The 72089-nt window shown below is 44.9% G+C and overlaps 1 protein-coding gene across 1 annotated transcript; it reads left to right on the forward strand.

Annotated features, from left to right (window-relative positions):
• The first annotated feature begins 16789 nt into the window (after positions 1–16789).
• On the forward strand, positions 16790–59602 carry SIAH3 (siah E3 ubiquitin protein ligase family member 3). Its single transcript, XM_009102953.4, has 2 exons — positions 16790–17104; positions 58768–59602. Exons 1-2 carry the CDS (start codon positions 16970–16972, stop codon positions 59362–59364), a joined length of 732 nt encoding a protein of 243 aa, XP_009101201.1. The 5' UTR covers positions 16790–16969; the 3' UTR covers positions 59365–59602.
• The last annotated feature ends 12487 nt before the right edge of the window (positions 59603–72089 follow it).

The following is a 72089-nucleotide window of genomic DNA, read 5'->3' on the forward strand; positions in this document are numbered from 1 at the left end:
TGTCCATGATGATATACAGAGGTCTGTTAAGTGGAAAACTTAGAGGTGCCTTTGTATTACTCAGATCCCTGAGGAATACTGCTGTGGTCATGCTTTCTTCAAAGATATATTTGACCTATCCTGGGTAAGCACTGCTAAAGGTTAGAATAAATATGCATGTTTTCTATGCTCATTAAGCCATACTCTAGACATTAAGAGAACACAAGAGGAGTTTCCACTGGTCTCCCAACTAAAACAGTAAATTGCTCATGCTGGATGCACCTGCCTGCCTCAGCTCCGCTCCACTCACCCATGCTGCTGTTTTTCCATACATGCATTCATAGAAATCCATTTGCATGGAAATACGGCTCACTAGTGAAGCCTTTGCATTGTAAATCCAGCTTTAATATTATCAGCAGCACTGCTTCCTGCTGTGCATCAAGGCCCAATGTTTCCTGCTGTGCATCAAGGTCCAGTAAGCCCCTCCTTCATGTTATGGGCTGTGAGACCCATTCCATGTCCTGTGCCTTCCAGTCTCTTGCTTTCCATTGCACCTTCTTACATGAGCAATACCAGATCCCTCTTTCTGCAGCAGAGGCCAGCTGAGCTGCTGCAGTAAGTGCAGGAACCTTCTAGACACACAGCCACAAAATTGTCCAGGTGTTGTCCTCAGTAAAATCTCCTTATCAATGTTATTCTTGCAGGATCCTTTCTGTACAGAAGGAGTTAGATCCCAAGTGAGTGTGAGCTTCAGTGGGGGGGTCAGTGACAAGGTCAGGGAGTGCAAAACCTCATCCCCTCACAGCTCAGCACCTGTGATCCTGACCACTGTCAGCTGGGTCTGAACAGTGACAGTGCTAGGGAAGACAGGAAAGAAAAGATGAAAATGAAAAGCAAGTGACAAGAGTACAAACAAATGTCTGGAAAAAGAAAGTGCAAGAGTTAGAAAATTTAGGAGCACATATTGTGAAATTTCTATTAATCAGGTGGTAAAATCTACACAGAGAAAAATAATTTGCTTTCCAGGACAGACCTAGCTCCCAATAAAGTCATGTTGGATTCAGGGACTTGTCTTTTACAAGATTCTTTTTAAGCAAAAAATGTCTTATTACCAATAAAAATCTGAACACCATGATCAGGAATCCAGCTGAGGACAATCTTCAACTCCAGTAGTCCTATTTGTCCAGGTCAGGTGTCCCCCTTTCCCTCTTTGCTTTCAGACCCTGGTATTTAATTTTCTCAGTTGCTCAGGACACTCTTTTGTTTCCAACCACAACAACAGTGGTCCCCATCTCCCTTTTCCCTCTCCTGTTAGGGAATGTTCCCACCACTGCTGTGACCTTCAGAACTGATGTGTGAAGCATCCCTGCATGATCCCCTGTCACTAACTGTGAGGCTGGGCAATAAAATGAGGAATTTACATTCTGAAGTTCATGATGAGGAGTGTGAGCCTTCTGAACATCTGTTTCCCCTGTTTTCAAGGGGGGCTTCAATTTATTCCTGGTTCTCAGCCACGTGGCTGTTGTCAGTAACCACCCCTGGGAAGGGCTGTGGAATGAACTCCCTCTAAACTGTGGTACATCTCAGTTTTGGGGATATGATTGTAACAGCCATGAGGTTCAGGAAACAGCTGGAGACCGCTGTAGGGATGATGAGAGAAGCACAGGGAGAGCTGTGATGTCCCCAGGTCTGAAGCTGGACTCAGGGCATAGGGGCAGAATGCTGTCCCCCAGTAAAACACAGGCAGGGGTAAGGCTGCCCAAGAGCAGCCATCCCCTGATCCTGTGAGTGAAGAGGACAAATGAGGAGCCCTGGCACATGGTCAGGGTGTCAGAGCAAAATGTGGAATGGACTCTTTATGGAATAAAATGCCTGAGTGGATTACAAAGGCAAATACAAATCATCCTGGTGCCCCTGCCTTTGACTTTCAAAGCCTTATGAGGGCACAATGCTCACCCCTGTTACACCCCTCCCTGCTTCAGTGGCCCTGGAAGTAACCTTCCCCTCCCAGAATTCCCCACTTTATTGCCTTTAATAACCTCATGAAGGGTAATGAAGCATTTTAAGTTTTGTGTCAAGCTGACTGGTGTAGGGGGGGCGGGAAAGGGGGGCCTTGGGAAATTGGGTCAAGGCTTTGAGATGTCTTTGAGCAGGGGCCTGGGGGGGGGGAATGTGACATCCCAAGGCTCAGCCCTGGGGTCAGGGTGCTGCTGCAGCAGTTTCAGCTGAGAGCTTCCTGCCCTGTTCAATGCCAGCTCCTCATGTTTTTCCAAATTCTCTTTAGTGCCTCTGTGACTTTCATGTGGAAATGTTGGGCTGAGACAGCACTGGAGTGCAGGACAGAGGATCCCCCGAGCCCCACACCTGCTGCCCACCCACAGGAAGAGCTAGAGGTGAGTTTGAGCATTCCCCTTGTCAGAGGAGTTCCCCCATGCCAAAATCTAAGAACCATAAAAGCTGGGGGTAGCTTTAAAAGCCTGATGCCAAAAGTGACTTTCATCACACTGCTTGCAGTCATCCAAGTGCTGTGATGCTGGTGCACTCCCCAGATTGGATCTGTGACAGCTGGATTCAGGGTGGAGGTGTGGGAAGCCTCTGTGGTTTACCAAATTACAGGGAGAGACAGGAAAATCAACATGTCACACAGTGTCTGCTAGCAGGCAGATGGACTTAACCAGCTCCACATATTTTAGCATTTGTGGTGAATTTGCTTTGCTTTTAGAAGCAGACAGACTTTCAGGCTTGTAGCCTTTTTGAGATTAAACACCCCACACCACTCTGTCCTCCCCATCCTATGCTGAGATGCTTCTTTGACCTGCACAGATTGTCTGATAAGGATTTGGTTCCAAAATGCCATGTCCAGCATCCAATAGAATGTTGTATTAAAATATTTGGGGGGTTTTGGCTGTTTCCCTTAAAAACAAGGTAACCAAGAAACCCCATTTTGCAACCCAAAATGCTGATTGCATTCAGTAGCTCAGTCCATCAAGTTCCCAGTGACACTTTCTGTCTGAGAGTCTCAGATAAAGATGGGGAACTGAAGTAGCTTAGTGGATTAAAGAAATTGCCTTTCCCACCCAGACACCTCGGCTGGAATCCGATTTTGGGGCTCAAGTGGAATTGCCCATTTGCTTCGGGGGAGGGAGGTGGGGACAGACCACATGGATTTGTGTGATCATCTGGCAACCAGGGGTGGCAGCCACTGGGACCAGGGCCATTGGCTCCCTGCAAGTTGTTCAGATGCTCCCTCCGTATGGGATTTCCCCACAGCTGAAAATGTATTTATTTATTTATTTATTTATTTATTTATTTATTTATTTATTAGCTATTTCATCCCCTTTAGCATGAGAAACTACCCCTCACAGCAAATGTGGAGAAGCTTTTCCCAGTACGCTGTGACAAATTCTGCCAAATTCATGTTCAAGAAGAGTATTGCTCAGACAGAGGAGGTGCTAAATGGTTAACCTTTCCATCAGACCAGGGAGAGGCTCTGGCTGTGAAAGCACCAGTAATTTACCTTCCATTAAGATGCTGCATCTTCCCTCTATTTGAAGGCTGCAAGAAATTGTTTTCTAAATAATAAGACTTTCTCTGTAAAAAAATATCATAGGTAATGGAAAGATTAAAACAGGGGTTGAGACACCACCAATCTATATATTCAATCAATGTCAGATGCTTTATGCAGTTGTTCTCTGCTTCTTGATACATGTTCCTAGGACCATACCAGAAAGCTCAGGAGAATTTCCAGGAATTGTTGCTATTTAAACTTTCTTTATTTATTATTATTTTTAGTCCAGCTTTGAGGTTTAGAACAGAATAATTGAAAGCTGTCCAAATGACTGAGATCAGTGGAAAATCTTGCAGAGGACCCATTACTTTTGGTTTACAGTCCTAGGGCCACTTTCAAAGGAACAATGCAGTTCTCAGGGCTGTTCCTTTCACTCTTCGGTGTGGCTGTAAGAAAAGTGAACTTTCTTAAAGGATGTTTGTTTCTGTGTGCAGCTGAGGCCCATCATTCCCTATATGCCAAGACATCCCAGAGCACCTGAGAAAATGTGTCCTGAAGAGCTATCTCTTAATTGTTGTGCTCTCCAAGGTGGAACATCACAATTCTGTCTGGTAGCAGCACAATGCAATTTTCATCAGTGTAAAATCTCTCCAAGATAGTCAGATTTTGATTAGGAAGAACAGAAGCAGCCAAGCTGAACCTGAACAGTCAATACCCCCATTTTGCAGAGTTCCTTTTCCCCTACAGTATCTAGGAAAACAGTCTATGAAAGCAGTAGGGAAGAGGAATTGCTTCTTACCTCTGCAAACAGAAGCTGGTCCCACTCTGCTGGCTGAGGCACAAGTGAAACACTTGTGTTTCATGGGAATGATGTGTGGCAGAGGAGAGAGACAGAAATACCACTTAATGTTGAATTAATCCAACACGATTTAATAATGAGGCACAAAGGAACAGAATTGTCATTTACCATCGGATTTAAAATGCTTTGTGTGCAAGCTGCCCATTTAAACCCTCTTAATACACTCTTCTCTTAGCATTTGCCACACATCCCAGTTTTACTTCCCCTCGCCTCTGGGCTTTTCCTGACCCAGCTTTCATCAAAATGTGATTCAAGCAGAAAAATGGGTTGAAAGCTGCTGCAAGAGGGGTCCACTTCTCTCTCAATATTTTCTGTAAGAGTCTAGAAGAAGGCTGACCTTGACATAGGACACGGTGTCATTGCCTCTTCCCTTTGCTATGTGGTGTAACTCCCTCTTGTGAGGATGCAGGAGGAAGCCTGCTCTGCAGCCCTAAACAAGGGAAAAGTTTTCCTTGACGCTGAATTGAGCGAATAAGATGGGAGATTGTTCTTGGGTACTATCTTCAGAGTTGATTCTAGGCTGCAGCCAGAGCTGATGAAAGTCTTTTCCCCCTGGAATTAGGGACTTCTGTTGCCTGGGCTGATTTTCAAGTTTCTGCATGAGAAACCCATAGGTTACAGGACAGAAACATTTGGGAGTTTCTTGACAATCAAAACTTTTCAGATCATGAGAAATCATTAAAATAATCATGTACTTGAAAACATGTATTGAGTGCAAAAGCTGTTTTTCACTGGAAAACATCAGGGACGATTTTCTTCACCAGTCTGGCAGATCAAGTCACACATAAGCCTTAGCTCCTTTCTTACTCCATTTCATTTCCAGTTGTTTTGCCTCTTTCTGCCCAAGTGCCCCTCTCCCTCTCTGCCAGTGACAGAGGCGGTGCTGTGGGCAAAGGGTCAGCGTGTGGTCAAAGGGTCAGAGCTCTCTGGCTCAGCCCCTGCAGAAGCCTGCCAGCATCATTTAAATGTCCTGGAAACCAGTGGAATTTTGTGGTCCTCTGGTGTCAGGGGAAAATGAACTAACAGATTCCCCATTTACGTCTGGAAGCAGGAGAAGGCTGGAGCTGGAAATGGGAGTAGAGGGCCGAACTGAGGGAAACTTCCAGGCCCTGCACAGCTTCTTTTATAGGCAGCAATGGGTCCCTCTACCCCTGTGTCCATCCACAGAGGGACACCCTCACATTCAGTGTCAACCCACCCCCCTTCCCTGTCCCCTGCCCTGTCACATAAAGATCCCTGAGATCCTCAGCTGAAATATCAATGTGCAATGACAATATTACCAGGATACATTCATCTGCCTTACTCACACCAGATTAATTAGCTAAAGAAATTCCTATTCACCCCAGTCAACCACTGAATACAGTTTGTTTAACTTACAACATTGAAGTAACCTGGTGGCACAGAGGGTTAAAAAGGAGCAGTAAGTACTTCCAAATTGATGCAGTGTCCTGAGGGCACCTCTGCCAGTAACAAAGTGCATCTCACAGACCTGACTGGGCTACAGCCCAGCAAAGTGAAGTGGAGTGGATCCGTCCCAGGTAACCTGCAAAAGAGACTGACACTCTAACACAAATTCAACACCCATCAGGGCTCTGATTACGTGAGTCACAAAGCCTTTTAAAACCATCTATAAGGACTTTCTCTTCTCAGGAGAAATTAGTTGATGGGATCTGCAAACAGTGGAAAATCAGATGTACAAGAAGCAAAAGCCATTTAAGTTCTTTCTTTGCTCAACTTTCTCATGATGGAACCCAGTAATACTAGCAACAGCTGCTAAGAGTGAATTAATCAGGGTGCTGTGTTCCTCCTCCCCCACTTTCCTTGCCCCGGCCTTTGAGGCACAGAAGCCCATCTCACCCCTGGATGTGGCCACACCCAGACAAGCAACAGGAGACAAGAGATCATCACTCCAAGACTGGCAGCAGGAGGTGAACAGGATTGTGATTGTGAAAAATGTGTGGGCTGGGAAAGGTTGGATTTCCCAGGGGGTTTGAGGACACCCATGGGTGGTCTGAGTGCTCCTGCAGGTGAGATTAGGGTGCCATAGGTGCCTCCCACCCCTGTCTCACCCTGGAGAACCCGCTCTGTGCCAAATTTTGCCATAGGGATGTGACCATGCTGTCCCCCAGCCCACGCCTCTGCCCTCCTGCTGAAGGGCTCCAGCCCCAGGCAGGCTCAGCTGCCTGCTCACAGGGTGGCCAAGCCCCTCCAGTAGTGTTTTGGAAGAACAAAAGTGTGCTGATTTTCCTTGCTAGAAGGAAATATATTCAGGAGCCAAGATCACCAGAGGGGTGAGATCCTCCCTCATGGCTTCGTCCCACCTGTGCTTGTGCCCTGGAACATCTCACCCTCAGCAGGCACAGCAGAAATGCAGACGAGGTGGCCCAGGCTGCACGCTGGATCAGGGGTGAATGACACCGAGATTTTAAAAAATTGAAAAATAAAAATTCGAGGAAAAACATTTTCCAATCTGAACTTTGAGACTGCAATTTGTCTCAGCTCCTCCTTTCTTATGATGGGCCACGGGCCAGGATGGGTGGTAGGTGTTCTTTGAGACAGGATGACTCCTCTTGGACTTCGGTTCAAAGCCACCATGCCAGAAGATGCTGCTTCATGCCTTATCCTCCAGTTCTGCTACTTTGCATTTCAGATGCAGGGGCATGGTTTATAGCCTAATTCCAAAAAACAAAGACTTGGCATCTATTTTTTATGCTTTGTTAAGTAGCTGTTTGGATTTTTATGATTCAACTTATATTCATTGGGTTTTAGGTTGTGTGCAGCTATCCAACAATAAGATTAAATAAAAAGTGGAGTCCCTTTATTGATTTGCTTTTGGTTAAAAACAAACATGTCATATATAATTGAGATGTACACTGCTTGTAGATAGTAGAGAAGACATTTATCCAGCCTTTGAAAGAAATAATTAAGCTGAATATATCACAGCCACCTTTCTGAATCATTCAAACAGGGAAGTTTACACACATAAAAGGCTGATACTTCTTATGGCAAACTTTTAATACAATAATTTGGATCGTACTTGAAATGCCTGGCATATTTTAACCTTGGAGATAAATGAATCTCAGTGGGATTGCTGAGTAATTAAGAAAAGTGTGTCTGATGGGCTTGCTTCATATGGAGAGGTGAAATAACACCATGAGAGTCAGCTGATCATTTGATACCTTTACAATAAACCAAAAAAAAAAAAAAAAGAAAAAGAAACAAGTCAAACCCTGAGGCATGCCATTGTTATGCTGTGTGACAGGGATTGCTTTCAAGCAAGTCATGTTTTCAGTGTTAGCTATATCATGGTTTTTAAATTGCCATTTAAAATGTAAACCAATGAGCACTCTGGAAGGAAGTCTCCTGAGACCCCCTGAGCCGGAGCATGGTGGCCTCGAGGCCGGAGGTCAGGGCTCATCTGCTCACTGGGGCTTCCCTTGGTGTGGGGCGACAGCTCGGTGGGAAAGTGGCAGTGGTGGGAGGGAGGGCTTGAGGAGGAGCAGTTTGGGGTCTGCTGGCTAATTACTGGCAAGAGATCTGCAAGAGCTGTTTATTTTCTAGTAATAGGTCAAGATATAGTCAGGATGGTCTTGAGAACTTGCTTTAGGGTTTTGTGTTGAGCCATCTGGATGCTCAGTTTTACTGAGGGCTTAGACTCCTGGTAAGAAATGCCAAAAAGCAGCTGAAACCCTGAGCCTCCAAAGAAAGGAAATCAGGCTTTGAATTACTGCCTGAGTGCGGTGTGCCACGAGGATCAACACACAGAGCCTTAGTCCCAGTGCTACTGTACACAAATCACACTGGGAAGGCTCCCTCAGCTATTCCTGCCAGCAGAGGGATGCTTCCACATCAAGACGTTTCACTCCAAGAAGTCGCCTTGCTGGGAAAACCTTGGAGAGAAGGCTCTGGGAATTTTCTCCCCAGCATAAAGCAGCAGAGTTATATCCCAGGCTGGAAGCTTTCAGCCTTGGCCTCTGCTGGCTGCCCAAGGTCAGGCTCTGTTTGCCCCTCGGGAGTTGGCTGTATCACAGCCAGGAACGTGTGGTGTCAGCTGGGATTTGTGCTGACAATATTGCTCTTGGTTTCAGTGAGAGTCCTCCAGCATGAAAAGCATTCCAGGAAGGAGGTGGCTGTATCCCCAGGGATGATAACTGATCTCGTTGTGAAAAACATTAGTTGTTCTCTGGAAAACAGAGCCCCCATAAAGACATTATGCAATTAGGGCCATTGCCCCTTAAAATTATTATTTTCCACTAAAAGATGTTGTTATTATTGGTGGAGAAGTGGCTGCAGGAGCAGTCCACTTGACAATTGTGTCTGAGAGCATGGGGCAAAAGCACCTATTTATTGACTATATAAATCAAATTAATTTAGTTACATTTACAAACAGAGGAAGAAAAGCAATAAGGTCTGTCATGAGGCTGTGCCCCAAAACAGGCAACACTGTCAGTATTGAAACTGCTCTCCCCAGGGAAACCAGAGATGTGATGTGGCTGCAAGTATTCATTTGGTTGTTGTCATTTCCAGTGCTACATATTTTAATTTACTTCAAGCTTGTTGAAAGCCTATAATGGTGAGGAATTACCTGCCCAGAGAGACTCTGGGTGACATGCCCACCAGCACGAAGGGAAGTTGTGCTGTCTTGCTCCATGGAAATAGTGAATTAAGGGTTTATAACCAAGGTTAATAACTTCAGATATATCTCCTTCTACCACACAAGGAAAGTGTATTATTTATAGGCAGAAGTCCTGCCCCCCTAACTCTCACCTTCCACCCCTCTCCACTGCTTTACCAACATCCTTTGCCCTGTCCATGACTCAAGCCACACCTAAAACATGGCACAGGATTTCTCTTCCACCTGGGATGCAAACAAGAGGTAAAAAGAGGTCATATTTGGAAAACCCTCCACAGCATTTCTTGCTATGGCATTTGCCACATTATCCAAGGCCAGATGGGCTGTGTGATGCAGAACCTGGACACTTCAGCCTGTGTCTGACTTGTGAGATGCTAATCCAGGGCCATGGGGTGACACAGTCCCTGTAGATTGTAGCCCAGAGGGAGCTGGGTGGCTTTCACTGCCCTGGGCACCTGACAATTGCAATCATTGCTCTGCTTCATCTCCACTTCATTCAGCATAATCACAAGCTGTATATTGAGATGAAGAACAGCCGCAGATTTTGTTTCAGGGAAGACTGAAACAGAGGGGAGCCACCTAATTTTTTTCCTCCTGAGATTATCCTGAGTAAATAGTTCAAGAGTGAAATTTTGCCATCAGATATCTGTCTACACATGCCACTGGTGTCATGGGAGCAGCACATGTGAGCACAGGAAGAGGACCTGGTCCTCCAGGTGAGGCCCTTCTTCAATATCTATTTTTGTGTACAGCTTCTGGGCAGATGAGTCCCCACACTATCTCTGACTTCGATAGCCCAACCTAAGCTATCTGTAGGCTGCAAAAATGCCACCAGCTGCCAGGATGCCTTTGGTACTTGTGCAGATGTGAAAGGACACATTCCAAGCAAGCTGTTCTGGGTGCAGCTCATGCAGGACGGGCGCCTCTGGTGACACGCTGGGACACGGTAATCATCTTAACAGCACTTGGCACTGGATACTGCCTCTCATCCTCATTGCTCCCCAGTCTCTGGGCCATTAGCTAATTGAGCTTTGCAGCAGTGCCTCAGAAACACTGGCTATGGCAGGCACACTTTTCAAATGACTAAATACAGACTGGGAAAGGCTACATGTGCATCTTGGCCTGTGGTCATCTGTGGGATGTGCGAGCCTTCAGCTGACAGGAGCTGGTGAGACCCTCAGGTAGTGAAGGTGGCCCCAGGTCTCACCAAGACTACAAGAGAAGATACTGCTGTAATCTGTCCCAGAAACTCTTATGAAAAGTGATAGGAAATTTAGAAAAGGGGTCTGAAATTCAGACACTTGTCCAACCATTCCCAACCTGAATAATTTATCATTCTTGTGACACAGAAGAGCAGGGACTTCATTCTGTCTTGCAGAGTCATTTGGATACAGCCCTCCACCTCTTTCTCCATGCCCACCTCGTGGTGGGGGAGTCAGGAGCAGCAGTACCTGGTTCATCAGGCCTCCTCTGCAGCCCCAGAAATCTTCTCACCATTTGATATGAGCGCAGCGAGTCTGTCTCCTTCCTGCTAACTATCCATTCTTTTGCACGTCCCCATGCTTGTGTCTCTGTGTCTGCTCTAAAGCAGCTGGACTGAAAAAAGCCCTCTGGGACTCTGGCAGGCTCCAAGGGAGGCCCCCAGCATCCTGATTGCACACCAGCCCTGGAGCTGAGAGCACACTGAGGAGATTAAAAGGCAGCGGCACAGCTGCCGCCAGCCTGCGCTGCCGACTGCCACTTACCCGGCTCGGCACATCTCTGGGAGCTAAGAGAGGGCAGAAACAGCCTCCCAGCCACAGGAAAGCTCCTCATCCCTTAAAACCTCCTCAGAGTCAGAGGCTGCCTCTGCAGAAGCTGCTGCTCACGCTGTCGGCAGGAAAAGGAGCCTCCTCCCTGCATCCCTTCAGGCTCCAGGAGCAGCTTCTCTCCAACCCCAGGTGACCGAGGCAGACACGGTTCCCCCAGCCAGCCAGCGCAGCCTGGGGCAGCAGAAGTCTCCGGTGGGCACTGTTAGGCTGGCAATTGAAAGCAATAGGTCTTTATGGTAATTTGGGCACCAGGCAACCACCATGAATAGGAAATGATGGCAGTTACTTTATCGAGTAACAGCATGAAAATGTGAAGTGCCTTTATTGAGCTGCTGGCTTGCTGGTGAGAGTTAAAGGAGATGCTCTCTCGGGTATAACATTTGCAGAGAAGTGCCATGAGATACTGCCATAAACTCCTCCTTTAATAAGAGAGCAGAGGAAGGCAGAGAATACCTAATGCAGCTGTGTGAAAGGACAAAATTAAGACAGGAGAAGCAGCAACATTTTTCCCTTGGCAGCAGATGTACCCCAAGGAGAAATGAAGAATTTGCCTCTTGACCCAAGAACTAGAAAACTCATGTAGTGCTAATATTAATATAGGAAGGATGGCTTTGAAAGGAATAAAAGAAAAACACATCTTGCCACATCAGTGCCATCCAATACCAGTGAAAAATTTAAGTCTCTGCTAAAGGGAAGATGAACAGGGAAGTGACCAGCTCAGCAGCTGTGCAGTGACAATGCTCTGCAGGTGTCCAGGGGGTACAGAAACGACTTTTGCTCTGTGACAGATGGGGGAGACCTGGCCCAATAGTGTAAAAAAATGGCAGCATGCATCCCCCGTTATTCCAAGGATGGTGTTGGACTGCAGCATTGCAAAGCAGCTCTGAGGGCAATGACCATGCACGGTTGAAGCTGGGCTGCCCAGAGGAAGCAGAAAGGCAGAACTCAGGAAACACTGGGAAAAATGTCAGAATTGCAAAATTGGTTACAGTTCAGCAAATTCTGTTTTCTCCCAAGTTTTGCAAGACTGTCTGTGGCATTTATCACTGATATCTTAATTGGAGTGTTATTTAACTGGTTTTGATAGTTCTTGCCCAGTGAAAGCTGTTCTTCTGAGAAAATATAAACTGTTGAGACATTTAGGATCAATTTCTGCTTAAAGCATGTGTACAGTTCCAGCGCAGCTATTGCTTATATCGGTGAATGTAGTCAAAATGGACTTCTGAAAACCTATTTGGCAAAATAATTCACCACAGATAAAGAATTTTGGTAAATCGAACTTCTGACAATGCTTTGCTATTGAAAAAAGAGAGATGATTATTAAATAAGAGAAAAAAATCTGCTTATATTCTCACCTCCCATCACTGTAGTCACCCAATAGGATGAGAGGAGGGCATATCTCCTTGTCTTTTTCAGGGAGATCTGTGATTCTCCTCCATGCCTGCAGGCACCTCTGGCTTCCTTGTAGCTGCACTGGTGTTAAACCTGCCCTGCAAGCAAAGTGGAGGTATGGAATGGAGACCCCAAGGAGTGGACAGGTCATGCTTGTAACCAGAGCACCATGATATCTCTTTGCTTCTGTACTCATTGGTGGTGAGAAGCAGATCAGGTTCGACAAGAGAGGAGAAGGGGGAGGAGGAGGAGGTAGAGAAAATACACAGAGAAGCTGCAAGAGTGACCTGACCTTGGGCAAAAAGGTGCTTTGCAAAGGAAACACTACCTGTCTATTGGGTTTGGTGGAGGAGGTTTTGGATAAAAACTGGGTCTTCACATGCAGAAAGTCTGTGATGGCAGAGACTGCCCCAGCTCAGTGAGGGAGAGCACAATGACTTTCTGAAGTCAGAAGCTCGTGTAGGAAAATAATTCAGACTGAAAATATGATAAAAAATGCTAGTGGTAGAGATACATAATCTTTGGAAGAACTTAGCAGGAGATGACACTGGTCTCCTTCATGGGAATCTTCAAAGCCAGATTTTTGGAAAGAATGGGCTCCAATCAAAGCACAAAGCAGTCAGTGTGAAGTGACACATGCTTTACAGGGGCCAGGCTGGAGGGCTGCAACTCTTGTTCCAGTTGTAAAAGTTGCTGCTTCTAAAAGGCTCTGATTCCTTGTGTATCCACCCTTCAATGCCCCAAGCTGACAGCTGTAGGTGCTTAGGGAATGCTAGGAGAATGGACAGCAGGTGGTGATCCGTGTCCACAAGTCAACTCAAAATGCCATCTCCTGTAGTCACTGCAGGGGACAGGGTGCTGGGCTGGAGGGGTCATTGCCCTGGCCTAGTGAGACTTTTCATATGTTCTTGCCTAAAAGACAACACAGGAAAAGGATAACAGTGCAAAAACCTCTCCTCAAAATCTGCTATGAGAGCCAGGAGAGCACATGAAGCTCTGTACATTGTTTAGATCCAAAGGGTGCTGAAAACTGCCTGATGTCCCAGCCAGGAGGCAGGTGAGATTGGCCTGGTTCCTTTCTCAAGGAAATACAAAGCATGGAGTCAGAGGATGTCCTGCATCAGCCAGCCTTGCCAGAAATCCTACCAGCACTCAGAAACATGGGCAGGCAGGCGAGGGGTCTGAATGGACACTTGTGATACCCCCAAGCAGCATCTGCTCTCCTGTTTTTGGGATAAAGACGTGCTGGTAATGTGGCAGGTTAGGTTTCCCCTATGGCTGTTAAAGGGAGAAAGCAGCATGTAAGAAGGTGACTCCCAAAAGTGCCCAGTCAGAAAAACAAATAAATCTGTCTGAAACCCAAAATCTCATGTTGGGTTTGGACAGAGCAGCCCATCTCCCAGGCTATCAGCCTGCCAAGTCACGCAGTGCCTGGACACCTGAGGTTTCCCAGGAGGATTCTCCTTTCACCTTGGCAGCTCAGACTGAAAAACTGGACTATTGCTATTATTGCTATTGCTATTGCTGCTGTGGTTGGTTTTTGTGCCTGGCTGATCCCATTACCGTGCAAACCTGAGGCAGCTGCAGCAGCAGCTCAGCAGTTAGAGCATTGTAATCCCATGCATGTTACAGTGAGGCCACTTAAGCTGCTAATTTGGCAAAATCTGCATCCTAATGGAAGTTTAGCTCATGGACTTCTGCCGCTTCCCAGCGGTCTGCTACAGAATTAACCATCTTGGAAGTAACAGCTGCAGTCACCAGGAATTTGCACGCAGCAGTGAAATGGGGCTCACCAAGCACCCCTTGCAGGTGAAGTCATTTCCCCTCTCTCTGGCTGCATCCATACAGCTAAATAATGACATTAAGGAATGTCACACTGCTCCATGGTGTCAGGTCAGGTGGGTCAGCAGACCTTGGACTCCCAGGCCTGGGTGAGACCACCACGAGCTCAAATTAATGGAGTTATGCTGGTCCAGAGCCTCTGTATGTGAAAGCAGGAGAAAGAACTGGATCTGCACCCACATGCCAGATGATGCTGCTGATTCTTTGCAAGAAAAGTTGCTTGCACAGACAGCTGCTGTGTCTTGGTGGGTGCAGGGTCCCTCATTAGGTAGGTGCTAAAAGTCCTGTGCTGAAATGCAGTAAGCAGGTGCTGTGTGGGAGTCTTTGGACAAAATATGGGCAGTAAAATATTTTCCACGTGCCACCATGAATATAAGCTCATGCACTGAGCACGAGTTACCTTCAGATGCACTGAATGCTCATTTTCATCCATCCCCACAAATATTGGTGGCAGACAGATGCTCCTCAGAAGGGACATGTAGCATGATGGACACAGATGCACACAGGGATTTGGGCACTGCAAAGGTCCCTCACCCATCCTTGAACGTGGTCTGTTTTTTTGGAGAACAACAATCCTTTTTGTATACCAGCCCAGAGGCACTGACACATTTTCAGCTTGAAGGAGACCCTCTGTGCCTGTGGGATCGGGGATACCTCTCCTGCCAACCCTGCAAGCAGCTGGGTCTCAAGGGGGTGTGGATCACAGAACTGGCAGAGCCCTAAGGTTAGCAGGACTGCAGGGATGGGGGGGTTCCATCTCTGCTGCCCATGGATACGGTGGTGCTCCTCAAGTCTAGGCATTTAGTCAATAGTCAAACAGAAATGATCTCCAGGGATTCAGGTGGCAATAACCAGTGCAAACAGCAAGGATCTTTAGCTCATTTATGGCTTTGATGGCAGAATACTTGCACTGGTAACTTGCAGACTGAAATTTCCTGGTATCAAGATTTGTGCAGCTACTAACTACAAATCAGGAAAAAAACAAATAATAACTTGCTGGAGGCTCACAGTTACTTGGGGAACAGAGAGAGAAAGAATACATTTAAGCAAATCGATTCACTCACTTGTCCTCAAGTCTGTCTGAAAATATTCTCAAAGTGTCACTCAGCACTGCAGAAATTATCTCTTGCTCTCATTTACAACAAAATGCTAGGAACTGAGGGATACATATTCCTAACATCCTTAATGTTTTTTTTGGGGGTTGTGTAGTCAGCTGTTCCAGCATTCACAATTTTCACTTATTTATCTACTGAGGTCTTTTTCTTTCTTTTTTTTTTTTTCATGCACAGCCTCTGCAGTCTGGCAGAGGCAGGGTTGCAGTATTGATTTAGGAAGAGGCAGTTGTGACAATACAGTCCCAGGCTAATTCCCCTGCTGTACAGGGGCTGCTCTGTCCTCAGCAGCAGCCTCACCCCCAGCATGGGGCTCACTTTGAAAAAGAAGGAAAAAAAATGAAAGAAAAGCTACTTTTCTCTGTTCTGCTTTGAAGGGGAAAAGGATTACCAAGGCTAAATAAGCCATCTGAGTACTTAGCTAGCAAGCCTAAATAGTACCCTGATAGGAAGTTCTGGCAGAGAGCTAATTAAATTAACTCTCTTTGATTTATTAACAAGCAGAGCAACACATCACACCGGATTGTCCCATGAAATTAATGTGCTTTCTGATTCCCTTAGCTGCTTCAGCTCAGTCACCTCCCAGAAAACCCAGTTACAAGGACTCAAGTTTAATGAGACTCAATGGCTCGAGAAGGATCCCTGCCCACCAACAGAGATACGCACTGGTAATAATACCTAAAAGCATGTTTATTTTCGTTGCACTTCCCTAATTCCTTTTTAATGCCTAGGACCATCTAATGGCTAATTTGTAATTTCCTGCTCACTGATATGCAGATGAATGACAAGGAAAAGCCTTCTGCATGTTTAATTATTCTGTTGATTTAAAAGCCACTTTTCCCTCAGTGCAAGTTTCTCTGTGTGTGTGTGTGCTCTCATGCATCACATATTTCATTATTTTTAGAAGCATGCTCTGTGCCTTTTTATGCTCCCATAGTTCCAGCATCCAGTAATTACCATGTTTTGTGTCCAATAGACCTGATCCACCAGCAAGTGTAAATCAGAAAAACATTGCTGTCTCTAAATGGAGTTATTCCAAGTTAGACCAGACCTGAGACCTGACCTCTCCTCTTTTCAATGATGGAGAAAATGTTATTTGTGTGCTGGGACTCTTGGGAAGTAGCAGGATATAAAATTCAGAAAACTTCAGAGCAGCGAAAATCCAAATTGAAGCCTGTGAATGCACAGGCAGTAAGAATCTATTTATGTAGCAAGCTCTACTTCTGCTTAACCCCTGCAAGGAGCTGTAACTCTCTTTGCATATTTGATTTTTCTCCCTCAGTAAAATATAGTCTTCTTAACCTATTTTTGCCACTTTCCAACAGTTTCACTGGAGGGGTTCTTCCCTACGCCTTACATTTGGCTTTGCTATCTGAGCACTCCTTTGTTAAATTAAGGCAATTAATAAATGGAGATGTTAAGCAATCAATTTTGCCTGCATATCTCCACAGCCTTACGTATGACTGGCTGTAATCACAAGATAAATGCAATGTGCTGATGTATGGTAATGTTCAATAATACATTCTCCACCAGGCTCAATTCATCAGGGAGTTTCTGGAGGGGAGGCATTTGTTATTGGCTGTCTCCGGACCTCAAGGATAACATTCCTGTCCTTTCCATTGGCCGCCCCGCTGCTGCAAGCCTCTTCCCGTCTTATTTTGATGATGAATATGAAGGCATGCTAAGCTGTGCCGGAGAGCAGCTCTCGCCGACTACACTCCCACCCCGGGCTCAAGGACTCCAGAGCTCCCCGGCTGCTTCCCCTGCCCACTGCCAGCAGCAGCAGCAGCAATAGCAGCAGCAGCAGCAGCAGCAGCAACGCCAAAAGTTGTGATGCTTTTCTTCACCCAGTGCTTTGGGGCTGTGTTAGATCTTATTCACCTGCGGTTTCAGCACTACAAGGCAAAGAGGGTTTTCTCAGCTGCCGGGCAACTTGTCTGCGTCGTCAACCCAACACACAGCCTCAAGGTGAGTTCAAAATATATTTTCTCTTCTAACATCTCCTCGCCGTCCCCACCGCCGCCACGCGTGATTCTCCACAGGGAATGAAATTATGCTCCGGCAGCAAGGGGAGAGTGCTGTTAACACATTGCAGCCCTGGCAGAGAGGACGTTTGCATTGTCTGAACGCATGATTCCCTTTGGAGCAAAGGAGAAGCAAGCCACTGCTCCGAGCGATCGTGGGAAGTCGCGGCTCCCCCTCCCCAAAGTTTCCTATTCCATTTCGCCCACACGATGAGCATGTATGTTGCAAGCGTTTAGTAAAAACGATTGGAAAAGTTAGTTGGATGAATTAACATCCCTTTCTAGTGGAAGGATGCTGTGTGGTCCCCCAGGCTGAGACCCAGCACAGAGGGATGCTGCCAGGCTGTGGGGAGCAGGAAGAGGGGGGTGGCAGCAGAGGGATCTCCTCCGCTGCCGTTTGCTCCTTCAGGGCAAAACCGGCTGTTTCTGTCTCCTGGGGGGAGTTGGAGGCATTCCTCTGGCCCTGAAACTGTCCTTAAGCTGTTTGCAAGGTGAATCTATTTTAGGAAGGAGGATACATTTGCTTTAATGCAAAACTATTTATAGTTCCCATAAAAACATTTCTTTTACTTGCACAGTTCTGACTTTTCACTGACAAAGTGCCAACACCTCCATCTACACCGGAGCCTTCATGTTTGTGGCAGAGAAGGAGCAGCAGGGGGAGAAAGCAATCAGGAGGCTTTAATTACTTTATCGCACTGGTGAATGACCAACTTTAATGAAGTAGCTTCTGTTTCGTGAGAAGTCCTTGCTGACCTGACTCCTGAGGTAGCTCCGCTATCCTGGTGCAGGCTTAGAAATTAATTTAATTCAGGACAACTTATTTTTGGCTCTGCAAGGGTCCCTGTGAGGTATTTGGAGGGGTTGCAGGAAGCATCTTTCCCGAGCTCCTGGTCCCTGGGACGTCCATTGATGGGGTAAATCCCTCTTCAGAATAGCATCACCTCACAAAATAAAAAATAAGGGCATGTTTCCCGCAGTCATCTTTCCCATCTCAGGCTGTGCTCAGGCAGAAGGAGATTGTTTCTAGCAGGGTGCCGGCTCCGGGAGGATTTTCCCGCAAGGCTGCGCTCTGAGCCCTGCCGGCTGGGGCAGGCACTGCCCGGGGCTGAACCGCTTGGGTGCAGGCTCGCCTCTCCCTGCTCCGCGCTCCTCACTAGACAAGTTAAAAACACACAGCCCTGTCATTATCTGAAAGCGTCTGGTTGTCTGAATGGGTAAAAGAAATAGCTGCATTCCTAAGTGCACGGGGAGATTTTGTCAGTGAATTCTTCTGTGCTCAACCCTTTTATGTGATGGTCTCCTGCTACTTTCATCTATAATTTAATTTTTTTTCATTAAGTGAGTAGAAAAAAGGGTTCTCAACACACAACAGGTCCCAGCACAATTTCAGTGCCAGTGGAGCTGTCTGATAAGGTCCCATAAGCACACAGTAGGGTGACTATTGCTCCACTGTTACCTAAGACTAGACCCAAGTTTATCATTTCAGGTCCTGCTGAGTTGCAGGTTTGCTATGGCAGGAGCTGCAGCTGTGTTAAACATACAGGCCACTTCATTTTACTAAAATCCCCCGTGGCCAAGCTCCTCACTGCTCAGACTGAAAGCTCTGCAGAAAGATGACCAATCTCAGTCCTGCTGTGGTAGCATTTGAATGCAGACATTGGAAGCAAATTCTGTTGGAAACAAACAGGACCCTCTAGGAAAAGGTCTGGTGTGTCAGTGAAGCCCCAGTAAGTCTTGTTTTGACCGAGGTGGGAATTGCTCCCCTGATAAGGGGGAACCCAAAGGCACAGGTGTCTCCACAGGAGCCTGTTGAGACACCATTCAGATGAAGAAGCTGATGAGAAACCCTCTGCTGTGATAAACTCCTCTGACTGTAGAGTGAAACATGCTGTGTAAGTGCTCCAGGTTACCCAGCTCACAACCAGCCACATAAATACGGTGGGCTTTAGCTCTGATGTGCTCCCCAGGTGTTCAGCTTCCCTCCAGCTGCATAAGGAATGCATCACCACTTTGTGGCAGCATCCAGAGGGGATCAGGTCCCTCTGTGCCCGGCGTGACACAAACAGTTGCTCGCCCATAGCAGCCTGTGGGCCACCTGGAGCATGCTGGCTCCAGGCACGCAAGGCACCTTGGCCAAAGCCTGGTGTCAGACTGAAGCCAGGTGAACCTGCTTCTTAGGGTGCCCATTTCTCCCCCAGAGATGCCCAGGGTGGCTGTTGTTGCTCTCAAAAGGCATCAAAGGGACCGTGAAATGTGAAAGGGCCAAAGTTATTCTTCTGTGGTGATTTACAGTATTACAACTACTTTGATGTTTCTTAGTCTGTTATTTCTAGCTGGGTCTTTTCAACTGTAACATTTTGTTGACAGCCCCCAAATCTATCTCAGCAATTGACAAGTGGAGTGAAAACTGTATTAAGGTTCGCGGTCGATTAATACAAACCTGCTAGGAAACAAGGGCTGGGAGCAATGTCATTTTTCTCCTTTTTCTTCAAGACTTAAATGCTTGTGCTTACTCCAAAATCATAAGCCCTTTGCAAAGGGATTACTTTATTCTGTATCTCCACAGTGCAAAAGGACTCCTGGCTGATTGGTGCAAGTGATAAATGACAGGCATCTCACTCTGGTGTGATTACGCACACTGACATCCTTCACACAGGCCAGGTCTTCAATCAGTGCCAACACACATAACTTCATTAAAGTCAATTGCTGCAGGACCTCCATGTTCACTCCTCCCACCCAAGGGAGTGCTCAGGGATGTAGTGGGACTCAGCCCACACAGGAGGATCTGTGGCTGGTGATCACCTGTGTGTGTCAGAGATGTGGCATTGCAGAAAGCGCTCAGTGAGCAGCAGAGGAGCCCTGGTGCTCTCCAGGGAAGGTTGCACCAGCTTCTGCTGTTACAGACCCACAGTCGGGCCAAGGGGGCACTCCTGTAAAGGTTTTCCAGAATGCTATCATCATCATCACAGGCTGGACCTCTGACAATGACCAGAGCCTGACACTTACCTCTTCTTTTAGGAGAGATCCAGAGGCTGGTAAAGAGGCACACACTTAGAGAGAAATCCATGTATTTCGTCCCACTGAAAGGCTCATGTCATCGTTTGAGCTTGGCGCAATGCCAGTGCCCCCCACGAGAATACTTTTTTCCTTGGCATCTACTGTGAGATGGGATCAGAGACAGAGCAAAGCAGGCTCCAACTTAAGGTTGAAAGGAAAAAAAAACTTTATTAACTTAAAACTACAAAGAAAAACACACAGAACACATAGAACACAAGATGAAAACTTTCTAAATTTCTTCCTCCTCCCCCCACCAAATTTCTAATTCTATTACCACCCTTTAGATAATCAATTCTCAGTTCCTCGAGAAGAGAAGAGTCTCTCTTGCACTACAGACTTCCCCAGGAAACAGTCGAAACTTCTGGTGTTTCTGTGTCAGTGTGGCACTGCCCAGAGAACATTTTGCCATCGTGACTTCTTCCTTCCATGTCCAGTGCTCTCACCACTGCACATGGATCAGAGCTGCTTCTAGGGTTTTTCTCTTTAGGGATACTTTGTCTAGTTCTAAAAAGAGCACAGTCCTTCTCCTTTTGGGACACCTGTCCCCCCCAAATTTCACCCCCTGGGGCCGAGGTGTCTCTTGAACAGAGATCATCTTCCTCTTCTTCGAAGACAGAGGGCACCACCACCACCCTCCTCACCCGTCGTCTCTGTTCACACACCTCCACATCACTGCACTCTCCTGGCTCTGAGCCATCGCCTCCCCCTAGAACGCAGTCTCTGTGTCACAGGAACACAATTGGTTCTGCTGTGGCTATACAAGAAAAGTCCAGCCAAAGGCCACTCCATCATCTCCTCCCACTTAGGATTCTTCTCAACATCTTCTCAATCTCAACATCTTCTCAATCTCATCAACTTCAGGAGGAATCAGCATTTGCAAGGTTTCCATCCTCCCCAGAAGGGTTAAAAGTCCCAGGCTCTGCCGGTTTGGTTCATGAACTCCCACACCTGGCTGCCCTGCTGGGCACCCCTCCTTCTCCTTCACGCCGGCCGCGCTATCACAGACACCGGCTCTGTCTCTCTCTCCCTCTCTCCGGGGGCAGAATGGAGGATGGCTACCCAAAGCCCTTGCAATGTTCTCCTCCACCCTTGGGCCCAGGCCTGGCCTACCTCCCTCCGGCCGCATGGCTCCCCTCCCCCCCTGCCCAGCTCAGAGCTGGGCAGGGAGGATCTGGTCAGTTCAAAACTGGAACCTAAAAAGGAAATTCCCCTGGGAGTTCACAGCTTTTAACCTCCTGTGTTCTCAGAGGCGTATCCATACCCTCAGTGGACAAACCAAGTGCCAATATTAAAATCTGAACACCGATTGGCTTGACCACACCATCACAAAAAACTTCATTTCCTCTCAAACCACGACAGCTCATTAATTGGGAAGGCTGATGAACATTTTTGTGTTTCTTAAAGGGCAAGATGATAAAAGTGTCAGCAGAGACACCTCTGTTGATCTGCTGCTATTTTCCTTGCACTCAAGAGGCAGACATGGGTGACTCTAAGAAAGAAAGACAATTTTGCAGCAATCCCCCTCTGTTTTGTCCGTTTGGCAGGAGTATGAATGGGAGGAGGTGTTTGTTTTGGAGCCTTTGTCCTTCTTGCTACTTTCTGCTCTTTGTCCTCCTACAAAGCTTTCCCAGACATAGCAGCATCTCACAGCACAGTGCTATGCTGGATCCAAATTCACTTGCCAAGCAGAGAAAACAACTTACTTACCACACTTCTATAAGTCACCTTCGTCCTCAATCATATTACATCCATTACTTTGTAACCTGCCTTCTTTCAAGCATGTGGTCAACTTGACATCTTCCCTTGGAGAGGCAGAGCTGGGCAACAGAGCTGCTCCCTCCAAAGCCACATCAATTAAAGGAGGAACACTTATGCTGCTGGCTGCCGGTCCCAGCATGCAGGGAAAGTTTGAAGGTCCTCCATTTGCATGGAAGAAATGGGCAGGGTTTTCTGATCCTGCGGAGGTGAGGCTCAGTGAATTCCCGTCCATTTGCTCCCATCAATAACAATTCTCCCCAGAACTGCAAACTGGAAAGAAGATGAAGTTGGGGGAGTATCCTCACTCCTTAGCATCAGTTCCTGTCCTGACAGCCAGCCTCACATGACAGGGGACAACAGTGCAATCACATTCCAGACAGGTGCTGGTGCTTCATGAGATGCTGCATATGGCTGAGTAAAACAGATCTTCTTCTTTCAAGGAGTTACTAGCTTTTTACACACAATTTTTAACTCTTTGGGGAGTGTGAAAACTGTTCTTTTAAATAATAAAAAACTGTGTTTACATTACTCTTGTAAAAAACACCAATCTACACCTCTGTAGGACTTCAAGGAACTTGTTGAATTACAAAAAAAAAAAATTACTCAAACAAGGTCATAAAATAGTTCAATCTTAATATTCTAAAAGGGTTTTAACATGGTTATGGTCCAAGCTGTCTTTCAGCTAGTTTTTATAGCAACAAGCAAATCTGCTCTGACTTAGGGGAGGGATTTGAATCCTGTTATAACAGTTTGGCTCTGCACCCAGTGGCCAGCCAAATAGCATTGTAATCCACTTTATCCCCAGGAGGATTAAAGTGCTAGGGTGCATTACACCCCCATGAGATCAATTTATTTGGTGCGAGGGAGGAGAGCAACTATGAACCCTGCTGCTAAAAACACCCAGGTGCCACTGCCTCAGCCCAGACAATCTCAGATCTCCCATGCAGGCTGATTTGGGAACAAAGTGGTATTTGGCCCCAGTGTCCAGCAGGATTGTCACAGATGCAGTGAGAGGATCTGCAAAATGCTCTGCTACCTGCAAACCTGGGCTCCTGGCAAGGTGCCTGTTTCCCACCCCAGCTGTGGGCTAGGACTTTGTGAGCACTGAGCACCTCAGATTTTAAATCCTTTTGTGGGGATGTGGATAGCAGCAGGCAGGGCTTTGTCACCCTGCCTCTGTCTGAAGGAATTCCAGCTGACCTGGTCACCCCAGGAGGCTCGGTCTGTTCTGAGATGTGACTTGAAGGGTGCCCTGCAGGCAGGAGGCACAGCCAGCTCAAGCAGCTCTCCCCGGGGCCTCTCCATTCTCTGCTGCTTCCTGGCCCCAGAACCCCTCTCTCCAGAAGCCATTAACCTTTATCCTGCAGATCCATCCACCTGCAGCGCCGTGGGCTACAGCAAAAGGGCAGAATGGGCTTCGCTGGAAGTGCGCTGCAAAGCGGGACAGCTCCGAGCTTCTGCACACAGAGCAACAACCACGGCGCCTCTGGGGAGAGGGAGGGAAAGAGCCCCCTCCTCAGAAATGTCTGTGCTCATAGGCTCAGGCTTCCTTGTCCTCACCTCCCAGCCCACTCAGAAAGTTAATTACCACTGTTAACTGGTCCTGCGTGTTCTGCTACAGATCTGGAGGGGGATCGAGTGGGCAAGCACTGAGTCCTTTCCTACTCACATCTGATTTGGAGAGTGAATTTGAGGCAGTAGCACAAGGGTAATTGTTTTAAACTGAAGGAGGATCGATTTAGATTAGATATAACGAAGAAGGTTTTTTATGATAAGGGTGGTGAAACACTGGCAGTTTTCCCAGAGTGGTGGTTTATGCCCTGTACCTGGAAACATTCAAGGTCAGGTTGGACAGGGATCTGAGCAGCCTGATCTCGTTGAAGATGTCCCAACTCATTGCAGAACTAGAACTGAACTAGATGCCCTTTAAAAGAATCCTTCCAGGATTCTCTGATTCTATAGTAAATCTGACCTGGTTGCAGGACATTTGAAGTCAAATGTTATGAATGGAAGACAGTGCTGTTATTTTAATATTAGAGAAATATCTCTCCCCTTGACAGGGTGTTTGACAGCAGGGTGAGGAGTAGCCATCAGACACTGCCACATATTACTTTGTAATCCACCCACACTATTATGGTTCAGTATATCAGGAATTTCCCAGTGCAGCCCTTTGGGTTAGACATAATAGACCAGGTAAGTCTCTTGGGAGAAATACTGTCCCAAAGGAATTGCTGTGGCTAACACAGAGGGTGCAAAGGAAAAAGGGGGGCTTTAATATAAAACTTGATTACATTAAGTCAGTGGCAAGGTCTCAGTTTACTTCCCAGCAGACCAAAGGCACACTGAATATGGTCCTGCAAGTCTCTGCAGGTGCTAAAATGTCCTCAGTCAGGTTCCCAGACATCACGAATTTTGCCTCAAAGTCAGAATTTACAGAGTATAATTTTTTGTTTAACCATTAAGATTCTCACCTTGTAGCAAAGAACTCCCAGCATACATAGCTGGGTGACATTTAAAACCTTCATTTTTTTTCTCAGTAACAATCTGAGGTTCCTAAGTAATGCAAGAAATTGAGTTTAAAGGTAGCACATCAGATCCCAAGGGCTCTGGTAAAATGAGGGAAAGGAGCTGCTGTGTCTGTGCCCTGCCTTCCTGGGACTTTGGTTCTTCCAATGCTGTTTAAAAGCCCACAATTCTTGTTCTGCCTGGTTCAGAGTTGAGAATTTGTGTCTCTTTTGGCACCCCCAAAGTCTTCCCCTCACAACAGGAAATTGGCATCCCTCAACTGAGTGCTCAAGAGAGGAAAACTGAATCCTGCAATAATTTCACAGGGTGGCAGTGGGGGAAGGAGAGTCTTTATGCAGCTTTACTGGGAGCTGAGTGAGGAGGTGAGGAGCAAGGGAGGACACAGCCGTGCTCTCCTGGCTGCAGGGGCCTGCTGCTCCCCTGGCATGGTGACCATGGGAGCAATGACCGTGATGAGCTGCCCTTGGCACCGCTTGTGGCATTGGCACTGGCACTCATGGTATGGCACAGGATGGCACAGAGCCATGGTTCTCTTTGGAGCCCCTGGAGACGGGTGTCAGGCAGCACATGAGCCATCAAAAAGGAGGGAATTCCTTTGGAATTCCAGTGTATTGCCCAAACTGTGTTCCTTTGCTGAACACGGTTTAGGCAATCCACTGGGCCTGCCTTTGCTGTGGGTTTTGCAGCAGAACTGAGCAGAGCTGAGCCACTTCAACTTCTGGTGGAGCTGGGGGAAGCTGCCGGTGTCTAGCTGAACATGACTTCCAGCAACTTCCCAGTCCACCTCTGTAGGCATGTGGTGTATCTGGAAATAAAGAACATGGATGTTCAGTCATTAAACACCTTATCAGGCTGCATTCTTTTTCTTTCTTTCCATATCTTGCCTCTTTTTGTTAAGTGTCTTTTCTTCTCTGCTCTTGCTGTTTTTCATGCTTCCCATTCCCTGCTGAACCAAAGTCTTAAAGCAAAAGATTCTCCTCATCTGTCATTCAAATCCCTAATTTGGGGCTTTTCTTGCTGCTGCTGAAAGTAAAGCATCACTAACTTCACTGCAACTTTGGATGTCTTATTTTCCTCCAAGCTGTATCAGAAGAAATCACAATCATTCAATCCCTGGTGTCACCAATTTCGCTACTGACAGATGAAGTTTCACTTTAGCATGATCATAGGCAAGAAAAGGAGAGCTGCAAAAAGCAGTGAAACGTTGTGTCACCAGCTGTGGATGCAGCTGGCAAGGAAGCCAAGGGCTTTACATGCCTGCAAAACTCAATTGCCATCCTGCACTGGCCTGGAGCTCGAGCGAGCAGGTCCAAGTGAAGGAGCCACAGCCCTTGTTGTCCAGCCAGCATAGTGACACATGGAAATGATCCCACCAGCTCTCAAAAGAGAATATCTGCCCTCTGCTTTGGTGTGGCAAAGCAAATCCACTTCCAACAGGGATTTAAGCTGGCGATTTCGTGCACACGCCGCCAAAGTAGACACACGTCCCTTCTGCTTCCACACTGCAAGGACAAGCAGCTGGGCAGGGAAGTGGCTCAGCTGTTTTTCAGAACCTCACACAAAGCTCTTACCCCTTGGGATTATTTATGGCTGTGCTGAATGGAAAAATTTCTCTTGTGCATGGAGACTTCCTGAAAATTGCTCTGGGTGACCTGCTGCTAATAACCACCTGCAATGCTTCTGCTCAGCCCTCCCACAGCATTCTCCAAAGAGGGAAGAGCATCTCGGCACTGCCAATAAATTTCCTGACACATGTGCAGTGTACAATTTGAAGTACTTTCATTTATTTAGAGGCGTTTCTGAGCATCTTATATAACATGAATGGGTTTATCTTTAGCTCTCCCCTTTCGTCTCAGCAATACCATGAAAGCATCACTGGAGGAGAACAGCAGAGACCTCTGAGTACTTTGTGTGTTTATTTTGGTGTTCTTTTTTTAAAAGACAGAAATGTTTGAAACAACTTTGGGAATAAATTAACCACCTATTTCCATACCAGATGCAGTGCTTTCAATTCTAATCCTTTCTTCCAGAGCAATTTCATTCTGAACTGATCCAAACTGAAACTCTTTTTCACTTCCAGATTGGCCTCCTCAGTAAAAAATAAATCATTCAAACAGCCTTAGTATTTCACACATGGAAATATTAGGGTTCAGAGTAGCTGATGAAGTGCCCATCAACTCCGAGTAAATGCATAGCTGAGAAGAGACACGAGTCCTTGTGAATATTTTAAACACAAGATCACACACTCTTTCCCATCAAATGCCAGCTGAAATGTAAAGAGAAACAGAGAAATGGAGCATAAATAAGACAGAAAAATATTAAATTGGTAACATCTCCTTGTGCAGAGCACAAATGCTAGAGATGAGCAAGGAGGCAGATGCTACAGAGCAGAAAACCACATCAGCAGAGGAGGAAAATGTTCTTCCACTCCTGGAAACGACCATGTGGAAAATAGGGAAAGTAATAAGCCTAAAAATGGAGTAAATGACCACCACACAGGGATTACATAGAGCAGCTGGGGTAAGGGGGTGGTTACAGCTACCTTCAGGCTCTGTGAAAATGAGAGGCTGAAATGGAACAGCAGGATGGTGGCAAGCATGGTGATTGTGGCAGTACCCTGGCCTCAGCAGGAGAGCTCAGCAGCTCAGTGTCAAGCACCCGCACAGAAGGAAAAAGATGGATGTTTTGCAGGATCAGACACTAAGATGTACTTGTTGTGAAAATTATCAAACTTAATCCAGCAAAGGACCATATGAAAAACCTGCTGGAGTTCAGCAGACTTATCCACCTCTTTTCAAGGGTTCAGGGCAGACTGGAGACACCCTCCTCATTAGCAGGGATGTCTGAGTGCCGCATTGCAATGTCTGCTCATCTTAGGACACCTGGCTGCACACTGGGAGATGCTCTCTATGCTGGTTGGATTCCCCTGCATGAAAAGGCACACCACAGGAAAATCGAGGGAAGTCCAGGGAAGTCCAGGCTTTGCTTGTAAAAGGAGGGCAGAACTGTGAGTTCCCTGTTTTTTCTGCCTGAGAGCTGAGGTTCTCTCTGTGGTGCAACATCTTTAGCAGTCTAGCATCAGCCACATTCTTTGTTCTCAAAGAAAGAGAGCTTTTCTTGCCACCATCAAGGAAGTTGGAAGATTAGCTTGGGATGGATATGTCCTTTTTGTTTAGCTGAATTTAAATTAAATGGACCCCTCTGGTACCCTAGAGTTCCTTTGACTCATGCATAAGGAAAACCAAGCAGGATAGTCGCCTCCTTAAGACAAATCCGAAAGTTTAGGCTCAGTAACACCAAATATTATGTTCTCTGTTTAATACAAGATTAGGTAAGAAAACTTTCTTTCCACTCCAGAAAAGAAGAGTTTTAGGGAGATTTCAGATATAGCAAAAAAAGTTCTGGTAACATAACTGCATGCTAGAGCTTTCAATTTATTTCTACTACAAGGAGCTCATCACCAGGAAAAAAGTAGGGAATTACTTTTTGAACTAGTTGACGACAGAGAATTTCAGGCAGAGTGAGTGAATAAAGCATGGATTTTATTAGCTTTTCCAAGTAAGAGTGAGGGACAAAGGGCACCTACAAGGTAAATAAGCTGAACACCAGCAGGAATGTACCCTTGGGGCACAGACCAGCCTCATCCTGAGCTGTGTTAGCAGGACTGTAAACCAGCTGCAGTGCAATTTCTGAGATCGCATCCACAACTGCCCAGAACTCCTTTCCCAGCTGAAGTGTTCTGACCCTGCAATACTCTGTGAAAACAGAACTTGGTGCTACCAGGCAGGTGCAGCAGGATAAGGGTGTTGAGAGCAATCTTTGAACGTTTGCCTCAACAATGACCAAACCAAAGTCATACCAGAAAACGGCATCTCAAAAGAACAAAGGCAGACAGAAAGTCTTGTGGGATGCACTTGGGAATCCAAGGTGCAGCACAGGAGATTGACACCAGTGAAAAAGTATGGAGCTACGAATATCTGGTAATTTAAACTCATCCAAAATGTGAATCCTCATGGTGGTCCAAAGCCCAGAGACATCACCAGTTCTTTAAATCAGTCTGGACTGGAAAGGAGGTCACTGTGGCAGATGAGGGATGGCAAAAGACAGTAAGACATACTCCAAAATATACTTTGGGATAAGCACCCTTATTTTTAATCACAAGCAATGCTAAATAAATTCTGACAATAAGAAGATAGATTGTTCAGTATCTACCAGAAAAGACTTTGTACCATGACACAAGTGCAAACACGCTCCTAAAGAGTGCTGAGTGGAGAAAATAATATGGAGCAAGTCACATGGAGAAAATAATCCACTTGGACAAATATTCCTCTTATTCTCCTTGTGGGATGGCTTCCAGCAGAAAGAAAATTCCTGGGCTTTTTCAATTAACTGCTTCATGATTACTTTCCCTCTATGGTAGAATCCCTGATGCTTCAGACCTGCTTTTGGATGTGCAAGCTGTGTTAATTTGCTGTGCAAAGAGGCACAAAACAGAGAGGTTATTTAGGTAGTGTAATTTCTGTTCCCTGCCTGGATTCTGGGTCTGCTCACAGGCTCAAAGGAGTCTGTTTCTGTTTGTCTTTGATCACTGAAACCAGAGGTGTAGCACAGATTTGGGTGACTTGGGATGAGATAGCATCACTAGAGGTGAGGAAATGCTGATTTTCCCAACCTTTTTAGGCCAGCTCATGTTTTGCAGTATGCAAGTTTGTGGGTGACCTGTGTTTTGTTGGTGGGCTTTGTTGGAGGGAAATACTGCCATTCCCCATGACTTTGTTGGTTCCTTAAAAGCTGTCATAGCTCTGCTGCAGTGGCGGCAGAGGGGGAAACAAAGCTTGGTCCTCAGGCCAGCTCCAACCTATTTCACAGGCTTTTGTGGGTTTATTAAAATATTTTGCATTTGTATGTCAGACTAGAGAGACAGCTGGAATGCAGGTACATGTTTTCCTTTGCTGCTTTGGCAGTGGCTGTGTTGGTCCTGGAATCAGGAATGTCCTAGCCCACCATAGCAAGGCTCACCATAAGATATCTGACAGGAGCCCCAGACACAGGTCCTTCAAAAATGTTTTTTCAGGTTTGTTGGCTTGGGAGATACGTTCACATCTTATTTTCTCTCCTCACACTCCTAGGAAATAGCTGTGGTGTGGTCAGGGTATTGTCTGGCTCATTCAGTTTCCTCTCTGTCATCATTCTGGCATTTGCTTTTTGGGGGTGTCTTTTCTCACATTGAGCAAAGCAGTGTCCCATATAAATATTTCCCTCAACACATCAACTCAAGAAGGTTAAACTTCTCATTATTTGTGCTTCAGGGAGTGGCTGAAAATACAAGTTTTTCTCAGCCACACTCCAGCCTCAGCAGAATGCAAACTCAAAGAAGGCAGCAATGCAGCAGGAGCACATTCCTTACAAATAGGTACGTGTCTACCTGCAGACAATTCATAGCTGTGCCCAGGTCAAGATTTAAACTGTGTCAGGAAAACAGATGCAAATGTTTGCAGTAATTCACCCCATACAGCCAAACTGGAACCCTTTGTCCAATTACTGTTCCTGCCGGGAATCTCAAGGGTCTAAATCACATGGGAAATAATACAGCTTTAAAAGAAAATTAAACTTTTACCGAGTTTCTTCTGCCATAGAAAATATTTCAAAAAAGAGACTCAAAAACATTAAGGTCATGAATGGTTGCACAAACATAACCACTGGTTTGTAAATAACTGATTATAAAGACTGAATTTTGTTTCAGGCTGTTGGTAAAAGAGGAAGGCACTATCAGAAAACAGATCTGAAAGCAGCTTAATCTCCAGAAGCTTCACAAGGCAACTGGAGATAATTTATACTTGCAGCTAAACATGAGCTTACTGGTACCTCTTAATAATTTTTAAGCTTTTAATGATTTTTTAATAATAAACCAGTGATTAGAAAAGAACATCCCAGTTCACAGATAAATCCAGGCTGTGTCTGGATATTTTGCTTATTTGCTACTTTACTAAAGCAACTTCAATTTGCCAGTGGCCAATGAACAGCCAGTAGCAAGAGAACTCAGTCTGATGGAGCAGATGTTGGGAAAGGAAAAACCTTTTCATTGCTCACTCAGAGGGAAAATCTGCCAAAAGCAGCCTTTCAGCATTTTTAGTAATAGTAACTTTTGCTTCTTGGCTTTTAGAAGAAACTTGCAGATCAAGTAGCTTTTGAGTTTGTTTGTTTGATTTTTTTTTTTTTTGTGGAAAAGGACCTTGAGGCTCTCTACAGGCAAATCACACAGTGGGTTGCAGCCTCCTTTGGTCCTGGATGACCCAAAATTACAGCTCAGGTGCTCCAGGAAGACCTGTGCCACCTGGTACTTGCAAATAGCTGAGTGTTAAAAGTTGAGCAAAAATCTACCCTCTGCAGCCAAGAAGTCCTACAATTTAGGTCTGGGTTTTGTGGGTAATTTGTTTCCCTCTTGGGGAACAACCCTACATCTTAATGGGCATCAGCAAGATTTCCCCAAGGCCCATCCATCTGTTTCTGAGTTCAGGGGCAAAATCAGATTACAGGGAACAGTGACTGAGTTGGGTACTTTCCTCTGTACCCAAAACTGCCTTTTCTCTCCATGTACAAACAGCCCTGGCAGGCTGTCTGTCTCCTGCCCCTCTAGGTCTTGGAGCTGGGGTGCAAGAATAGATGGAGCAGAGGTGCAGCAGAGGCTGGATACGAGCTAGGCTGAGCCCAGGGGATAAATAGATGCATCAGGTGGGTGCTGTGTCTGAACAAATAAACCCTGCAGGAGTCAGGATCTGTTCAACAACATCCTGACAAGCCTTGTGGTCTATCTGCCTACAAAACTGACAGGCCATGCCATGGCCACTCCATCATGTTGCTGGAGCTGCAGGAGCTATCATCTAGCTGGGATACTCTGCAGGAATCTGTGTCTTTGGTTTGTCTCTCTGTAAATTATTAGTGAGGGACAATATTCCCTGACATCAGTTAAGTGGTTTAGGGTGGAGGCCAAAATAATGAAATCACCTCTGCAGGTTACCTTTCACTGTGTGTGCAATGGGTCCATCGGCAAAACTGATACTGTTGTCATAAATACTGTGAAGTTGCCAATCTTTTTGGTTTCAGTAAGGCCAAAGAATATGCTCCACTGATCTCACCACTGTAAACAGGTAAGAAACAAAATGAGGATGCTGAAGCTTTACTGCAGCCATTTAAGTTGATAATTTTTTTTTTACTTTAATCCCTTAATGATTATTACAATGTAAGTAGAAAATATAAAGCATTTGGGAGCACTAAGTAGCACTTGGAAGGCTCATTAACCCATGGTTAATATGCAGCCACCACTGAGAAGGGAAGGAGCAATCGTGCTGCCTCAGCATTGCGCAGTGTGCCATCGCCGCCCGGCTTCGGGAGGGAGGCAGAGGAGGGAGGATGCCTGGCACTGCAGGAGGAGGCCCAGCTGGACAGAAAATGAGGGTCTGGAGGAGATGCCACAAGGCACACAGGTCTCCCTAACCTTCCTAGTTGTGGTGCATTGGGGTTGGGGGCAGATCTGTGCCAACAACTTGACTCTTTCCCCTAATGAAAACAGCAAAGTTGGCACCTTTTTCTTTCTGCTTCCTACCTGAATAAAATTCAGCCACCTAGATCATAGCTGAAGGTTGTGCTTTGGAAAAGTGCATTTCAGTGCAGCAACCTCTGCGTTTTTCCCTGGCAAAGGCAAGACCCCGGGGAGCTCAATCATCTAGGATTCACCACACCAATGACTTGATAAAAAATAAATGTGTGGAAGTATTTGCCAGCCTTGTCTTCACCAATAAACAAAAATGGTCTTCATCATGTTGGGTCTTTGTGGTGGTTCCCTGGGCACAACAGTGATAAAACTGTGTCTCATTCAGTCCTAAGTATCATGAGTTGCCAGACCTGAAGAAGAAGTCTACGTCTGCAGTGCAGCCACCCAGTCTCTGGGCTTTAATTATGGAAAGGGGAGTTAATTTTCATACAATATGTCCAAATATCAAATGGGAAAAGAAACCCAACTTGTCAGACCAGTGATCTTCAGGAAGTTCTTAACTGGCAGAAATTTCACGGGTGTACTGTGCACTGCCTTAGGACAGGGCCAAACAGAAATGGAGGGACATACCAGGCAATGGTAGGTGTACATGTACTACACAGTCAAAAGCAAGAATCTTCCTTTGTCTTGCCAAGGAACTTAATTTTCCTGATAGCTATCACCACAGCAAATAAGTTGGGAGGCTGTTGCAATTCCAAATGATATTTTTTTCATGTATTATCATCACTTTCAGTGTGTAAGATAAGGCTAAGGCTGACTGGAATGCAATACAGTGTCATGGCCAAGTCTCCACAGGGGAGGTGTGTGCCCTAGCTGTAAAGAAAAGAGAGGGGCAAAAGCAGGAAGCCTTTTGTTTTGCCCCTCACACCCTGTCCCTGAGGTGAAGAAGGAAATAAATTCATGTGCCCAAGGGGTAAATCCTTCCCTGGACAAAACCAGCAGGGGTGCCGGGCCCCCTGATATCTCAAAGCCTGCAGCTGTGCCCCGTGGCTCACACACGGGTGCTACCCATGGTGCTAAGAGACCTGTGGTGTTCTGCAGTGCTGGCCACCACCCCAGACTTCATGGCCAGGGAACAGGGAGTGTGGACAGGTCATCTTCAAAATATAACACTTGCTGCAGGTCAGCCCCCTCCCTGCTCTGTGCTGCCCTTGTGCCTCATGTGGGTGTGTCTTCTGTCTTCCATACCTACACTAACCCAGGAGATATGCCCAGGGAGCCAAATAAATGCCATACCTTTGTGTGATACTCCTGATTTTCCAGAACTTTTATCTAAGCATAATCTATTGGTGTTATTTAATTACCATAAAGCAGCTGCCCTATAGCATCCAAAATATATCTATTTGCCTTAATTCTGCAGTATGGGAATTAACTACCAACAAATGATTTAAAACATATTTACAGAGGGAAATGTCAGAGATGCATTATTTTTTCATGCCCACTAAATGCACTCACAATAACCAATTTGGTATTTAATTAACTTGCTTATGAGCTCACCTTTGAGAAATATTATTTGAGAGAACATTTGGCTATGATGCTTAGGCAGGCTCTCAGAGGGAGAATGCACCAGCTGCAGGTCAGCAACAATTTTTTGCTTTATTATGTCGGGGTGTTTTGCTGTTTGTATGGGCTTAATGTAGTTCTGGCCTTCACATCATTTCAAAGTTAAACTATTAAACATGCAGAAAATCAATATGTAACAGAAGAATGTTCATTAAGGGAGCCATAAATCAACTCTTCTCTAGACAGAGCAGGTACCAAAAGCTTTCATAAAGCTGCTGGCCCATCATGATCAGAGGAGAGGAGATAGTTACCATGAGCAGCACATTTCTGTGTTTCAGAACCAGGGTTAAGTAATACACACACACTAACAAACATTAATTAGGAAGAGAATTTGCACCCATCATGACCTAGCAACAGTGTCCTTCTAGTGTTCCTTCTGCTGTAACTCCCCAGACGAGATGGAAATTGCACAAGTTAAATGGCTCTTCCATTTCTGCTCCTATTTGAAATTTCACTGACATAACACAGGGTGAAGCTCTGGTGAGAGTACAGAAATTTTCATGCAGACTTAAATTCACATCCTTTAAAGCTAGAAGAGGATCCTATGGCAACCTAACCAGGCTAACTGCACAAATCCAAAACCAAGATTCTTCCTCAGGAGCTCAAGGCCATAACTTCAGCTCCCAGATGTCTTTTAGAAAGTCCTCTGGTTTGAACACAATGACTTTAGTCAATAGAGATCACATGTCTATGCACGAAATATGATATTTTTAGAAATTGGACTGTCAGCAGAAAAAAAAAAGGCAACATTTGATTACCTTGGAAAGCTTTGGCAAAGCTGGGAAGGCATTGTTCCCTGTTTTCCTCTTCCTGAATGTTAACAAAATAGCAGCAAGGTTTGTGTCTATTTCATATAGCTTTGCAGTAGGCTTGCATTCCCTTGGTGTTCACTGCATCAGCCTGCTCCCTCCACAGCCCCTTTTCCCTGGGCTCTTCTCCCTACCAGCTTCTGCAGGTGCAGATACAGCTCATCTTGACTGCTGGATCAGCACTTTCTGCCCTCTGAGGCTTTGTGAAAGTCACCCCAGCTTGCAAACCTCCTGACTGATGCTTCAGCACTCTGTAAAACCAGCGATGTCTGCACACACCACCTACCCTACAGCTGAGTCCCAGCTCTCCCCACTGCTTTCCCAGGTAGCTGCAGCTTTCTGCCCCGACCCATTTTGCTGGATTGCTCCTTTACTTTTCCCCCAGTCACCTCCTGACCCATCCAGCTGGCTTCCCCATCCAGGAGAGGGCAGAGAGCACTCTCCCTGCAGAGCATCTGCTCCTGCGGGCTCCTGAAGGATCCCTGGTCACCCTGTATCATGGGGATCAGCTGTGGGCTTTCTGCTCCCTCTGTCCTGGCCTTACCAGCCTGGCAGAACTAAAATGCCTTGATACTACTTCTGTGCTAATTAAGTACTGAAGCTCCTGTTTCAGGGGACTGGCACTAGATATTCTTGTACCTTTTTTATTTTACCTGCAGTATAGAGTCCGTGGCTCATTGATCTGGAAAATATCGTGCTTGTCTTTGGCAAACAGCTAGGCTTCCATAAAATGTCCTTCAAGTAGAACCTGCCAGTTGGCTTATAAATATTGTCACCTGCATTTTAGAGCTGGAAAAACCAAGGCCTTTCTGGGGTTAAAGCAAGATCTGTGACACAGAAAAGAGAAAACTCCAGTTTCTTTTCATTAAGATGTTCTCAGTAATTTTGTGGAATGAGAGATGAAATCTCCTCTGAAGTCACAGAAAGTCTCACGGGCTCAGCACTTAGAGGTTCACACCTCCCATTAGCTGAAAGAAGGGGTTTTTTTCTGAAGCTGATCAAAATACATTTGATGTTGAAGTTACAGAAAGCCATTAATTATTCTGAGTTTGGAGATAATCAGTCGAAGCACCTGTTCATACAACAAACAGCAATAGAGTGCTAAAAAAAGAAGAAAAGCAAATGTAAGCTGATAGCATTTATAGTGAGGAAAAGGTGTCCTTTGAAGGACAAACACTATTCTTTAGCTCACCCCAAAGTCCATGAGCTTTGTGAGAACATCCCAGCTCTTGTCAGAGCTGTTTTGCTAGCACAAACGATCTAGGAAATAAATTAAGGAAGTTACTTTCAAGTTTAGTACAATCTTGAGATGCTGCATCATCTCAAGATTGTACTAAACTTGTTATACAAAATAGGAAAAAAATAGACATTGTTGAGTGCCTGAGGGCAAAAGTGCAAATTTCATGCAAGATGCCTCTGTTTGTCCTCAAGGGCAGCGCTTGGGCAGTGCCTGTGGGATGCTGCCTTCCTGCTGTGCCTCTGCTGCTGCTGGTCATGCAGGGGAGACCTACAGCAAATGCCTTCTGCTGATTATTTAAGAGGAAGAGAGGAGTTTTGATTGAATTAAGTCTGTGGTAGAATTTACTTAGGATTAAATTGCAGCAAAGCTTAATGTTCCTTTTGAACAACTGGGAGAATGTTGTGCCCATTTCCTACAGGTTTTATCCTCTTTTGAATCAGAACTGGAGAATGAACAGTCCGAGTGGGAGATGGTTTCAATGCCAAAATTTAGGGACTGGGTTTTGTTCTCTCCCCTGTGGATGGGCAGGTAACAATCCCAAGGCATGAGAGGTGCATGGCAGCAGCTCTGGAGCTCAGCCTGGCACTTTGGCCGTTCTGCAAACTGAGCTCCCTGGAGAGCAGCAGGGTAATTGTCCTGGAAGCAGACAAATCTGCATTTTTCTCATCAACCAAATTCACAGAAACGTTGACGATACTGCAAGGCTTGTACTTTTCTCCTGACTTTTTCTTGCTCTTACTGTAGCCAAGTGGTGTGCTGTTAATGGGCATGCATCAAACTGCTTGAGACAGCAGGTTCAGCACTGAGAGCAGGAAATAATCATTTCAGGGCCACTGCTAAGAAAACCTGTCGAAGTGTCTGGGGGCAGAGTGAATATCTAGTACTTGGGGATTAATTATCTGGAATTTAATGAGGCCAAAAGCTAGGTAGCAATTAAATGTCTGTAGATGGAGAGAGTAGTTTCATAAAAGACTTCAGTGGTGAGGCTGGCTTAAAAAGATTTTGCTCTCCCATCTCAGGCTGTTACCAGCATTACTGGCTTTAGGGATGTGCTGTGAACCAGATTGCTGAAGGGATCTGCATTGCAAACTCTTTTGGGGGATTATATGAGAGGTGTGACATTTCAAAATTAGACTTTAGGTTTCTGCCAGACTGGAGGAAAGAAGGAGATGTGTGTCTGTGTGCAGCACATATGCCCTTACATGCACCAACATAAATGTGTTGCAGAAGTGATGTTTGCACAGTATCAACATCTAAGACTGTTGGGTTATGTATAAATAATAGAGGGGTGGGAAGTAAGCTGTTTCCAGAAGATAAATACAAATTACTTCTTCAGCTGGTTAGGATTAGCTCTTGCCACAGAAATTTCACCTTGGAGAGATGTAGCTAGGGTGGTGTAAAAAGAGCCAGGGTGTGAGCTGATTGTTCGGGTATGTGGATGATCAGGAGTTTTATTTTCATATGTACACATAGGCATAAAAGAACAGTGGTTTTTAACAGTAAATTATACTTTGATAAGTCAACAGGAACTCCTATATTCTTTCTAATTTATGTAAAGGGTGTAGCAGGTCAGGGGTCAGTCTCTTCTCTCAGGTAACAAGAAACAGAACAAGAAGAAATGGCTTCAGGTTGTTTAAGGGTAGATTTAGATTGGATAGCAGGAAGAATTTCTGCCCTAAAAAGGTAGCCAAGCATTGGAACAGGCTGTCCAGGGAAGTGGTTGGGTCACCATCTCTGTAGGTATTTAAAAGAGATGTAGATGTGGTGTTTAGGGATGTGCTTTCGTGGTGGTCTTGGCAGTGCTGGGCTAACAGTTGGACTCAAAAGTCTTTTCCAATTTAAACAATCCTGTGATTCTAAGAAATATTTGAACAGTTCCCATCTACTGTGTTTAAGAAAAACATGTTGGACAGTCAAACTCCTGACCACTGCATGACCCACCATACAGGTGTCTATGTGACATTAGCCAAAATCCAGTCCTGTTTTCTGCTTCATCCAGTCCAGTTTTTCTGCAGAGTTCCTGTTTCCCTCTGAGTACAATAACAATATCACTCCAGTTATTGCTGTTGTAGCAAGAAGATCAGACACGCTCCCTGGCATCTCCATACAACATATTAATTCTGATTATGTAAAATATTACAACAATTATTGCATCAAGCAAGAGGCAGACAACAGGATTAAAACACTATGGCATGACACATATAATATGAAATTATAGACACATTACTTGACTGGGTATTATATTAGTTTGCATATGGGACCTAGGAAAAGACTTGCAGCATCAAAGATCATCTTATTTTTAAATCAAGAGTCAGAATATAGCCACTCTGGGCTTCAGCAGAGCCCTTTCTTGCCACTTATAAAAAGACTGATGGTTTTCTTACAGCCATGAACCAGCTCTCCATCACATATTTTGTTTTTTAAAGCTGTAATGAGATCAGACATAGCTCAGCTTTCCTTAACTCTCCGTGGGCTTGTATCAACACAGATGTTCATTAAGAAGAGATAATGGTTTAAAAGCTCTAATTTTGTTACCCTCTCTGCCATCTAAACTGATCCTAATGTGATTAGGAAAGTCCTTTCTTACTTAGGCAGGGTCAATTTGTCTCCGAGGAGGTAGGGAGAGGAGACATTGAGGGTGCCAGTGCTGGCTCCGTGCTCAGAAATGTTATCGTGGCGGTGAGCAGACTTGTTAATGCTGTGTCCTTCATCACATCCTCAGGCAGGGGAGGGCAACTCACTTCAGTCTTTGCTTATTTATCTGCATTCATCTGAAGCAATGGGCTGCCACATTTCCACAAGTGCACTTTATACAAAAAGAGGCTCCCAAACCTGGTCACTGAGGCTGCACCCTTCACATCTGATTTATCTCAGCTTCACCTCAGCGGAGGACCACAAGAAACCCAGTGAGCTGAGAGCAAGCTGCAGAAGTGTTGGCACAACAGGTTTGGTTGCCAGAGCTCCTAAACACTTCATGTCACATGGAACCAGACAAAAAGTTAAAGCAGTCACAAGGAAGTTTAGCCTAAGTTCAGAGAACACCGGGGTGCTCCCACACCCTTGATGAGCCTGAAATAATAATAGCAACCAAAGAAGGAAGAAAGTTCTAAAGATATGTTGGTGCAGTGTTGGCCAATGGTCCAAGATTTGGGTGCAAGTACAGGGAATGTCACGGGCAGCAAGTTGCAGGCTGGAGGGTCATTATGGGCTATGGGGTCATGAGAGTTTCAGAGCCACAGAGTGGGGAGGGAGAAGCAGGGGTGAAGGGCAGAGCTGTAGGATGAAGCCCATCAGAGGAGATACACGTGATATAAGCAATGCTGAAAGTGCCTGTGGTCAGGCCTCATCTGCTCTGTTTTGGGACAGCCTCACACCAGGGATGTATATGGAAAGGTTACAGAGCTGATCACTTCTCTCCTGCTGCATTCACCTACAGCAGGCCTGGGTGGAGAAAAACACCACTGAGCTTTCATATGGGCACTCTCATCTGGCACTGGGGTGTGCATTACCACTTCTCTCCTCTGTAGTTCCCCATCAGATGTCACAAACAAACTAATTTCAAAAGAAATTACTCTATTCCTACTGCAGTTGATCTGCCTCTGGCTTTTTTTGCCCTTTGTGGCAAGTTAACCCTGTCTAGCAACTAAGTGCCTGCAATCTGCTTGCTCACTCCTCACCAGCAGGATGGGGGAAATAAGCAAAGTGAGAAAAACTCAGCTCTTGAGATAATCTAATAAGAGAAAAAAAGAGAGAAAACAAAGAGCATGTGATGCAAATACAGTAACTTGCCACCTCCCACCAGCAGACCAGTGTCCAGCCAGTCTCCAAGCAAAGACTCCTTTGAAAAGAATACTCTCTGCCCAATTTATTGATTAATATGACATTCCTGAATATACATTTGATCAGTTGAGGCCATCTGTCCTGGCTGTGTCCCTTCCAAAGATCTCAACCAACCCAAATAAACTTGTTGAGGGGAACCAGAGTGATAAGCACAAACCTTGATGTGGTGCAAGCACTTCTCAGCAATAACTAAAAGGTTCGTGTTTGACCAAAACTTTGATTTGTGTTCAAATCACAGATTTGTTGGTCACAAGTCCAAAATCCAACACCATAAGGGCCTCAGTGAAGAAAGTTAATTCCATCTAAGTTGGACCCAGCACTCCTTATCTGATTTCACTCCACACCCTCAGTGACTCCTCCCTTCTTGCCCACTGTTCTAATCTGGTGCCAAATATAAAGGAATGCCTGACTAAATGGAGAGCCCCATTTTACCCAGTGGAGGGAAATAGGCATCCTAGAGCAGGTGCAAAAGCAGATCATAAGGTGAGTTCATGCTATTCACTCTGACTGCTGGGAGACCCTGTATTGACTAGGTAATGAGCGGATGTCTGTGAAGCTCAGCTAGGTAAGGTGGATCACACTTATTGCCTTTGAACCCTTTCAGTGATCTCAAAACTCTGAGACACAGAACAAAAATATTTAACCATTATTTCTCTTTTTGACAACATAGACACTAGTCCAGTAGACTGTTACCTTCCACTCACCCAAATGGTTCATATCTTCAAAAAGTCTTTTGCTGTGGGTCTTACTAAAATCTGAATTGTTGCCCTTAAAAAGAATCCACACTGTGATATACTACATACATCATTTTCCACTTGTGTACAGGTGAAATACATCTTTGGCTGTGTTTTTCACCCATATGCCTTTGTGATAAACTTCAACACCAACATAAAAGTGAAATAACAGGGAAATAACAGGGAAAGTGTTTCATGCTTGTTAGCTGGAGAGATAGCAAAAATTCAGAGAGAGAACAAGAACAAAGAAAGTGGGTTTCCTTCTATTGGTCATGCTGGCTTTGTGTACTGGGGAGAGGAAAGAGTAACCCTCCTTTTCTAGGTCACTTTGTTCAGGCACCTTTTGCTATGCACAAAGAGATTCTGTAAGCAGGATATCCACAACTTTGAAGTATAACACAGTTATTTATTGGTTGAAACAGACAAGGGATCTCTGGGATTTCATGTGTTGCCAGGCTAAGCACTAGAATGCTCAGTGCCTCCATCAGACATCTGAAAAGTCCTTGCTGGGCAAGTAGTCAGCCACCAAGCCAGGAAGGTTTGCACTTGTGATGACATGTTCTCAGTGCTGCTGAGTTTCCTGTCTCCAAATCTCTCTGTTGGAATCAAGGATTTTATCTGTTATTTTATCTATTTATTATTCCCAAGCTGGTGTTTTTCTTCTTGAATCCTGTAGTTGCTAACTGTCTACCTGTCCCTACAGAGCAGAATAATAAAAATCTGTAATCAATACACCGAGATATCCCAGGTTTTCAGTGGTCCCTCAGTAAGCAGGGGGTGGATAAGTTCCTGTGAGGGGTGCTGGCTTAATCAGAGTGGGAAAAAACTGTGCAATTTCCTTTACCTGCTCATGAACAGGACCTGCTGGGGACTCAGGGCAGGATCCAGCTCCTAAAATGCAATTAGATGCTATTTGGTCTCTGACTCCAAATGACTCACCTGATCACTTGGGGTCATTAAGAATCCCTGTACAGAAAAGCTGCCCCTGAAAATGTGTAAAGTGCCCAGTGTGCTTCTTTGCTCTGGGCTGATGTCATTGGGCCATCTTGCTCAGCTTTGCATCTCCCACTTGTACCTCCCTGGGTGCAAAACCAGATAATCCCATGCTCCTCAATGGACTAGGTCCTGTATTTAATTTGGGGGTGTGCCCAGCACAGGCTGACAGTCTAGAGGACAGGAGAAGACACAACTCCCTAGGAGCAGCTTTCAGTCTATGTTTCATCCATTGTTTACAGAGCAACTCAACAAGTAAGAAGCCTCTCCCAAAAGGGAGGGAGCTGCAATCTGCTGCTTCCCACAGGAGTGCCCTAGTGGTGGAACAGATTGAAGCAGGGATCACCTTCCACTCTTTCTTTTGAAGCAAGATCATCATGCAGGCAAAAACACAAGCATATTGGAATAGGAAAAAAATTATTCAATACCTATGTCTCTTATGGAAACAGTGAACCACAGCCTGGTTTTCTCTCTCCTGTAAAACACAATCCACAGAAACCAGGGCTCAATCCTAAATTTATCTTCCTTCACGTCAACACACAGCAAACTGTGAAAGCCTCTGCTCTCCCCATGTCTTCCTGCTCCTAGCAGCACAGCTCTGTGGAATGGCTGCAGTGGACCTGTCCTGGCTTTGTTGCACTAAGAATTTGTATGTACAGCAGTTCACCCTTTCTGTTTTCAAGGAACCCGTTATGCTCAAAGCTGGAGAAAAACCAATAGCAGAAACAATGAGGGTGGCACAAGAGTAAAGCAGCCAAGTGAGAAATGTAGCACTCCAGTGCAAGCAAGGCTCACTCTGACCACTCAGCACCCACTCTTCTCCCTGGAGCCACAGCTGCCCTACCAGCGATGGCTAAAAAACCTCGAGGTGCCTCCACTGACCCATGATGTCACCTGCCCACAGCTGAGCGTCTTCAGCTGAATGTGACCCCTCACCAGGTGTCTGTAGTTGTGTGGATGGGATTCAGATATATAATGAGAAGCCAAGTTTACTGGAGATACCCTTGCTCCACAGTGCCAGTATCAGGGAACAAATGGCGTGAAAGGAAATAATGCACTCCTAGGACTACAGTATACACTTAAAATTAATTCCCTGTAGCTGAAACTGATTGTTCACATAAATCTCACTCTGCTTTTAAGCTAGGACATAACCTCTGCTTAATTGATATTCGTGCCTGAAGAGGAAGAAATCAATTTGGCACATTTAAGGAGACTTTAAGTTTTTTGCGTAGAAAGTCTTTCCCTGGTAAATGAGTTTGTCTTTTTATAGGCTCGGATTTGTGAAACAGAAGATAAACCCTTAACAGTTGCATGCATGGATGTAGCCTTTCTTGGTAGGTTTGGAAACCAAAACACCTTCTGGATGCATCCTTTCCATCAAATGCCTGAGCATATGTAAACTTGCACAGTTAGTTCCCATTCTTTCCCTCACTGGCTCACTACCCTAGGGTAAGATGTCCCTTTGTAATTGCTCATCACTGTGCCCACAATCAAGTCCTGCAGAGGCACCTGCTGAAATGGGGGTGTGACACTTCCATTCCTGTTTTATTGTTCTTTAACCATTGCCCACCCAGTAACATCCTCAGATTCACATGAAAGTGAAAAAATTAGGTAGGAAAGCTAATTTTAACATCAGGCCTGCAGTGTGGGAACATCAGCATTAAGAAATACAACATGTGGGAAAGTCCAGCCCCATTTCTGACTGACTGGAGTTGGGATGTGGTTAGCAATGCATGCTTACAAGCACGCCCTTCCTTAAAGCTCTGAATCAAGCAAGTGGAAGAGCAAGGAGTGTGTGCTAGATTTTGAAATGAGCTTGTACAGCAGGTTTGGTGCATGGTTATCATGCCTTGTTACACACACTGCCTCATGTCCTACAATTTATGTGCTAAGTATTTCTAATACAGCAACCACATTGATTTCAAGGGCAGTTTGCAAAATGGTGTGACTCTGCAGCTGACAGGGAAGGTACAACCTGAATGCCCTCTCCTAGACATAGAAGGGCTGCAGTATGGCTGAGGAGTTGAAATCAGTCCAAAAGCTGCTGACAAAATGTGCACTTGAAGAAGAGAGGCTCTTTACAAAGTGCCTTATAAAAACAAACACGTACCTGACATGTAGCTTCATCTTGACATAAGATGCCAAAAGAAAAAGCCTTTCACAGGAAAGTGCTTATTATTTTCACTTTCAAATGACCAAGTGCTTAGGAAAGGTGTCAAAAGAGGTCCCTGAAGGCTGTCAGTCTGTGCAGCCATTAACCTTCAAGGGCTTGGGAATCAGGACACAAAATCCCCTGATGTGGATTTTTACCTCTTGCTTACACATGCTGAGCCACCTCTGGGTGTGGGCAATTCAGATGTGGCACTATCTACCAAACCACAGCAGGCCAAGGCCACAAAACCAACTTGCAATTATCCATGCAGTGTGATGGGCAGCATTCTACCCAGATTTGGCACATACCAGCAAACATTCTCCTTAATTGCCTTGGAGAGACCAGGAGCTGTTTCCACCAGACAAAAAGCAGAGGCCACTCTGTGTGAGCAATAAATTAAACCACATGGACAAAAGATGTTCCACAGATCTCAGGGCCAGGAAATGACTCCTGATTTGTTTTATTCACCTGTGTAAAGGTAGCCTCTGCTGATAAATTAGGGATGAGCCTGTGTGGGGCCAGATAGATGGATCAGGAAGAGAAAGACTCAAAGGGCTTGAAGGTTACCAGGGAGCTCAGAGGCAGGAGCAAAGTGGGATTCATCTCACCTTAGTGTAAGAACTGAAAACCTAATATCTGCATCTGAGCACAACTTAGTCACCCTTAACCCCCCTTACAGACAGGGGAGAGGAATAGCCAAGTGAAAACAGAATGAGGGCAATGCCAGACCAAACTGGGAAGTAATTTTAGCTGTAGCTCTGCCACTCTATGGCTAAAGGTGATTTACCTCAATCCTGATGCTATTTTATGCAGTCTTTTCTAAATTTTCCACCTGCATTCCTTTAACTACAGTCACCTGTGTAGGGTCTGTAACAAGGAACTCCAACAAAAGGGCAGTTGCAAGTCAGCTTGGGTTAACACCACTGTCACCGATTCTCATTTTCACCTGTGACTGTTAAGAAAGAGTTGTAGATTACCTTGCTCCCTATTTTAATGAAAAGAATTCTTCTTAACACTCTTTTTAACCTCAGTTTCTCATCCTGAAACATTCACTGTCCTCTCATCTTCTACCAGAGTGATCTTAATGTCTACCACCTGGAGTTGTGACTATGCCTTGCCTTTTCTGTTCTCTCTTGTACTGTCCTTTCTACTTCACTGCCTGAGTTACATGACTTGAAAAACAGTAGCCAGCCATCACTGTCACCTGGTCTTGGCACCTTTCTAAGTACAAAGGAAATTAAATATTGAGCAGTAATAAGTGAAAAAGATACATGGATGAGTACGGCAGATCATGAGACTGCTGGGGAGCCTTGAAATTCAAGTGTTTTTTTGTTAAACCATTCTAATTTCACAAGACCATCTATGTACTCTGTACCCAAGGGCACCACCAGGCCCACAGCATTTAACACAGCACCAAGTCTTCTCCCCTGTCTATTAACTAACTAACTCTACTGCTGCTGATTGCCATTCTGGTAAAAGGAGGAAAGCAGCATGGGCCTGCTCCTCCATTTACTTAATGTATCCTCACTAGCATTGCCCTGTAATATATCTGTTACCAATCAATACTTAATATAATTTTAGCAAATGGTGCTGGAGCAAGCCCAAAAGCTAAAGCAGATCTTCATGTAAAGCAGGCTGCAGAAATAAATGGGGAGAAAGCTCATGTGGAAAGCAAAGCAGAGGTGGTACTTTCTGTGTCTGCAGATTTACCCTGTGACAGAGCGTGGACAGACCTCTAGGAGTGAAAGACAATGGGACAGTTTTCCATCATAGGACTGGAACAAAAAAGAGCAAGAAGCCAACTAAAGACTAACTATTAGTTGATTAAGTGGCAGGAAATTATTAGAATTTTCTTTCCTTCAGTCCATGAGACAAGTCCAGGGCACTGTTTCTTTCAATTGAGAAAGTCTGGAGAGCCAGGGTAGGTTGCAAGGAGAAGGGAAGGCTGACCCAGGGTGCAGCTGGAGCACAGGCTCAGACCAGGATGGGTGTTTTGTGCTCAGCCACTAGGATGTGATGGCCCCACAATCTGTCTGGGGGCAGGAAGGGCTGAGAAGAAGCCAAGCATGTGTGTCTTGAGTTTGAGACTCTGCAGAATTCTAGAGTCTAATTTAGAGTCTTCACACAGCCCAGAGTTAAGTTATCCATTGCATTCTTCAATATTTCCCCTAAAACTTGGAAGTTATTGGTTTCCCTGCACTGAGGATGCTTTTGAAGGAGACTGGCTTTGCTACTCGACAGCAGAGACTGCTTTTCAATCAGCATCAGACTAAGAGCACAGGAATCTGTCACAGTGGCTGCTGTTGGGAGAAAACTGTCCTGTGCACTTACCTCCTTTTGGTTCAAGACCTGTTTGGTGGGCAGTTTAGCTGCAGGCAAGAGCAGAGGGAAAAGAGCCAAGTAAGTACATGGCTGACTGCTCCTTTGTCTCTATGAACTCCAGCATGTGGCAGCTGGGTTGCCCTTCCAGGTAGCAATGGGAAGAAGTCTGTGTGAGTGGAAAGTCCTACTAGCCTCAAAAAATTTGGGCCCACAGCTCAAGGTCCTGATGTCACTGAGCTTTCCCTGCATATAATTCTAGAAAGAGCCTCTGGTAAAGGCAGTGTTCATCTCATCATCAATTCAATTTTTGCCATAGCCCTGCTAGGCTCTTAATTTCTTATGTTAAAACAACAAATGAGATGACCCAGCTGCAATCTCTAATAGGTATCATGGGTCAGTAATCATTCATTTGTTATAGTGCCTCTCACCCAAAGGACAGAGATGAAAATTTGTCCTCCTAATGGCAAGAGCTGTAAATTAGCTTTATTTCACTGTTAAATCTAGCTGCCTGAAAATTAGGATGACCAGTCCTTAGCTGAGAAGAAAATGTGTCAGCTCAAGAGATTTTCTGCATTAGGCAGCTAGGCAGCTCATAATCACCCATTAAATAGTCACAGTGGCTGTGTCCTGGCACCCTTGCTACTCAGAGTCTGAGTGACTGCCGATGTACTGAACATGGTGAAACTTTGCAAGCCTGGTGCCCACTTCTGGGCCAGTGACCCCAGCTCCATTCCAGCTTAGGAAGAGAAGTGAATATCTCCTCCAGGTGCCCATGGTAATTTCATCTTTCAGGAAGACAGACATGTTCAAGATAGGGATGATGGATTTCTCTGTGAAGGTACATCTTATCTCTGTTATTAAGAGAACTTCAGATGAGCAGGCCAGATTTGAACATGTTGATCTTTTAGACTTATACATTTAGATGAGACAAATCCCACCCAAACTTTAGCAATTTGTCACAGGTGTTTCCTCAGCTGAATATTGTTATCTTTATCCTTGAAGTATTTGCAAACTATGTGGGTCTAAAAGATGTTATTCTGAATTAGCATGGACTCACTGTGGAGTTGGAATTTAAAGGGTAAGCCATCACTGCATACTTGCAGGGTGCAAAAGAGGGAAATGGAAGGGTTTATGAACAGAGGGAAGCTCTGTTGATGGGGGCATGAAGGTGTTTAACAGCCTTCACTGAGCAAGTAGCTGCTGGTGAAGTTGTAGGAACGCTTGAGTGGCTCCTCCTGGGAGTGTGGGTGTCCCTCTAGCAGTCACTTCACACATTATTCATGCTTTTGGCAAGACAGACTGCACAAAACACCACACAGCCATTCCTGCTTGTTAAGCCTGATCCCAGAGGGCTGCCCAGAGCTCTCCCAGCTCTGTCTGAAACCAGCAGGGGATAGATTGCTCACCCTGACTGATGCAGGTCCGTGCAGCAAAGTCATGCTGTTCACTGCAGGGTCACAGCCCAAAGGGCTCCAGGGATGGCAGCAGACATCTCAGTGGCCTGGGACACCCTCAGAGGGCAGGGAGGCTGTTGTTTGCACTGTAAGAGGTAGGGAGCAGGTGTTCCCTCCGTCCCACCGCTGAGAATCCTTGCTTCCTCTGTGCAGCCCTTTGGGAAGAAGGAGAGAAGTTTGTTCTGGGAAAGAAAGGCAGAAACACCTTGGATGTGATGAAATGAGTGGTCTGTCATCTTGTTCAATAATGTGTCACACAGAGAGCTCTCTAAAAAGCTCTCTATAGAAAGCTGAAAATAAATTTTAAAAATCTACCCTACTATCAAATCCTCAAAACCCATAAGTGTATCAGAATAGTTGTAAAATTATTCATTTTAGGATGTGCAAGTTATAGAATATTGTACAGCCAGACAAGTTTATAAGAACATGTATTAAGCTGCTAGCATGGGGAGGATCTGGCTGAAATTAAAATATAAAACCTTGCAAGACAAGCAGACATTAAAGAGTGAGAATAGCTTTGAATAAGAAATGTGGTCCTCTGCCTCTATTTCCTGGTGCTCCACTTGCACCTATTTCCTATAGGAAATTTCCTATTTCCACTGAAATAGGAAATTTTAGAATGGAGAAGCAGACCAGAGCGGATAGAAAGAGCCTGTGGTGCTGCAGCCAGAGCTGCATAGTCTATGCTAATGGATTTCTGACTTTAAAAATAACTAGACTCTAGGGACTGCAGGTCTGCTGGGTAATGGGTCACTCATGTCTGATTGTGCCTGTTTTCCCCATGAACAACCTCGTCATTCCCTGGTGATATTCAAGCAGTCAGCCTCACCTCCATGCCTGGTAAAATCATGGAGCAGATCCTCCTGGAAGATGTCAAAACATGTGGAAGACAGGGATATGATTAGAGGCTGCCCACATGGCTTCACCAAAGACAAATCATGCCTGACTATTTTGGCAGCTTCCTTCAATGGAGTGGCTGCATCAGCAGACAAGGGAAGAGCTACAGTGGCCACCTACTTCAACTTCTCTAAGGGTTTTGGCACAATGCCCTGCAATATCCTTACCTCTGAGCTGGAGAGAGGTATGAGTTTGATGAATGAGGAATTGACTGGATGGCAGCATCTAAAGAGTAACAGCCAATGGCTCAATATCTAAGTGGAAACCAGTAATGACGGGTGTGTCCCACAAGAGTCCCATTCTGGGACCAATCCTATTTAACATCTTCATCAGTGACATAGGCAGTGGGATCAGTGCACCCTCAGCAAGCTTGCAGACGACATCAAGCTGAGTGCTGCACTGACTTATTCAGGGAAGGGATGTTATCCAAAGGGACCTTGGCAGGCCAGAGGAGCAGGGCCCTGTGAATCTCATGAAGTTCAAGTGCAAGGCCCTGCACCTGGGTCAGCTCAATGCCAGGTATCAATCCAGGCTGAGTGATGGATGGGTTTGGAGCAGTCTTGTGGAAAAGGACTCAGGAGTACCTGTCCACATAAAATCAGATATGACTCTGCAATATGCACTTGCAGCCCAAAAAGCCAGCCATATCCTGGTCTGAATAAACATAAATGTGACCAGCAGGTCAGAAGAGGGGATTCTGCCTGTCTACTCCACTCCTGGAGACCCTACCTGGAATACTACATCCAGCTCCAGAGTTTCCAGCACAAGAAGGGTGTGAACCTCTTGGAGCAGACCCAAAGAAGGGTCATGAAGGTGATCAGAGGCTGGACCAATTCTCCTATGAAGACAGGCTGAAAGAGATGGGGTTGGACAAGAGAGTGCTCCAAGGACATCAGATTGCAACTTTTCAGTTTATGAAGGGGACTGATAAAAAAGATGGAGAGACATTTTTTACCAGGGCCTGTAGTAACAGGACAAGAAGTACCAGTTTTAAACTGAAGGAGGGCAGCATAGTTAGAGGAGGGCAGCAAGTTTAGATTAGACATAATGAATAAAATCTTACTGTGAGGATAGTGAGACAGGGGAACAGGTTGCCCAGAGAAGCTGTGGATGCCCATCCCTGGATTTTTTGACAGCCAGTTTGGATTGGAGTTTGGGAAACCTGATCTAGAGATAGATGTCCTGTCCATGGCAGGGCATTAGGACTAGATGATCTTCAAAGGTCCCTTCTACCCCAAACCTTCTGTGACTCAGAGGTGCTACACTCCCTCTTGCTGTTGGCACACGAGGTCAGAAGGCAGGTGCCAGCAGGCCAGGGGATGGTTTGGGATTCTCTCCCAAAACAGCAGAGCTGCAGGAGGCACAGCACAGAGGCTGACTGACTCAGCCTCTCCTGGATAGGATAGACTGTAGCTTTCTGTAAGCAAGAAGGTTAACTTAGAAGATTGCTGCTGTGGATTTTGGTTTTCTTCTCTCTTTTTTTTTTTTTTTTTTTTTTTTTTTTTTTTTTTTTTTTGTTAGTTTTTTTTTAAAAAAACCTTTTAAATTTTCAGTCTATTAATAGCAATGGAACATTGTCTTCTCAGGCTAAGCTGAACCTCCCTTTCTGTTCTTTCTTTCTGCCTGCATCCTCCCCACATGAAGAAAACTTCTAGAACTATTCTTTGAGAATTTGAGGGGGAGGATGAAGAAGGAACAGGCTATGATTTACACAAAATTAAAAGAATATTTGAGACACAAGACAAATGTTCCCAGAGAAATGCCCCTTTCCTTACTGCAAAGAATATGTCAATGAAGCATTTGCATACATTACAGCAACTAAATTAATTTACCCAGACTTGCTGTTTGCATTTCATGCCCAAAGCTAACGGCTCATTTGGATTTTTTGGGTTGTTTTGTGGGTTTTTTCCCCTTTCTTAAGCCTGACTACACAAACTCAGGACACACTTTCATCTGACAGTGGAGTAGGGATGAATTTTGGGTTGCCTTGTAACAGGGAGACTTTTCTTTCAGTGCCACACTTACGTTGCAAGGTACCCAGAGCAAGGGCAAGCTGAAAGTCAATTGTGGAGAGTGGGCAGAGATGTGCAGGGGAACAGAGAGTTAATCTGAGCTAGAAACAATTTATTTTCCCCTCTTCTATAACCTAAGCATGACCCCCAGCACACCAGGCCATTGTGGGTGGGTTTGGGGTGCCCATTGCTTGCTGGTACCAGCAATGCCTCAGCAAGAAGGAGACAGACATTAAGACACTCTTTCATTTCCTCAGAAACAGCTCTCAGGAGAAAGCCTTAACTAAAAATGTGGAGTGTTTTATGGCTCATACATTGCTCAGTGACTGCTACAGAGGTGTAGGCACAGGCAGAGCCTATGAGACAGGAAGGGAGACAGGGTCGGCAGCCCTGAGGGCCCTGTGTTCCCTCCTCACTACACCTACCTGGCCCCAGCCTTCTGTCTGCACTCCATTGTGACCAGTCTGGCACTGGCTAAGCTGCACATTGCCCTGTGACAGTTGTCAGAGCAATGTGACATAGACCACAGAGCAAATCCTTGGCCAGGAGGGGTGCATGGATGGGATTGGAGACACTGGTCCCACCGAGAGAGGCTCTGGCTTGTTCAACAACCACCACCTCATCCCTTCTCTCCTTCCAGCAGACCAGTAATGTTTGCGCCATCCTTTAGCACTCCTGGGGTGCATCTCTGAAAGAGCAGTTAATGGATTTAAATGTCATATAATTGTGATAGCTGGAGATTGTCTGATGGAAGGGGAGAGATTCAATTGTCTCAGGGTGGATTTGGTCTAATTATCTCAGATGACACCAGCAAATCTGCCTCTCTTGGAGACACGCTGTTACTGTAGTAACTTGTAAATGAATATCAGATGATGAGTAATTTAGAGGCAGTCTGAACTGCTAAGTTTATGAGCACAGTGGGCAATCATTTCTTCTTTCTTTCTTTTTTTTTTTTTAATTCTTTTCCATATTAATTTCTTTTTCGGTGTGAATGTAAACCACAAAATCAACAGGTCAGATATAGGGCTCTTGTGAACTCTGCCTTCCCTATCAGTCAGAGCAGATGCAGCTTGGAAGCGCTTTATCACTTTGCTTTTAATTAAAGCCTATAATGGTTCTGCATTTTGTGAACAGGCTTTATCCAAAATACAAAGTGGATAAAGGATGAAGCAAATCTTCAGATAACTCTGCATTTTTGATTATCTCTATTGTACATATGCAGGCTGCTCACTCCCCCTGCCAGAGCCAGGATCAGCAGTGTCTCATGAGCAAGCTGCTGATAAGCAATGGTTACATCCTGCCCTTGTGGTGAAAGAGCTGATAGGGTGTGCCTGGACTTCTCATACTTGCCTTGTGTGGCTAAAAGACATGGCTTTAGGAGGCATCACTCTTGTTTAAATCAAGGCATAAAATCTTCTAGTCCAAAGAGAAGATGGTGAGTGTCTGCACACCCCTGTGCATCAGCAGTTGCAATGCAGCACCAGATACACTTTGCTACAGTTTGCTGTCACTGCACTGCTCCCAGCCCTAAAATGCAGCAGAGAGAATACAAGCTGCAAATCAGGTCCCAAGGGCATGTCCCACCCTCCAGCCTAGCTTTTTATTTTGATTAGCAAACACCTGCCAGATGTTCCACAGGAACTGCCCACACACACGGTTTTGCTTGCATTTAATCAGCCTGTTTTATTTCTCAAAGAGAGCATGGAAAGTGATCCCAGGTGAGATCCATCAAACACAGCAGCTAAATTTGGATCATTTTCCTGGGTGTCCATGACCCTGCTGCAGCTTTGGCTGAGGGTCAGCAGGGTGGTGCATCTCCCTTCAGTTTGAAGTACGGGAAGTTTTGGTGCCCATCTGGGCTTGGAAGGGTTCATCAAACTCAGGTTGGAAGCAGGAGAGATGGAGAGCATGATCCTGCTCCATCCTACCACTGTCCACATGGGTCTCTCTCAGAAAGCATCTATGGACTGAAATGTTTTAGTGTGGATCCTGTTTATATTTCATTATAATTACATTGTTTTCAATATACTGAAGAAGGTTGAGTTTCTTGAAGTTTTTTGCTTGCACATCAAGAGAGCATGACAGTTGATGCTGAAAAAAAATATTTTTGAAAAGAAAGCAAGGGGATTTAATTTGAGAATAACATCTTTCTTTTAAACTGGGATACATTAAAAAAAATTAATCATAGATAGATAGATCTACCAGAAAACCAATGGTTTTTTTCCAAAATACTTCTGTATATAAGTAGATTCATCTCAAATTTGGGGTTGTCTTATAGAGAGAAGTGTGTGGTACAGTGTGGACATGTACTAAAGCTGCATTTTCTCTGCATAGTCGGAGGTGTGTAATTAGCCTGAGGACAGCCATTAACACATCCTGTGTGCTGTGCCACCAATTCATGCCTGATTATGTTGCAAAGTGAGATTAGTAAAATGAGCTTGAAGTTGTCCTCTCACTGCCGTCTGATAGTAGGGAAAACAAATCCACTGCCAAAACTGCAACTAATATTCAGTACTTAAGAAATTCAACTGATGCATTCATAATGAACAGGATTTGGTGTAATTAAAATTTTAAATAAATCCCCAACATGAGACCCTGGCTTGGATTTCTTAATTTCAGATATGAAAGTACAGCTTCTGACAAAATAGGTTGAGGGGGTTGGGGATTTTTTTCTTCTTTCTTTTTTCTTTCATCTGAAAGAATTTAAAAAATCACATCAGCATATTAAAAAAGAGCAGGAGATAAATTAAATGAAGACCAGGACTAAAAGACTCACTACTTTTTTCATGTCACCTTTATAGTTCTTTTGAGCTTCTGTCCCTGTGAGGTGGGTGTAAGTAACGTGGAGGTGGATGTTAGTGGGTGGCAAAGCTTTTGTGAGGCAGAAAGAAACTGAGGATTAGAAAATTACTGGAGGCAGTTTCCATACAGATGAGAAGAAGCAGTCAGCCCCTGAGAAGCCAAGAAATAGGAGGGAGACAGTAAAAAACCTGAATAAATGGCACATTTCACTGGCAAAGAAAATGCCGATTTGTTTCAGCAGAAGCCCTAAAAGTTGCCATGGTTGCTAAAAGTTGCTGAAAACCCTGGAAGCTGCTCACTCAAAGCAATCTCACAGCTGCAGGCCCAGGTCCCTCCTTGCCTGCAGAAATCTTTAGGTCAATGTCAAAAATCCACAGAGTTTTCACTGCTCATTTCCAGTTACACACCTGCAGGGTGACTGCATCTCCTGTTGTTCCTTGTCACAGGCAGGTTGGTGGGATTGTAACAGGGGGTGTGAGCACAGCCCCTCTCAATCCTGGCTCCCACCAAAGGTTGCAGCTGCCATGAACATGTCCAGCTCCTACCAACTCTCCTGTAATCCAGCCAAGAAAGCTGTGGATGAAGAGGAAAGGGTTTGGGTACATGGAAGGAATAGTTTCCTCTTGGGAGGAGGATTAGTTTGCAATGTCTCAGGGTGTGCTAATGTTGGACTGGGGTAGAGAGGGAGCACTGTCTTCTGGTTTGGGCTAGGTGGCACATGTGGTGGCTTTGTTTTCATCTATGCAGCTTTCTGTGTGGCCCTGCTCAGAAGCCACACCATGGTGGCCTTCAGAGCACGCCACTGACTGCCCCAAGCAAAGAGCCCAGCGAGTGGGTGAATTGATGAGTGCTTGCAAAGTGCGTGTGACCACTGGAGAAAACGCAGTTGCATGGGTGTGAAGTGTCTGGGAAAATAATGATTATTTGCAGCACCTGCTTTCCTGTCAGAAACACTTATTTACTGGGCAGTGAACCAGTCCTTGTCCTCCTTCCTTGGGATGTTCTCGGCACGCATTGGCACGGCTCACAGGGATGTGAAAGGCTGATTTTTGCACATTATGTGCCTTACAGCAAGTAAAACTATGAATGAGGCATCCAGGTTTCCAGTATAACACTGAGGAACATTGGAAAGTGCTGAAAGGTGGCACTTTTACTCTGAAGACCTGAGGGGTGTTTATTCTTCTACAACGTGGTGTTGCTACTCACCCTCATACTCTAGGTCAGCAGTGTCCAGGCCCTCTCCCATGGGATAGGAGGACTGCTTTCAACTCTCCCTCACCCTGTGAGATTTATCTTGAGCCAATTAACCATTTTTAAGTCAGAATTTCAATGGCAAGACACTTAGCTGCTCAGAGCAGTAGCTGCACTTGCTCTCCCTGCTGAAGCTGTGCCAGTGTGCAGCAGGGAAGCAAGGCTTGAGGCACGGTGGTGTATCTAGTGCCTGCACCATCCAGGGCCATGAGCTCAGCCAGCAGAGATGCAGTGTGGGTTGCTGCCTCTGTTTCCTCTATTTTCACCATAGCTGATCTAAAAACTTCACTAGTTCAAAATCAAAAGGTCCCTCAGAGCGTGAGGAGCAATAGCAAAGCCCTTTTTCCTGGGTGGGGCCTCAGCTTTGCAGCTGCAGACTCGGAGATGTGTTTGTGTATTCTTTACCTCTTGGAGGTCTTTAACTCTTGCGTCCACCCTTCATCCTTCCCCTGAATTTTCCATCAAGTCATTGGAGTTGTAATGATGGTAGGGAGCCACAGATTTACACCCTCATGTGAGCAGGCATCCCTTTCTCTCTCCATGGGCTGCGTTGTCTCCAGCGTAGCAGGGGAAGCCCACTGTGGTACACATCTTTCCTGAATAAAATTGGGTTGTCCTTCTGTTTCTTGTCTCAAAACCAGTTAAACCTCTGTGGGTTTGTGCTGAGGATGGGTTTGGTCCTGTCTGCATGTAGAGAGGTGTCCAGCAGGATGTTCTTTCAGCACCACTTGGAATCAAGTGAATTGCACTCCAGGACTCTTCATGGGCTGTAAAAGGAGCTGACTGTCTTCAGAGTTAGGGACTTACCCCTCAAATATCAAAGGCAGAACAAATGTGTCACATCTAAAGCAATTTGCTGCATTTTTAGCAGAAACCCTGAGTCGTAGTCCAAATCTAGTCATGGTTTGGTTGGGGGATTTTTTCCATAAGAAAAGCACTGCGTGCTTATAAATTGGTCTTTGCCAAGTTACTTGGTCTTGAAAAGAACTGCTCTGTAATAAGCTGCATCATTAAAAAGAAATTTTTCTGTGAGCAGCAGAGCCTGGTTCCCTGCGGTTTGGTGCCTCATGGTGGGATTATGTTGCATCTAATGAGGAGCACTCTGGCTGAAGCCTTTTCTCCTGTTCATAAAGACACTGTCTCATGTGAGTTCTCTGGTGTCTATAATCCATTTGGGATCAAACTGCCATTGTTTAGGTTCTCTCCTGTCTGTCAATGTAACACTGCCCACGTGGCCAGCTGTTCCTCCCTGGAGACATGAAAGGGTCATGCTGCTCTACCCTGATGCCTCTTCTCTCTGAAATGGTTTAAAATTAAAGCATTTGAGAATTCCATCCTGTAGTTCAGTATGACTGAAATTGGCCAACAGGCTAAAAGATAATTGAGAATAATACTGGACTGACACAACAATATAATAAATCTAATTTGATTAGGTAATTGGGCAATAAATGGCAGAAAGTAAATACTGGAGCAGATTAAACATGGAAAACACTGTTCATAAATATTTATTTAAGCATTTAAATACACTCAAGGTGACCATTTTTTGCCTGTTTTGCAATTCAATTTTAGCATTTCAATTCACAGCCATATGAATGACCAGCAAGAGCACAAACACCCCAATAGTTACACTCATACCCAAAAGTAAATGTAAAATTATATTTTTCTCTGAGACTTTTTAAAAAAGTGACAAGGAATCATTAAACATTTCTTTCTAAATACTACAAATTTTAAATTTTGAAACAGGAATGTCAAACAATTCAGAAGCCAGATTTTGAAAATGGTCTTACCAAGAGAAAGAATAAAAATAGATCACATGGTTTGTATTGAGTTTCCAGAATTTTCAATAAACTTGAAATGAACAAAGTTAGACCAGAAATCCTTTGTTGTAGTGGTTCATGGAAATATTTCAGAAATGTGAGTTGTGAAAAGGAATTCATAATTATGCGCACACACACCAAAATTCCTGAGTTTAGGAAAGAAGATATATTGTATAAAGTGCTCATTGTAATTTATTTTCCCAGTTCCTGAGCCATAGAGACACGCTTGTCATAAAAAGATTTTTGAAGATATTTGTATTTTCTTGCCTTGGATACAGTTTAGATGGATGAGCTACCATTGTTCTCCATGTTTCTCAAATTAGGAGAATGCATTTCTAAATTCAATTTCATCCTCAGTGGAAATGGTTTCTTTCACTCTGGTAATCTTTGGAGAAGAATTATACATAGTCTATAAAGCTTCAAATTTCAAAACCTAATTTGGAATGTTAGTCAAGAGGTTAATTTAAGATTCGTCTTCCAAAAGGGGAGTTAAATAAAACTGATAGAAGGCTGGAACTTGTCGAGTGGTTGAGAGGTTTATCAGCATGTGAGTATGAGTTCATTAGTTTTAATTAGTATAATCACTAATTTTGCATTAACAGTTTGGTGAGAGAAAGTAATTGCTCACACCCACTGTATTAGATTGGGAGATTAGAATTCATTTTATGAGGCAATTAGCATTTCAGGAATTTTTTTTTTTAAAGGCTTTTATGATCTGCCATTGCAGTAGCCTCCTTCACCAAAGAGTTTAAATTAACCATAACTTTCATCCTAATGGGATGCAAAAATTAATGTAGAATTAAGTGTGAACCAGTAATCCCACTGCGATAAGCAGGCTGCTAAAGCCACAAACCTTGATTAGTTTATAATGACCTGTTTTATTTCCCAGACAATGATAGTCATTTATCTGTCCTCAATTCATTATCTTCTTGAAAAGTTTATATTCTTGAATTTTATACAGCAAAACAAATATAAATGAGGAAGGGAAAAAGTAGAACAGTACTACTGAAGTAATAATTGTCAAAAGAAAAAACTGCCAGTTTCAATAGTAAGGCTTAATTTGTCAATTATTCTTCATATCAAATGCCAGGGAAGAAGAAACAGCTCCCTTTGACATCCAGTGCCTCGGGAAGAGCCGTGAATTTCACAGCAACAGCAATCACAAAACCCTGCTCTATCCATCATAACCTTTGGCAGCTACTGACACAATGAGGACTGATGGAATTGTCATCCTGCTTGGCAAGGAAGCTCTGGTCATCTGAGATTTAGGACAGTTTACCCAAGAGATTGCCTTCCAAACATCCTGTAAAGAAATGTGCAAGTTCTGGTGGGAAAAACTGCTTACAGCAAGGCTGTAATGAAAGCTTTCATGGTATCCATAACAAGACAAACCAACACATCCTTTGCAGCAAACCTACCACCCATTAAATAGGATTATGCTGGCCCCTGGGTAAAACAAACCTCTGCTCAAAAATCCTAAATCTGCTATGAGTTGGATGGGTCATGAAGGAGAACAACTGTTAAATGTTAGAACTGTAGTGTAGTTAGTTCATGCAATTTTGGGTGCATATATTAAAATAAGGGGATGTGGGACACTGTGTAGGGAATTACATTAATCTTCCTTGAACATATGTTAAAGCAAAATGTATGTATAAATGTATGCACTGCTATAAGGGACATTAAGAGATGTAAGATATGTACCTTTATAAGAGGAGTTCAGAGAGAAAAAATTGTTTAAACAGCTAAAATTTAGGCACAGCTGGAGAGACTGGATCTCGGTCTCTCTGGCATCAGCTGGTGTCACCTTCAGAAGCTGAACTAGTCCAGCTAATCTCTGAATCCTGCACTCCAAGGGCTCCCTCATATCTACAGGCTGCAGAGGCAGTCCCAGGTAACCAGGTTTCTGTCTTGGGTGGGTGAAGTAAATACTTAAAATTGGGTAAGATGAATCATGACCAGCATATGCCTGTGCCTGAGGGTTTGTCTATGCACACAGTTACTGTGGAGAGACATTACTCTTCCTGAATAGCATTATATGTGAATACACTTTTGGCTGAGTAAGACTTATTTCTCTTCAACAACAACCTCTTGAGAGAGGCAGAACAATTTGCTTTTCAGTCCTCACGTGGAAGTCTTCTGCAAGAGCTGCTGCCTTTTTAGCAAGCTCCCCTACCTTAATCCAAATTTACTTTAGTATAAAAATGCCCTAAATCTGCCATCCAATCACCTTTGAGAGCAATTTAAGATTTATGGTGGTAAGAGCATCAATTAGGCACAAATACGTTGACCAAAAAATAGTGACGGTATCATATACAATAAAAACTGACGTTTATTTCACAAATTATGGGTGTAATAAAGCCTATTGTTTCAGGAAAAATGCCTGTATTTGCCCGTATGTTTCATTAAAGAATAATAATGCCATACATATTTCATTCCCTTGTTCTGAGCAGCAAAACTCTTAACTATATAAAATGCCCCATGCTGTCCTTGCTTTGTTGGGTTGTTTTTTCTTTTTAATCAGATTTTTCCGCCTGAACTAATGAAATTTCTCCTTAAACACATACATCATTTTCATTTGAAGTGACTTATCATGGCTCAAACAATTTGTCTGTTCTCCTGGAGAACAAGGCAACAGCCGTCTCCTTGTGCTGTGCAGATCCAGGTCAGGACTGCCTCTGATCCCCGGTGTGCTGAGTTCTCTGCACGCCCACTGGTGCTGCTTTAGGTGGAGTATGGGTGACTGATGTCTGTGGGGTCTGCACCTTGCACATCTGCACTGCTTTTTGGTCCACTCACTCTCACATTTAATTTCTCTCTTCCCACAGTATGCAGCGACCCGCTGTGCAGCTGCGCAGGCGTCCACGGAGCAAGGCATCCTTCCTCCCTGCCACCACCACGGTGAAGCAGTGCACGACCCCCAGCTGGTCCCCTGCACGTGCCCGCTCTTCTCCTGCCCGTGGGAAGGGCATCTGGAGGTGGTGGTGTCCCACCTGAGGCAGACCCACCGCATCAACATCCTTCAGGGCGCGGAGATTGTCTTCCTGGCCACGGACATGCACCTGCCCGCGCCCACGGACTGGATCATCATGCACTCTTGCCTTGGCCACCAGTTTTTGCTGGTCCTCAGGAAGCAGGAGAAGTATGAGGGCCACCCCCAGTTCTTCGCCACGATGATGCTGATCGGCACGCCCACCCAGGCCAACAACTTCACCTACCGGCTGGAGCTCAACAGGAACCAGAGGCGCCTCAAGTGGGAGGCGACGCCCAGGTCGATCCTGGAGTGTGTTGACTCTGTCATTTCGGACGGGGATTGCCTTGTGCTGAACACTTCCCTGGCTCAACTCTTTTCTGACAACGGAAGCCTAGCGATAGGAATTGCCATAACCACCAGCAAAGTTCACAGCTCCGAAGCTGAAATGTGATGGGGAGGAGGAAGAGGAGGAGGAACAACAGCAACAACAATGGTGCTCTAGCTGCCTTCTGAGAGCCAGAACTCGTGGACTTTTTATGGGGGGGTCTCGGGTCTTTTATGGTATTTAGTACTTGTCCACAGCGGGCATTATGTAAACATCCCGTGGTTACGGTCCCTGTGTCATGTATTTACCGTTTTGCTAATACAATTTTATGAGAAATTTTAAAGAGGCTAATCAATTTATTGTCGCCCTCCAGCAGCACTGGAAACACCACTTGTAAATGAAAAGTGCACCCAGGGTGACTGGCAGAAACCTTTGGTCTGATCATGCTATGCAAATATGTTTCCTTCCTTGCCTGCCTAATGGACCAGAGGCCCTGTGCCTGATGAAACGTCAAGTATTCCACCAGGGGACAAGAGCACCCAGGTTTCCATATTAGCCACAGTGATTTAACTCCTGTATTTTGGGCACAGCCAAGCCCAGTGGGAGCTGGCAGTTTCAGAGCTCCCTTCAGCTTCTGAGGGAACAACTTTCTCACCCAAACAGTGAAAGCTTAGAAGAAAAAGTTACCCCCTCTGTTGAGCAGAGGGCTTGGAAGCCTCATCCTGCATTAAACTGGGAATGACAACTAGTGGTTGGTCACTGTGAGCATGGTTAAATCTCACTCAATCATAAACAGAAATCTCAGTCATAAACAGCAGGGAGAAGGTTGCTAGATGGTCTGGCTGTAGAATGGATATTACCATACCCAGCCATTGGGGCATTCATCTTTTTAGCTGCTGCTTCCTTAAGCATTCAAAAAGAGATTTTCAGAAGATAAATCATTAGAAGGGTCTTAAGCTGGGTACTGATCTTGCAACTGAATTCTGTGCCAGTTAGACCCTCAGTTTGTGTGCTAAATATTGATGTACAGCGATATAGATAGGACAGCTATTTGCAAATTGACTTTGAGATTTGACAGGCACTCCTTTGAAAAAAAAAACTCAACTTATTTTGCCTTGCATGCATTTTGTGGGGTGGTGGTGAGGGGTGACTGTCATTTTATTCTCCTGAGGGTATTTCGCAAACAGGATGGTCCCAAAAAGACACAGACTTCTCTAAGAGCTCCCCCCTTGAATGGTTCCTTGGGGGAGAGTTGGAGGCAGGTGCTGGCTATCTCCTGTCACTCATTCCCATCTGCAGTCAGGCCTGTTTCCTCCACAGCCAAGAGCAGCAGTGAAATCCCACTGCAGAAGGTGATGTGTTGAAGGAGGGGGCTCAACAAGATAGTGTGACACATGAGAAGCATGGGAAAGTGTCTTTTCCTGTTTTCCCTTCTGCCTGTGTGTGGCTGTGGTCTGGCTGCTCCTGAATGCTTTTTCAAGAAACATCTGGTGGGTTGGGTCAGTTACTAGCTAGAGACTGAGACTCATAGTTTGTGCCCCTTGGAAAACTAAGGAAGGGGGGCAAACAATCTAAAAACAGTCCTCCAGTGTCTCAAAATGCATCTCACTCCAGCTTTGGGTAGGCAAAAACACTGATGTTGATGTCTCATACCTGTTGCTCTCCTGAGGATTACTATAAATGATGCATGAAGTAAAATGAATTGTAGTTTTCCTGAGATGAATGCCATGCAGGTAAACGACTTCTGAGGCATAGCTGCACCTCACCTCCTTACCTGGATTTTCAAAGCAGGTCAGAGAAGGGTGAGGGTCTCTTCAACAGGCTGCTCATGACCACCCAAGCTGAGGTCTGAGGAAGTCTCAGTCCCTGTAAGAAGGCACTGGAGCATAGCTTCCCAGCTCTCCCCTCTCTGAATTTAGGGGGCCAAGGGTGGCACACTGATTTGCAGCGCCTCGCTGGAACAGGCAGGCTTCAGAGCGGCTGGCTTTTTCCCTGCGGTGTTAAATATTCAGGACCAGCAAATGCTGCCCTTTCCTAAATGATAGCAATAAATAAATCATTGGTGTTTTTGTGGACTGAAACTGGCTTCTCCAGCTCCTCTAACAATTGTTCTGTTGCTGAATTAAAACAAGGCAAAAGCAATAAAACCTCAATAAAACCAGTTCCTCTAGTTTAAACTTCCTGAGCTCTTTGTACTATGGAGTAGAGACCAAATGTAATGATGCCTGACCACAAGTTCTAGGGTGAGGACTATTATTTAATTATTTATTTTTTAATCTATTTACTACTTGTTAGTTGGCACATTTTTTTCTTGAAATATCAACTGAAATGCAAGTATTTTGGGGCATGGTCCTTGCCAAAGGACCAGTGTATTTCTGGCAGGATGAGTGTGACAGTATCAGCTCTCTGGAATGGGGATCACATCTCTTGCCAGCACCCTAGTTTTGAAGGAGGGATAGTGGAAATAGGACCTTTCCAACAGAACCTTCCACGCATCCCATGTGTTCTTCTCCCAGAGCTTTCTAATGACCACACCAACAGTTCAGCTTTTCCACTTTGTTTTCAGTCTTCTCCCCTCATCTGATAGCTGCCTTTCTCAGCCCATTTTCAAGACCTCAGCTGTGTTTTCACCCTGTGACTTGCAGAGCCCATGGCACTTCTTGCCTTCTCACATTTGTACCTGTTGGATGCCATTGTTTAAATTGTTCTCACTGCTTTATGAAGCCAAGCAAGTAACTTCCTTTATCTGTTTTCTCCACATCTGCAAAGACCCAGCTCTGGCAGGGATTTCAGAAATTCAGATACATTGGAGTACTGATGAAAATCTGCCCAGTAAGACTCCCAGTAAAGAAATGGAAGATGTATTTTGGGGAGAAATGAGATATGGTTGCTTAAATCCAGCTTTCATAAGTGTCTCAACATGAAGTGCAAATGTTTTAAGTTATATTTAAGGACTTTCTACCCTAGAAGATATTCTAATTCTGTCATAATTCAAAGCCTACGAGCAACCTTATACTGCCATAAAGCAAAGGTGAAGCAAATTTTCTGCATGGTAGGACATAAATCCAATGATACTGGCAAGTAGGATCAACAATGAAATTCAATTTGCAAGCATTCTTTCAGTGCTCATGGTATAACACTTTTTACAGCTCTCCTTATGTTTGAAAGGCATCTGAAGCTTGCCTTCCTAAATTTGATCTGAAATCAGGGCTTCTAAAACTAATTTCGAACTCTAATATTTTACATTTTTACAATGTATTAAATCTGAATTCTTGCCTTCCTGTGAGGAACACAGCCTTACATCTCTTTGAAGTAAGGAGGTACCCTTCATGTGGTGCAGGAGAAAATGAGATCTTTCAAAATTGCTATGCAGCTGTTGCAAAATTCTGTTTTCCCAGATACCTGAGAGTGGTGTTCCATCTTTGTTTTGGTGGGGTTTCAGTTGTCTTTTGGTTTTCTACAAAGACAAAATATTGGCTTTGGGCTAGTGGTTTTATTTTTAGGATTTTTATATATCTCTGTTCACAGATGGATTTTCTTGTGCTTAGTTTAGTAAATTGCAACAATAATTTCATCAGGCTGAGACAGATGGATTGCTACCAGACTCACTAGAAAACCTACTTTGGTTCATCTGCACTATCCATCAGACACCATGTGAATGCAAATGTCAGATCTGCAGTAAAACAGCATTAGTGCTTTCAGCTCAATCCCATTATGAATTAAGCTCACATCATATATCCATGACTCCTTATAAATCAGCTGAAGCATCCTGAGTCTCATCATCTTGAAGATGACAAAGGATCTTGCTGTGCCAGTGCTGGCTGTAGGGCTTGTTGAGAAGTAGGGCAGGAGTCTTCCCACTGGACTTGATATCACACCCTCTGTTTCATACCATCCTTAGGAAAACAGGCCAGTAAACTACTGAAGGAATAAGAGGTGGTAAATTCTGGACAAGTTAGGGTTATAACAAAATTAGTCACTTACTTACAATAAATTTCTGGATGCTACAGAATGGCTCTCTTATGCATTAAAGGAACTAAATCCAATTGACAGTACTGTAGCACAGGTGATTTATCTGTTTTTCTAGCCCAACACACACCTGACAAACACTTTAATTGGAGAAGAGTCTGTCAGAACAAACTCAGATGTGCTTCTTCAGCAATTGAATCAGAAACAGCTTCTCACATGGAAGAGCTGCAGATTTTGAGTTGTTCAGACATAAGCATAAGTTTTTAATTTTTTTTTTTTTTCTTTTAGTTCAATAAACTGTCTGCTCACACCATCAGAGTGAAGGGCAGAAAACAAAGACTGCCATGTGTCATCACCAGAACTCTTCACACACAAATATGATTAAATATGATTCACCTTCTGCAGAGATGAGCCTGCAGAAACAGAGAGGGTTTCACAGCAGGGCAGCTCAGGGCAGCACCTGCAGGCTCCAGAGGAGTGCACATAGAGCAGAGGGCAGAGCTCATCCTCTAGACAGAAACTACTCAACAGGAACCCCTCAGAGTGTGGTCACGGTGGAACTGCTAGGAAAGCCATCAGACCTCCTGGGAGTAGCAAACAGCAGGAGTTAAAGCTCTGTGTAGAGAGGTTTCTCTTCTCATCGGCACCTTCCACCTGGCTCCCAGGATGTGAGGGTCTCCCCCCTCCTGGGAACCTTGTCTCTGGAGCAGTGCAGGTGATCAGATCAGCTGGGTCTGCATGTGAGTGGTCCTACACAAGGATGCTGCATCGTGAGTGCAAACATCCAGCCCCAGTCCTGCCCGGCTCCTTTGGGTTTGGTGGGCACCCAGCTACCTGCAGCCGCCAGTGATTCCTCCAGGTCCTGACACCTGACAGGTCTGCTGTCTCTCACCTGCATAGCTCTGCCCAGGGCAGTGAAGTGCTTGCTGAAAACCACACAAAAAATCTTTGGCAGAACCTCCCATTAAATGTCTGCCTCATACCCCCGCCCAGGACTACAAGCAGTCATTCTTTCTCTCTCCACACAGGCAATAAACTAATGCATAGTTTTCTTATCTCCCTTTGGGCTCTGCCACTCCAGAAAATAAATGTGAAAGATTAGGAGGCAGTGATAATCTTCAAGGGAATAATGAGGACCAACTTTCATTGCAAAGATGGCTCTTCTCACAGTACTTTCACAAAAGGATGCCAGGCTCCAAGAAAGAAACTAGCAAACCCTACTGGAAGGTAAATAGGAAACACCAATTGCAAAGCCTGCTGTTCTTCAACCTGAATGAGCTTTATGTCTTCCAGGTAGGGAAAATCCTCCTGAGACATTGCCCATTTGAATACATCACTTAATCTTGTAGAGAGCTCCAGGACAGAGAAGTTCTTCCTGTTAGAAATTGCATCAAGTAACCTTATTGAAGATAAATGGCTTTGAACTTTCATAGCAACAGTGATGAAGTGCTTCGACATCCATGCAGCACAGACTGAAAAATCAGAGCTTTTAGACAAAGAAATAAACTTATTCAAATGCAAACATGAGATTTAGGGCAGAGTTTCCAGGTGATCTTAAAAGCACTTTTCATATTACTGAGACTGGATGTCTGCATAGCAAGAGATATCTCGCTGCCAGCCAGGTCTTATTGGCTTGAGTTCAGGAAAAACTCAGATATTCTTTTTTTCTCTGCTAAGTGAGACCACTTAAAAAAGTAAAGGAAAACACTGTAATGCATGAAACAAGTCTGGAAAGGATCCTTGTTTTCATATCAGACTGCCTGGCGAGCAGACTAGGGGGAAAGAACTACACCTCCCACCTGTTCAAGGTGAATCCAAACTGACAAGCAATCTATGTAGAAATTTTCTTCATGTTGCAATTTCTGCTTCAGCCGCTGAAGATAACAGCTGCCAAGCAGCTGGCTTGATGACTTCCATGACTCTGAGACCGTTCTCTAAATATCTTCTAAGATCAACTTTGGGGCTGAGATGGCATCAGGGCGTGAGACAGGAAGGCTCCACAGAGGCTCTGCACGGCTCCTCAGCAAGAGTGCATGGAAGGGATGCAGGCAAGCCTTACATCTCTGCCTGTGCCTTTCACAGCAGGACCACTGGGTACACCCACAGGGATCCTTCTGGGTCTTTCCTGACAAGCTGTGGCCAATAGCTGGGCCACAAAACTGGATGCTACCATTCTAGAGTGGTTCAGTTTAACAGCAGCCAAAAGCAATGTGAGTTCCTCCCTTAGCTTTGAGAATTAAAACAGGATCGGCACATCAGAAACATTTGGCCCATTCTTAGCACCATCAGGTATTTCTTATTTCAAGACAGAGGTTCCTCTTGGCTTCTGACAATCACAGTAGAATACAAAACACGGCTGGGTGCTACTGCAACTTGCACAGTACAGCTCTGATCCAGAGAGAGATCTCTGGCAACTACAATAACACAAATGAATAATTGTATAATATATTATAGCTTAAAATAATAACACAGTGAGGGCTGATAACATCTTTAAAAGTAGCAGCTGATATTGAAAGGGGTCATTACCTAAAGTGAGCTTCGGGAAAGGCCTGTGTTTTTGCCTAATTGAGATGTGGAGGGAGATATCCAGAAGAGTGACAGTCTCAGGACAGCTCTGATTACTCAAAGAACTGCTGACAAAAAAAAAAATCAGCTACAAGAGTCCTGAGCGAAACAGAAATATATTGCTGTTGCCTCTGGGCAGCAGTTTCTTGGGGCATGTGTCCTTGGAAAAGGAATTCCAGTAGGCAGAGAGGGTTGAACTTCAGCATGCCACAGCTACTGCACTGTCACTTCTGAGTTTTTGCTAAGAAATATTTAATCAGGACTGCAAAAAAAAGGAAAGTATAAATATCCACTGGATGGTGTGACCAGTGTGAGAGCTGCCAAGGAGATTTATCCAGCTTCTTCTGGGTAAGCCTCCACACAGCTCCTCAGTTGGATTGGCAGAAGACAGGGACAGGGACAGCCCCAGGTATGAGGAGGACTGGCTGGATTCCTGGCAGGCTGTACATTGTTGCAATTGCACAGTGAGTGTGTGTGATAAACTCCCACGCTGAAAACCAGTGAAGATTAAACCCGGGCCCTCCAGCAGTGAATGTCTGCACTGGCTGATGCTGACGGCCGGGCTGTGGATTGTGGCAAACTCATTGGCCTTACAGCCTATATGCAGGACTGGCACGTGTTGGTGGTTGTTTATACACTGAACAGTCATGTTGAAAAAGGACTTCTGCATGAGATGTGTCCTTAGTGTGCTGAGGGCAAGCACATAATCACACTGCCTGTGCTGGACCACATCTCACCCATGTGTCCTGATTGCTCTTCTCTCTGCTGGAAATGTGGATGAACCAGAGCTGGATCATGAGCCATGGAGATCTCCAGGCACTGAAGCTTGCAATGAACACCACAGGGGTGTGCAGGGCCCATGGCTGTGCACAGAGGGAAACACCAAAGAGCACTGACTCAAATATGGAGAAATCCTTGTATATGAGCCATAACATGACATTTCCACGTATTAGAGGATTTATTTCTGCAAAGCACACTCATCTTCACTCAATTTGCAACCTAAGTGAAAGCCCTGCTGTGACTTACGAACTTTCCATATGCAGTGGTGGTTGCACTTCCCATTCAGCCTAAAAGGCTGGCAGGTGAGATGGGCTCTCAGTTCCTCAGTGACATGACTTTCCTCTATAGGCACAGCGTAGTTCTTCTCCAGACCTAGTGATACTCCCCTAGGTGCAGACTTGCTGCAGAAACCCCCTCTGCACCATCTGGCCACCAGATCAGAATGAGCCATCCCAGCCCCAGAGCTGTAAAGCTGTTATTTCACACTGCATTTGCTGTGGGTCTGTGATCTGACCACAGCACAAGCACCAGAAGCCATCCTGCCATAACAGTCCCACCGCTTGGCCAGGTTACGACACTTGCTCAGCCATGGGGGGGTCAGCTGCCCATCCTGGAGTTAAACTAACCCTGCACATGACACCCATCTACAAGGCTGATATGCTGTCTAACAAAAGAAACCCCATTCTCCTCTCCTATTTGCCCTGAGTAGACACAACAGCCAGTTCTAGAGACAGGTCTGAACCACCACAGTTAAGTTAGAAGCAAATATGCAGGTGAAAATTGACAGTGGGACTAATGATAGCAAAATTTAATTCAGGTGCAAGGACTAGTGGACTTCAGCAGCAGCTCAAAACAAGAATGGGAAATGCTGATAGTGATTATGGTAAATGGGGATTATGGTAATGTATCCAAATACAAAGGTGAAAGGAAAGAGACACTCCTAGGTCAAGAGGTTTTTCTGGAGCAACATTTAGTTTTGGTGTTAATGCCCTGGCAGAAGGCTGACACAGCTTGGCTTTTAGACCAGTCAGGCTGGACAGCAGCCAAGAACAGCTTTTATTCATTACATGTAAACTGAGCAAATTGCTCCGGGAAGGGAGTCAATAAACATGGAGTCTCATGGCACAGTTTTCCCAGAGTGACCTTTCAAAGCATAATTGCATGTTGAAAGACTCAATGGGAGTTGTCTCTGACCAGAGAAGCACTATTCAGACTGGACTGGGCACTTACCTGTACTCAAGTGGGAGTGTGTCAGAAAAGGGCTGTGTAGTTAGAGACTGCTTTTGGCTAGGTACAACGTGAGGCTGTGATCAGGAGAGCTTCAAAAATCTCTGGCCTCAGGCTCCCTGGGAAAAGGAAGAAATAATAATTGTGATAGTGGGAAGCATCTTCGTTATCATTAAAATCCCTATGGTTTACTGCTCTCTTCTCATCCAGTGGTGATAACCACATTCAGATCACTTCACCTAGGAGAGATTGTGATTGTGTCCATGGAAGTGCATGACTGATCCTCAGTCCCTTGGACCATAGCCTTCAGGCTGCAGCTCCAGCTCAATGTTACGGGCTATGGGGTCACCATTCACAAGAAGAGCTATCCTCTCATTACCCCATCCCCAAGCTTCTTCCCCGGGAAACAGCCTTGCCCCCACAAAACTATCCTTGTTCTTCCACAGGTAACAATCTCATCCCCTTACAATGCTTAAAGGCCCTCTCTTTAATTCCTTTAAAATTAATATTTTCCAGCTGAAAAAGTGAACCTGAACGACCTTTGTATTATGTGAACATAATTGCACAAGTATTCATATCCCCAGAGGGGTAGGCAATCCTGGGCTTCTCTTCAGCCTTGTCTTAGATGCCACATGTCTTAACACGGTGTCATTTCCCAGGACAGACACATTGAACCCTAAGGCAAACTAGCGCAAGGCATCGCAAATCGCGCAGCAGGTGGAAAACCAGCCAGAGGCTGAGGCATCCTTCCAGCTCCAGTGAGCTAATAGGGCATCAAGGAGTGCACTAAGGAGTGCTCAGAGCTGGGCTGGCAAGGTGAGCACCCCTGGAGCTCAGCAGAGGACTGTGGAGGAGAGGGTTTCCTAGAAGATGACCACTGCCTCCTTAATGACAGTGCAGGTCACTTAAATGCTTAGATTGTCCTCTGAGACGCTGGGGTGTGTCCATCTGTGACCACCAGCGACAGAATTGCAAAAGCCCATCTCCTCTTTCAAAATTCAAGCAGCACCACTGTGCTACTAGGTTGAGAAAATGAATCCTTTAAGAAATTGAAACTTTTTTTGGGATAGACAGTGCAAGGCTGATCCTTACAGAACCACAGAATTGTTTAGGTTGGAAAAGACCTCTAAGATCATTGAGTCCTACCATTAATACAGTATTGCCAAGGCCACCTCTAAACCTCAGTGCCACATCTCAAATCTTTTAAATACCTCCAGGGATGGGGACTCAGTCACTTTCAATGGGCAGCCTATTCCAGTGCTTTACCACCCTTTCCATGAAGAAATTCTTCCTGATGTCCAACCGGAACTTCCCCTGGAGCAGCTTGAGGCTTTGTACTCTCATTCTGTCGCTGGTTTCCTGGGAGAAGAGACCACCCCCACCTGGCTACACCCCCTTTCAGGCAGTTGTAGAGTGACAAGGTCAGCCCTGATCCTCCTTTTCTCCAGGCTAAACTCCCCCAGTTCCCTCAGCTGGTCCTCAATGGAGCTAGGGAATGGTTTGTGCTCCAAACCATTCCCTAGCTCTGTTGCCCTTCTCCGGACATGCTCCAGCACCTGAGAGTCCTTCTTATAGAGAGGGGCCCAGAGCTGATCACAAGATTCAAGGTGTGCCCTCACCAGTGCCCTTAAGAGCAGGGGAACAATCACTGCCCTGATCCTCCTGGCCACACTATTGCTGGTACAGGCCAGGATGCCATTGGTCAAGCAAAGACTTGAAGACAAGCACAAATAACCTGCCTGAACTCAGGTAAATTATGCCAGATTGGAATTTAAGTAAAGAAAATAGCATAGGAATAAGTTATTTACTGCACAGCTCCTAAGCAGTGTTTTTCTCCACACGTATTTTGACACATATTTGTATTTGCTGTCATTCATACGCCACTGCCTCCCCAAATATTTGACTTTGTCTCAACATGCTACATTTCATGAAGTGCTCTAATTGAACATGCAATGAATGGTACCTCAGAGAGAATTTCATAATCTGAACCAATATAATATTCTAGAAATCCTTATGATGTATAACGTGAAAGAGCAGCAATAAACATTTCTATGGGTATCTGTAAAACATTTCACAATGTGTACCATGCAAATCCTATTTGACATTCTCAGCTTGCATCACCTGCTTGCATTGGAGGGCTACTTTTATGAGGAGGGTGGTGCATTGTGAGACAGTTGAAATGAAAAACTAGGAAGAAAAGAAAAATAGCCAAAATGCACTGCCTGCTAAAGCTTGTCTTACAATTTGTTTGCTATATTTAATCTTCTCAGTCACAACTGGTTTGGAGATAAAAGTGTCACCGTCACCAAAGGCAAAACAGAGGTCTCTGTACTCCTGCTTGGGCTGTCTCTCATGAGCTGGATTCAGGACCACCTGCAATTTGTAGCAGGAGCTTGAGGATCTGCATAGGAATCAGAGTTTTGACCTATGTCTAGCCCAAAGCTAGTCCTGTGGGGAAGCAAAGAAAGCAACTCTTGGCATTTTCTAATCTTTCTGTCATTTCATTAAATGGAAACAACATGAACCTGCTTCTCATTTCTTGCATAGATTTTTGTCTGTTTGGGTTTGGTTTTTTTTCTGGACAATTAACAGGGAATATACTTTAATGTTACCACATAAGTTATCAAAGACCTTCACAGATTAATTACTTGATTTCAGGTTGGTTATTTGCAAGATCAGATTTGGGCAGGATCTCTAACCCTATTGCCTGTCAATTCCTTTTAACATCATTTTTTTTTTCTTTGCCTTCTTATTGCCAAAATCTGTTTCAGGCTCTCATGAAGCTTGATAGGAATTGCCTTGAAAATTCAGCTGAGTGATCAAAACTGACCAGACATGCAAGATGAATATTCATGGTTTATTGAAGCACCCTCCACCTCAGAGCAGGATACCTTCAGCTGACCTGTTGTCTCTCATACAAATTACTGCCTCATTACCATTCATTCCTCTGGAACTCAGCTGCAAGGGACATTGAGCTTGTGTTAAATAATTCAGAAAAAAAGTGAAAGAGAACTGGTCCAGAGTGAGGCCCCTGAAATTTCCTGCTGTATCTGCAAATGGAAGTGGACTTCAAGGGACTACAAGAACCAACTTCTCCCATTGGAAATGGAGCATGGCTGTTATCCCCTTTGATTTTAGACAAGCGGAAGATAAGTGTCTCTATTTGCTCAGGTGACCTATAGTTTTTCTTGTGGAGGGTGGAGGTAGGGCACTTTGAGGATGTGATATATTTCAGGTATTTAGACATCGACTTCCGGAGGCAAGGAATAAAATCCTTACATTGCTCCATCAACCTCCACTCTTTTGGGGGCTCAAATCTCCAGGAAAACCAGACTGAAACCTACCCCAAACACCACAGGCTAGGAGCAAAGGGTACTTTGTGCTTGCACTCCACCCAGACATTAAAATTGCCAAGGAAGGCCATTCATTTACCAGCTGGCAATAACAAAAAGCTACCAAAGGAGCATCCTGGGCTGTGGGTTAGCCCTGGGATCCAGTTCAGCAGCAAACAGAGAATTTGATTTTCACTGTCCCCATTTCTCTGGCCTGCCAGAGCAATCCTAGCCTTTCTTTCACCAAGGTTCAAACAGGAGAGCTCCACCACTTTCAGGATTAACAACTCTCTTCACAACAGACACACAAAAAATTGCTGCTGATGAGGAAGGAGATGTGAGAGGTGATTTTCCTCCATTTACCCACGAACAAACACACTGGTGGTTGCAGGGCAGACGTTGATTTACAGAGAAGTGAGTTGTGCCTTAAAACCCCAGGCAGGAAGAGGCAGAGTGCCTTTTGTGAACCAAAATGATATTTGGGGGAGGCATTGTGGTAACTCCTTTAATACAGCCAGATTTCATGTGCAGCAAGAAGAGGCACTAAAAATAGAGCAAGATGCTAATGAGGGCCTGGCGCACACCATCTGCACAATGAGATGATGATTCTTTTTGAAAATGCAATAATTTAAGGGGTTGTTTCATTTTGTTTCTCTCTGCTGCTGCAAAATGTTCAGAAACATGAGGCTGTTTGGGTCTTCATTTTTTTCTCCTTAATCTTAAGAAAATGAAATTGTAATGGACAAAGAAGAAAACAACTCAAAGCAAGAGTTGCTTTATTTTTCCTGGGGCTGCTCACATGTGATCAGCAAACAAAGTGGGTCAGAGCACACTTTCATAACCCTTCAGGTGGTTTTCCACACAGCCCAAGACGGGGTTTTTTATGTTTTACAAAGAGAGACTTTGACTCTTTTCCCAATTTGTTGCCTCTGTTGCAGGCACCGCTGGAAGCTCCCTGTCTTCAGCTTGGTCATCTCT

The sequence above is a fragment of the Serinus canaria genome, chromosome 1 (genome assembly GCF_022539315.1).
Source record: "Serinus canaria isolate serCan28SL12 chromosome 1, serCan2020, whole genome shotgun sequence".
In the NCBI taxonomy this organism is placed as follows: domain Eukaryota; kingdom Metazoa; phylum Chordata; class Aves; order Passeriformes; family Fringillidae; genus Serinus; species Serinus canaria.

Excerpts from the sequence above, each read along its gene's own strand:
- SIAH3 (XM_009102953.4), top strand. The coding sequence starts at position 16,970 with ATGCTTTTCTTCACCCAGTGCTTTGGGGCTGTGTTAGATCTTATTCAC. Across the intron at positions 17,105-58,767 it reads ACCCAACACACAGCCTCAAG|TATGCAGCGACCCGCTGTGC; the intron begins GTGAGTTCAAAA and ends CTCTTCCCACAG.